Below are 72,089 nucleotides of genomic sequence, written 5' to 3' on the forward strand. Positions count from 1 at the left end.
GTCACACACTAGTATTAGTTTATTTACCTTACTGAGAGGTGTCTCACCCCAAAATTTCATAAACATTTCAGAAGCCCCTGATAGGAGAGCAGATAAAGCTTCGCTAATATAGTGTTGTCGATCTGCCCTCTCAAAAGGGTAAGTTTTGGTGGGGACGATGGCATTGTTTTTTTCTTTTTTTTGTGGGAAATGTCCCTAGGTCTTTCTTTTTGGGATGTATATACTTAAATACGGTGGATGTAGTAACTCTAGTGTTGAGATGGATGGATGGTTTTGTGTTTATGATATTATGATTTTATGTTTCCTGCTGCTTAGGCTTCCAATATGTGTTTCTATTATATCCTTAGTACCCACGGGTTCAGGTGGATTATGATATGCTGAATTTGTTATTGTGGTTTAATATATTATGAATATATATATATATATATGTATATATGGAAATTAAGCAGGTCGTCACAGTGGACTTGTGTATTATGTGAGTTTTATAAATGATTACTCACAAAAAGTTTGGGTTTACTTTATGCATCACAAATCAAATACGTTTGCAAAGTTCAAGATTTGGAAGGTTGAAGTGGAAAACCAGATGGGGAGGAGAATCAAATACTTGAGGTCAGATAATGGGACCAAGTATGCTGATTCTCAATTTATGGAGTTTTGTGAGTAGCAGGGCATTAAAAGGCACTTTACAGCTCGATGGACACCTTAGTAAAATGGTGTGGCAATACAGATGAACCAGACTTTCACTGAAAGGGTTCGATGTCTCAGATTAAATGCAGGGCTACCGAAGAACTTTTGGGCCGATGCAGTGATTTTGACTTGTTTTCTGATAAATTGATCGGCAAGGGCATCAGTAGAGGGTAGAGTGGCAGATGAGGTTTGGATGGGAAATGCAATATACTACTCTATATTGAAGGTATTCGGGTGTCCAACCTATGTTCATGTACCTAGTGAGGAGAGGTCTAAGCTTGACCCAAAGTCTTGTCATTGCATCTTTTTGGGATATCCAAAGGGTGTAAAAGGGTACAAGATATGGGACCCAGTGGCAAATAAGGTGGTGATCAGTAAGGTATTTGATGAGAAGGCTATGGTGAAGCGTACTCAAGAGTGTGATGAATAGAAATAGGAGCCAGAAAGCTTGGGCAGTGATGAACATGTTGTGCATGTGGAGTTGGAAGCTCAGGACAATGAAAATGATCATGGTCCCATGGTTGTAGGGAGCTCTAACTTGGAAAACCAGCAAGTCGATGATATTCCTTTACGAAAATCCAAACACACTATTAGGCCTCCGCCAAGGTATGAGTTAGAAGAGTTAGTGTCTTATGCTTTTCTTACAAGTTACAACGATCCAACTACATATCAAGAGGCAGTGCACGACCAGGAGAAAGATAGGTGGATGGGTGCGATGATTAAGGAGATGGAGTCACTACATAAAATCCAAGTTTGGGATTTGGTGGAGCTTCTAGATGGGAAAAGACTGGTAGGCTGCAAATGGGTATACAAGAAAAATGAGGCAATTTTAGAAAAGGAAGGTGAGAAATTCAAGGTACGATTGGTGGCAAAAAGATACTCACAGAAGAAAGGAATAGACTATGATGAAATTTTTTCAATCATGGTCCAACGTACTTCTATTAGGATTGTGTTGGGGTTGGAAGCCCATTATGATCTTCATTTGGAACAAATGGACATGAAGACGACGTTTCTTCACGGTCACTTGGAGGAGCAAATTTATATAGTACAACTGGAGGGATTTTGCGAACCAGGTAAAGAAAATTTAGTTTGCATATTGAAGAAATTTCCCTACGAGTTGAAACATTCACCAAGGCAATGGTATAAAAGATTTGATTCCTACATGATCAAGATTGGCTACAAAGGTGTGAGTATGATTGTTGCGTATATGTGAACAAACTTGATGATGACTCCCTTATTTTCTTGTTATCGTCAATGATAAGTTGATAGCTGTTGTTGGGAATGGTGTGATCCCAAAAGGGGGGTGAATTGGGTATTAAAAATTTCTCCTAGGTTGAACTCAATTCACAGCCAGATTTCATAGCCTAGGGTTTGTCTAAGAATTCCCAATAAATCACGTATGCAAATATTAAAGCCAAATAAGATATTCTCAGTAAATTAAATACTTGCATACAATCACCACATCATATCCCATTTAATCTTCAAAGTGTGCATGTGAAAATGATTAAGCCATGAAAGTAAACATACACGTAAGACGCATATCTCATTTAAATAAAGGGCATGTATGCAAAAGTGATGATAACGATAAATGAACAAGTACACAAGTACAGAATTAAAGTGCATAAATTTAAACGAGAGAGAGAGAGAGAGAGAGAGAGAGAGAGAGAGAGAGAGAGAGAGAGAGAGAGAGAGAGAAACACGATATTTGTTATCAAGGTTCAGCCAAACCAGCCTACATCCCCGTCTTGGTTAAACCCCCCAAGGATTCCCCTATCCCTGTTCACTTAAACGGGCGGAGCAAAAGCTGTTAATACCTCTCCTTGCGGGGCGAGGTAAACCCTAGCTCAATTACAAGGTTGAGCCCAACTTCTCTCCCTTACGGGATGAAAACTCTCCAGTTCAATTTACTGGGCTGAATACAACCGGTCTCACTTATAGGGCGAAGACTCCCCAATTAAATTTACCATACTGAACCCAAGCGGTCTCACTTACGGGGTAGAGACTCCCCATTCAATTTATGGGATGAACCCAACCGATGCATTAAAAATCATTTTGTACATATAACATTCTTCAAAAATAAGCTGGGATGTACATATTTAAACTCATAAAATGCACACTCCAATATGATATGAAATATGCTCAGTAGAGTAAGGGTGTTTCCTCAAAACGATATTTTCAATCTTTGAGAAATGATGTGTACGATAAAATACACAAAGATGTGACCCTATTAAAATTTTCTCCCAAAAATATATTTCAATACAAGTATAGGAGTACCTATGGTTTGCTAATTAAATAGTTTTTGCACAAATAATGTATATGAATATATGTAAATAATAAATATGTTCCCCAACAAATATTTTTGCAAATAAAAATATTTGGAGAATCTAGGATTTAAGCTCGAAAAACATTTGTGCAATAAATGATTTTTCCCAAGAATATTTATCAAAAGATATAACCGAGAGAAACCAAAGCCATACTCTCAAAAAGGATTTTCAAAAATAAATAATAAGTGAGAGTAAGCTTGTAAAAAATAAATGCCCAAAATAAATATAATATCTTCCAAAAATGATTTTGGAATAAATTAATGAAAGGAGAGTTGGAGAGTTTTGTTTTAAAAAATTTGCCCTGAAGGAATAGATTTTTGCATTAAAAATGATTTGGTGGAACTTTGATTCATAGAGGATTTGAGAGAAAATTTAGGCTAATCGAAGTTGCTAATTTTGGCAAATGAAGGGGTATATGTAGACTTCTTGAAAATATGACCGTTTGGGGACATGCTTAGTATTTTTTAGATTAATTAATGAAAAAATTAAACTTAATTAGTGCTGAAAAATAACCCAACCTGAGAGGTTTTGTCAACCATGTTTAAGGTTCGATTGACCACTTTTGTAAGTTTGGTCGACCGTGGCAATTTTGAACTACAGGTTCGGTCGACCATCTCGGGGTGATTTTGAACCCTTCTTGAGTTTGATTGACCATGGCAAGAGGCCGGTTGACCATCTTTGAGGTTCGGCCGACCAATGGCAATTTGAACTACAAGGTTTGGTCGACAAAGTAGTTGGGGTGTCAGAGGTCAATGGTTCGATCGACCAAGGATGATGCGTCCAATTTAGTATGGTTGATCGAGCAAAGTCAACATGTTGACTTCTGACCTGTTTGGTTGATCGAAGCATTTATAATGCAAATTGGTTGGTCGACCAAGGTTAGTCAAACTTTTGACTTTTTGGCCAGTTCGGTCGACTGAGGTGATTAAAGCTCGTACTAGTCGATCAACCGAGGGCATTAATAATTAATTTCTTGCCAAAAAAATATGTTGACTCTATGAGTCCAATCCTATTTTGATAATGACAAATCACTTGGTAGTTGATCTGTGCATTGAGATTGTGAATATGAACAATATTTAGCATGCACGGAAGGATAACAAGTCATGGAAGCCATGAAGATTAAAAGAGTAGAAGAATGAAGATGCAAGTGGCAAGTTCAAGATCATCATGGGAATGGGTATTTAGAACTAAATGTATTTACATATTTCACATGATTTAATTTGAGGCTCAAATTATACCCTAGACTGACCTTAGGACTCATGCATCTTATGAACATCTTTAGGGGATATTTATGGATTTAGAGATATTTTTGAAACTCCAAAAAATATTTTATAAAAGAGTGAAGAAAGAGAGCAAAGCATATTTTTGAAACTAAAAAGGAAAAATCTAGGAAATGAACAATTCAGAAGACCGAACTCCACGTTCAGTCGTCTAAAGATTTAACTTCAAAAAACCGTAGTTAAGCTCAGTCGTCTGAAGAATTTCTTCAGAAGACTGAAGGCTAAGTTCAGTCGTCTGAAGAATTAATGGTGAAACATAGAACCTGGCAGAAGCACTTCAAAAGACTGAACTCAGACTTCAGTCATCTAAACCCAACACTTCAGAAGACTAAACCCCAACTTCAGTCATCTAACCCTATGTCCAGGTTGATTTTTTCAAAGTTCTAAGGAACTTCAGTCATGTGAGCCTTAACCCTCAGTCGTCTGAACTTACGGGAAGATTAAAAATTTTGATTTTTAATGAGAGAGCACGCAAGTTATTTTTTGATCCAACAGTTAAGATTCATTCTAAGGGCTAGGTTACCTATACAATCAACATCTAAAACCTAGTGCCCGAGGTGAGAAAGAAGAGAAAGAATTTTTAGCATACGATTGAGCATATTGTACGATTAGCACAACTTGGGAGAACACACTGCTGAAACTTTTTATTTGGAATTTTAAAGTTTACACTTCAAATCTGAGCTAAGGCTACATTGACGTTCAAAAGACATTCTTGTGATTGTTGTGCATTCAATTTGGTATTAAGGTTTGGTAAATCGGTTTGTTTGTTAATACCTTTTCTCAAAGTGTTTTTATTCTCAAAATATATTATTGCATATTATTTAAAAGATTGATCTTGAGTGTATTCATATACATATAGTTTGTTTTGACAAGATCACTACTTGAGAAAAGTTTAGGCATTAGTTAAATATCTTTGATTCAAGTGTGTATTCATCTAAAGATTCAATATTTTGGATATTAAAAAATCACTTGATTAAATATCTATAGGATTCATAACTATATATACTATTGTGGCATATTTTTTGAAAAATAGAATATTAGGTTTTTGATCTTTGGAAATCATATAATATATATATATATATATGTGTGTGTGTGTGTGTGTGTGTGTGTGTGTGTGTGTGTGTGTGTGTGCGCGCATATTACAAAGATCACATTGTGGTTGAATATTTGGAAGAAAGCTTGTTGATTTTGATCATTATAATATTCAAGACAAATCTTTTGATAAGTTCACATTTGATATTCGTGCATTTAGCATGTTGAACTAGAATCTTAATTTTCTCCAAAACTTTTACTTTATATCATTACTTGGGAGATTTGATAAAAAAGAAATTGGTTAAAGTATATCATTCATACAACGATTGTATCATTACATACATACTGAGTTTCAAGTTTCATCATATGGATATGTGTTAGGTTTCAATTGTACTCACTAGCTTTGTTAGAAGCAAATCTTGAGTTGTTTTGCAGATTTGACATTATATATTGTAATCACGGTTCGGGTTGTGAACTGGGTGAGGAGAAAGTTGTGCCTCATGTAAGCATTGGATGTAAAGGAAGCTCCATCCTAGTTAAAGGAGCAGGGATTTAGTGGAATCCTTAAGTGGGTTGCTCAAGCCGAGGACGTAGGCCGGGTTGGCTGAACCTCGTAAAAACTGTGTTTGCCTTCTCTCTTCGTTTACTCTTTTCATTTTCCGCACTGCATTTCATTACTTATATTGCATGTGTGTATGTTTGAATAACCCCACATGCACTTGATTATTAATTGGGTAAAATAAAATTCATTGAGATAATAATTTGATTCAGCTTCAAACCTGTGTAATCAATATATTAAATTTAGAAATAGGGATTAAGTGGAAAATAATCTGAAAATTTTTTAAAATACCCAATTCACCCCCCCCTCTTGGGATTACACCTTAATTGTTCATTTGTAAAAAGATTACATGACACACATCAGTGTAACTCCATTCGGTGAGGACACTCATCCACTAGACCACCACTTTTTTGTGGTGTAAATTATACCTATTGGAAACGTAGGATGAGCATATACCTGTTAAATGTTGATTGGAAGGTATGGAAAATAGTTACTAAAGGAAATCATGTTCCCATGAAAGTAATTGATAAGGCAAATGTACCTAAAATTGAAGATGAGTATACAGAGGAAGACTGGAAATCGGTACAAATAATTGCTACTGCGATGAACTTGCTTTTCTGTGCACTAGATGTAAATGAATTTAATAGGGTAATGGCATATAACTCTACTAAAGAGATCTGGAAAAAATTAGAAGTTACATATGAAGGAACTAAGGAAGTAAAAGATAGTAGGATAGACATGCTCACCAGTGAATATGAAGCATTTAAAATGACTGCTTTCAATCCATGTACACTAGATTCACACACATCACAAATTCTTTCATTGCACTTCAAAAATCTTACCCTACTTATGAGTTGATCAGGAAAATACACAAGGGACTACCTCTAGTTTGGGAAGCTAAAGCTACTGCAATAGCAGAAGGGAGAAATCTCAAGGAGATGTCGGTTGACGAACTAATTGAATCTCTCATCATCTATGAGCTTGCAATAAATGAAAGGAAGAATGAGCAAAGTAAATCAAAGAAAGCCACATCACTTAAGGCATTATCTCACTGCTCCAGTGAGGGAAGTGACTCGGAATCGGATGACAACATGGCACTCATCACCAAGAGATTTGGAGAGTTCATGAGAAAGAATAAGAAATACACCATAAAATTCAAGGGCTCAAAAAGTAGAACAGGGAGAGTCAAGTAGAAGGAAGCAAAAAGATGATCCCTCCATGTGTTATAATTGCAGAGAATTTGGACACATCAAGCCAGATTGTCCCCTGTTGAAGGAAGTGTCTAAGAAAAAGAAGAAGAAGGCTCTAAAATTAGGCTGGGACACACATAGTACCAGTAGTTCGGAATCTGAATCCAGTGATGACAAGATGGCAAATTTATGTCTGATGGCACATGATGACCGCGAGGTACAATCCTTTTGTTCTACTTCATCTTACTATTCTAGTGATTCCGAAAATGAAAATAGCAAGCCTATGATGAATTGCATCGGGAATATTTGTGCACCCGTAAAATGCTTAATAAAATGAATAAGAAAAATTCTGGTTTGAAATTAAAATTGAAAGAATTTTCAAAGTTAGTTGAACTCCAAAATGAATCTCATGCATCTCTCATGAAAGACAAGTATTTGAAAATTGAGGAGTTAGAAAAGAATTTAAAAAATAAATCTAATATTATTTGTAAATTTACTGAAGGCCAAAATAATTTTGAAAACCTCCTAGGAGCTCAAAGAAATTCCCTAGAGAAGGAAGGTCTTGGTTTTAATGGAAAGGAGAATCTAAAATAGAAACATCTCTATATGGGATATTTTGTAAGAGAGTCAAAATTGTATGTTCCAACTAAAGACTATCATAAAAATATTACATGTTTTAAATGCAAGAAGTTAGGCCACATAAAATTTGATTGTCCTTTCAAAAATAAATATGTCAAACTTAAGAAAGTCTGGAAAGTCGAAGGAGAATCTAGTACTAACCCCCATGGACCCAAGAAAATTTGAGTACCAAAAGTAGTTATCTGATCATGTCCTGTAGATGTGCTTGAGATCGTCCTCCTTGAAGGACAAGTGGTATATGGATAGCGGATGCTCACGACACATGATAGGAGATAGAGCTAAATTTGCATCTATCATATCCAAAGATGAAGGATTTATTACATTTGGGGATAACTCTAAAGGTAAAATCATTGGAGTTGGTAAAGTTGGTAAGGAACCTTCACTTGTCATTGATAATGTGTTGTTAGTTGATAGATTAAAACATAACTTATTGAGTATAATTCAACTATGTGATAAAGGTTATAAAGTCTCATTCGAACATGACAAATGCACTGTAGAGAACAAATCTGAAAACAAAATTTTGTTTACTATTGATCGTCATGAAAATGTATACATCACTAGCCTTGACAACCTTGCTTCTCAACATGTTATGTGTTTCTCTGCTACAAATGAAACTAGTTAGGTTTGGCATAGGAGACTAAGACATGCAAACATGGACCTAATATCTAAACTTGTTAAGGAAGAATTAGTTAAGGGATTGCCTAGGACAAAATTCATGAAAGATAAAATCTGTTATGCATGCCAACTAGGAAAACAAGCAAGAATGAGCTTCAAGAAGAAGAAAGAAATCTCTACTACTAGGTCACTTCAAATGCTACTCTTAGATCTATTTGGTCTAAACCCAATTCAGATTTTAAGAGGAAAATCATACGCATTCATCATAGTTGATGATTATTCAAGATATAGATGAGTCCTATTTTAGGTCACAAAGATGAAGCTTGTGAACAATTCATAAATCTATTTAAGAAAATTCAAAATGAAAAGGGTTATACTGTCACTAAAATCCGAAGTGATAGGGGTAGAGAATTTAAAAATCAAAGCATGGAAGACTACTGTAATCCATTAGGAATTGCTCATAATTTTTCGGCTCCTAGAACACCACAGCAAAATGGTGTAGCTACATTAGCTTGAATTATGGTGATTTCCATCTCCTTGTAGTAGTCATCCACACTCATGTACCCTTGAGTAAGACTTTGTAATTTCTGATACAAGTCCCTATAGTAGTGACTAGGGACAAACCACCTCCTCATGATGGCCTTCATTTCCTCCCACGTCTCAATAAATCTCTCATGGTTTCTCCTCCTGTTCGTCACAAGTTGATCCCACCATATTATTGCATAGTCAGTAAACTCAATGATAGTGAGTTTTACCTTTTTTCTCCTCGGAGTAGTTGTGGCATTCAAAAATCAACTCCACCTTCCTCTCCCATTCCAAGTACGCTTCAAGATCGTTTTTCCCTTGGAACGATGGTATCTTCATTTTGATGTTTCTTAGGTTTCTCCCATTGGTACAAACCAACCCTCACCATTCAATGAAGCTTGATCATCTTCATCTTTGAACTCGTCCTCGTGGTTGTCATCAAAATCATCAACATGTGCATGCCTTTCTTGCCTTCTAGCATTACGGACTCTTTGGGGACACCCCTCGCGCCAAGTGGCAATAACAACATCTTGCCTATCCATCCGATCTCGAATCTCATTAGACACCACGTTCATGCGTTGAAATTGTTGTGCATAGCCTGCAACATGAAAGACGACTCGTCCCTTCTTTCTTTGTTTGATGTGTCACCCCTCGAAGACATATTTTGAAACTATAGAGAAATGTTAGAAAAAATTCCTCACAACACTCCCTCATATGTTTGCGCTCAAATTATGTCACTCACACTCATGTTTCATTCTTAAATTGGCTTTTTCCCAAAATTAGTCTCACACTCTCTTGCCTTTTTCCACTCATAGTTTCCCCTTGTTCTTTTTTTAAAACTAATAAACTTGATCAAGAAATTCAACTTGTAGTATTTAAACCAATACCGATGGCAAGAAAATATTATAGAAACAACAAATCAAATGAAGAGGACAAAAGTTAGATTTTGAGAGAAATGAAACTATAGAAGTCACAATTCAAAAAAGAAAAAAATTAAATTTGATAAGTACCAAATGATAGTAGTATCTGTTGCTTCAATATCATCCTTTTTTTTCACTTGGTACACATCACAAAATTAGAACAATGAATAATGAACACAAACAGAAAAAAAAAAAAAAAATAGGATGATAAAGAAACAAACCTAGACCCAATGATTACAATTAAATAACGAACCGAAGGTATAAAGTAACAAACTTTGACCCAATAATTATAATTAAATCACGAACCAAAGGTATAAAATTTGAATGCCATAGTGAAGAATCCTTGATAAGTTCACAAGTTCTCTGAAGAACCAAAAGAAAGAAACAAAACCTCATGTTTTCTTGATTTCTATTCCATGATGTTTGTTCTTACAATAAGAAAGCTTTTATAGGCATAGCCTATGAGACAAAGCATTAAACACTACAAACAACTCTCAACAACTCTCAACAACTTACTAAGACTTCTTGCAACATTACAAAATAAATATAACACAAAAGTCAAAGGTAGGCTCAACAACTCAACAACTTACTAAGACATGGACATGCAAGCAAACAAGTTGTCTTGCATGATTACAAATTAAATATAACACAAAAGTCAAAGAGTCAAATCCCATATTTGAACAGCACCCCATTATTAAGGAGATTACAGCATTTAAGCAAGATCAACTCCATCAAAAACTTGGATTAAGCTTTTTATAGGCATAGCCTAGGAGACAAAGCATTAAACACTTCAAACCACTCTCAACAACTTACTAAGACTTCTTGTAACAACTTACTAAGACTTCTTGCAACATTACAAAATAAATATAACACAAAAGTCAAAAGTAGGCTCAACAACTCAACAACTTACTAAGATATGGACATGCAAGCAAACAAGTTGTCTTGCATGATTACAAATTAAATATAACACAAAAGTCAAAGATTCAAATTCCATATTTGAATAGCACACCATTATTAAGGAGATTACAGCATTTAAGCAAGATCAACTCCATCAAAAACTTGGATTAAGTTTAGTAAACCTTCATATTTCTTTGGGTCAAGCTTGGAGTGGCCCGTTTTTAAATAAGCCCAAATATCTTGAATCGGCCCAGGAAGTGCTTCTTTGATCTTCGTGGATCTTACTCTAGTAATAGGCCCAACTGGAACATGCAATAGATCATTTAATGGTGTTTGTTGATTCTCATCAACTTTTTCTAGAAAGTCAATCGGCTAACTAATTGGTTCAGAAAATCAATCGGTCAATTAATTGGTTATCTGCAATGTCAATCGACCAACTATTTTTTCTACAAAGTCAATCGGCCAATTAATTGGTTCTTTGGAATTTACACCCAATAAAGCAAAATTAGCTTCATCAATTCAGCATGATCAGCTCATAAAAAATTTGGACTAAATTTATTAAGCTTTCATACTTCTTGGGGCCAAGTTTGGAGGGGCCCGATTTTGAATAAGCCCAAATATCTTGAATCCACCCATTAAGTGCTTCTTTGATCTTCTTGGATCTCGTTCTAGTGATAGGCCCAACTGCAACATACAATGGATCATTTAATGGTGCTTATTGATTCTCATCATTCCTCCTCTCTTCAAAAGGATTCGCCCTCAAATCCATGTAGCATTAAACAAATATCTTGAAACAACGAATCAAAGGAAGATGACTTAAAAATAATATGGCTCAAAGAAAGATGAAGGCTTAATAAACTTAATCCAAGTTTTTGATGGAGCTAATCTTGCTTGATGGCTGTAATCTCCTTATTAATGGTGTGCTATTCAATTATGGGATTTGACTTTTTGGCGTTTTGTCTTTACATTTAATTTGTAATTTGCAAGACAACTTAGCTTGCATGGGTTTTTAGTAAGTTGTGCGAGTCATTAATGTGTCTAGTAAGTTGGTGTATTTAATGTCCTTGTCTCCCAGGCTTGTGTGGGAATTGCTAAGTATTTAATGTCCTTGTCTCCCATGCTTGTGTGGGAATTGTTAAGTGTTTAATGTCCCCCATGTATATCTCACCATTGTAAGAGCTAAATTGATCATTGAATAGAAATCAAGAAAAAAGTGAGGATTTGTTTATTCTTTTGGTTCTTTAGAGAACTTGCAAACTTATCAAGGATTCTTCCTTGTGGCGTTCAAATTTTATACCTTCGGTTCATGATTAAGCTATAATCATTGAGCCAGGGTTTGTTACTTTATACTTTCGGTTCATGTTTTATTTATAAACGTTGGGTTGGAGTTTCTTATCAAAAATTTGAATTTTAGCTTTCTTGGGCAAACATTCCAATATTGGTTGTTGGGTCTCAATACTTGTCGATTGAGGTTCGCATCATTTTGGCATAGTAATTATTTTGTGGATTTAATTTTTTCATATGATGTCATGAACTAATTAAGTATTTTTGTGCAGGTTGATAAAATTGATTCTGACTACAAAAGCAAGCAAAAGTCATGCATGGGCGATTCGGCCATGCATAGTGGGGGCCCAATTTCATGCATGTAGCAGGTTGTGTGAAGGAAAAAATCCTCCATATTTCCAGCCCATTCAAAATAAACTCCTCAAGTTGTGTGCAGAAAGCCATGATCATCCACTCTAGAAAAACCCATACTGATTTCTGCTTCTTTTTCATAAAACATGGATCCATAATATCCTGCAGAAAACCGTGGTGCATTGAAATTGAAGAAAAGAAAAGAAGAGATTAGGGTTAGAATAAAAGGGGGGAAGTAGCCACAGAGAGAGGAGGCTAGAGCCCATATGGTTCAACAGAAAAAAGAAGAGAATAGGGAGGCTTCTTGGCCGTATTCAAGCTACTGTGTGCGCAGACCTACAAGGGACTCTCGGCCATCTCATCTCTCCATCACTCTTTCACACTCTCGGCTCTCTCTCTCTCTCTCTCTCTCTCTCTCTCTCTCTCTCTCTCTCTCTCTCTCCTTTGTTTATTTGTTCTTTTTACTTTATTGTTATTTTTATATCTTGTTTAAGCTTCTCATTGGATTGAATTATTTTTGTTTAAGCTATTGTTGGATTTATTTTTATTTAAGTTATTATTGTATTGAGTTTGTTTTATTGTTGAAGGATTTTTATAAGATTAATGAATTCCTTATTTTTAGTTCATTATTTAAATGCTTAAATGGTTGGTTATTTTGCTTGTTTAATTTTTTGTCGTTTACTTGCCGTTGTTTATTTACTGTTATCCATTTCTTGTCTACTTTATGCATGTTATGTTTGTAGATTATGATTTTTCTTAGAAAATATATATACATACAATACAAATATTTTAAAATAATACTAAATATAAACAACAACGGCAAATAAAATACAAAACTTAAAATACTTACGATATTCTTTAATTTAAACTATTATTTTTTCTTCAAATGCATCATTACATTAAATCATATATTTTATGATTATTCTTAGAATATATATATATATATATATATATATATATATATATATACATACATTTCGAATGTTTATTTCCAATGTTTATTTCCAATATATATATATACAAATCTTTTAAAATTGATGTTCTCAATGAAAAAATGTTTATTTCCAAAGTTTTCACCTAGACACTATTCTATGCTACTTTTTTATATATTTTTCTCAATATATATATATATATATATATATATATATATATATATATATTCAAAATCTCACTAAACTAGGGTGGTAAGTTCAAGACGGTACTATTAATTATTTGCTATATTTGACTTGTTATTATTTTGCATCCTGGGTTGCGAATGGGATCAGAGCCAAGTGATATCGGTAATCTTTGAACTTAATTTTCATAAATTTATATGCTTAAATACAGTAACTCATATTGTCAATCAGCAAAATATGTCTTGAAAAAAAGATGTAAAGAATCTAGCCCACAAACTCTTTTATCTATTCTTGACTTTGATATTCAGCCCATTAAATGAAATACAAATTATCTACCAGATTTCCTAACAAGAGATTTTTTGTAGTGAAAGAAATGAGTGACTCTCCTAAGAAGAAAGACAAATAAATATGCACAATTGGGAGCCCTTGAAGTTGCTCCAACAGTCTTGGCAAGTTTTCCTTCAAAATTGGCAATCTTAGGCAATATATCTCCAACAAATGTGCCTAAGGAAATATCTTCTCCTAATAAAGGATTTATCTTGCCAATATCCATGACAAATATATTTTCTCCATTAAAAGGAGATTTCCTAGCAATATCATCAAATTTTATCTCCCCTCAATCTTCTTTCAAGGCAAAACTTTTAAATCCATCTGAAGCCTCGTCCTCAAATCCAAAGGCAAATCCAAAATCCTCTGAATCTTTCCCATACATCAATAAAAATTATTTCCACAATTTTTTCGCAATAGAAGAATCCTTCTATTGAGACAAATCTTGATGCAAAGAAATTTGCAGACAAATTCATTAGTAGGATCTATGAAGATCCTACCAAGACCCAATTGTTTTATGAATTCATCCTCATCGATACCAATTCAGTTGAAATCTTTGAGAAAGCTGACAAAAATGACCCTTCAAAAGTTGCCTTTTCAAAACCAAAAAATTATCAAAATAATTTCTCCAACCGAATGGGGAAATTTGGAAAAATTAAGAAAGTTTTCAAGAAATTGTAATCCAAGTCACTTTAATTACTAGGATTATTATGATGCTTGGTTTAAAGCAATTTTGTATCAAAACAAATCTTTATCTTTCTCCTAGTTCTTCTATTTTGACAAAAACTTCTCAAACAAAGTTCCATTCTAGTTTCAGGAATGGTGGGATACGTTCCGTCCCACAGATGAAATCTTTTCGGAAAATTTAAAATCTTCATTTAGATTTTCGGTAAACAATCTCTCTCCACCCTATGGATGGGAAAATTTTCTAGATCTATTCCTGTTTTTTGAATTCTTCAATTTAACATTGATATTAACTATGCAATTTAATTTCTCAAATAAACTCATTGGCAAGATTAAAATAATAAACCATATACATGTTAAGATTAAAATAATAAACCATAAACATTTATACACCATATATATATATATATATATATATATATATAATAACATAAAACAATAAATCATAAAATATATACATCTTGTGTGGTGGCCGGAGAAGGATTGGGGTAAGAAGAAGTTGGCCGTAAAGTGGGGCTGCGCGGGCTACTAGTCGCGGGTGGCTGCAGGGACTGCTAGCCATGGCTATGTAGAGGTGGCTGGGCTATCCACAGTTGTGCGAGTGGTGCCCCCTACGATTACCTCTTTGCTCTGTATTTTGCTGTGCCATGAGATTGCTAGTGAGGAGTTGCAGAGCTTGGGCTGCTGCCTCTGTCGTGCTGTGTGCGGCTCTCCTTCAAGAGGGAGCTATCATGATGGTTGTAAAATGTGGGAACCTGTGTATTAACCAGCTTCAAAAAGAACAATAAAAAGAAAAAAAAAAGAATGAAAAACAAATTTCTTTTCTTGATTGATTGAATGAATATAGTGCAGTATAATTGGTTCTAGCAATTTCCAAACCCAGAATGTATTTGAGTTCACCAAGATCCTTGATGGTAAAAGAATCATGAAGAAATTGCTTGATTGAATTAATTTGATCAAGACTGTCAAAAGCAAGAATTACATCATCAACATAAATGAGTAAAGCAATAAAAGCTGAGGGGGTTTGTTTATGAATAAAGAAGAATCTGATTTTCCTTGAGTGAAACCAAATTGCAGCAAAGAATGAGAAAGTTTAGAAAACCATTGTCTTGATGCTTGTTTCAGTCCATATAAAATCTTTTTGAGCTTGCAAACACAAGGATCAGCAGCTGAAGAATAACCAAGAGGCAATTGCATATAAACTTCTTCATTAAGATCTCCATGTAAGAAAGCATTATTAACATCTAATTGACGTAAATGCCACTGTTTGATAGCAGCAACAGCAAGTAAAACTCTCACAGTTGTCATCTTAGCAACAGGAGAATAAGTATCAAAAAAATCTAAACCCTCTTGTTGAGTATAGCCCTTTGCCACTAGTTTTGCTTTATACCTTGCAATTGTGCCATCAACATTAAACCTGACACGATAAACCCATTTACAACCTACTGCAATCTTGTTTGGAGGTAAAATAGCAAAATCCCAAGTTTTGTTTGATTCAAGAGCCTTTATTTCCTCTGCCATAGCATTTTTTCCATTGAGGATAAGAGATGGCTTATTTTAAAGTTTTGGGTTGAAACGCTGAAGTAACAGCAGCAACAAAATTTTTATATTTAGGGGATAATTGAGAAGTGGAAAGATAATGAAAGATGGAATGAGGTTTACTTTGAGTAGAAGTGGGAGATGATTGATAAAGTGAAGTTGTTTGGGCCATATAACCACAATAGAAATTTTGTAAGTATGCAGGAGGGTTTCTGATCCTACCTTCTGAGATTTTCAGATTGAGTGGTTGTATTTTCAGTATTTTCATGTTGATGAGTTGATGTAAGAGGAAGTAAAGATTTATTGGGTGTTGAAGATTCAAAAAATTGAGGGAAATTGGGAAAGACAAAAGGTGTATGAATATTATTTGGTATGGAAGGAAATATAGTTCATGAAAAACTACATTTCTGGAAATAAATGTTTTAAGAGTAACAAGGTCAAAAATTTTATACCCTTTTATATGTGGTGGATATCCTAAGAAAATACATTTTGAAGCTCTTGGTTGAAACTTTCCTCTATGAGCTATAAGAGTGCTAGCAAAACATAAACACCCAAAAACTTTAAGATAATTGTAATCAGGTTGTTTCTGGAAATAAAGGAAATATGGTGTTTGATTATTGAGAATAGAAGAAGGGGTTCGATTTATAAGATGTGTTGCTGTCAGCATACAATTTGTCCAATAAGAAAGTGGCAGTTTTGACTGAAAAAGCAAGGATCTAGCAACATTAAGAAGGTGTTGATGTTTTCTTTCGACTCTACCATTCTGTTAGGGTGTTTCAACACAATACAATTGATGTATTATGCCACGGTCAGTATAGAAATCAGGCATGTTAAACTCTTGGCCATTATCAGTCCTTAGAATATTAACAGTTGTTTGGAATTGAGTATGAACATAAGAAATAAATTTTGTGAGAATGATACGAGTTTCTGCTTTGGTTTTCATGAGATAAAGCCAAGTAAATCTTGAATAATCATCTACAATTGTTAAGAAATAATGAAAACCAGAATAGGAAACAGTTGAAAAAGGACCCCAAATATGACAATGTACTAACTGAAATGCTTTATTTGAAAAACTATTTGATATAGGAAATGGAATCTTCTTTTGTTTTGTTAAAGGACAGACTTCACAAATATGATTCTGAGGTACTGATACATTGGAATCTATTTTACTAATGATTTTTAATTTGGTAGGAGGAATATGTCCTAGTCGAAGATGCCATATATCAGCATTGGGTAAATTGGTGTTTTTATTTCCTTGTTGAACAGGAAAATTTTTCTTTCCTCATGATCCTTTCCATCCAGGTGGGTATCCAATTAAGTGGAAACACTTGTCTGCAAGATAACCATTATATCCACAATGGGAACAAGTAACATTTCCTTTGATCTTTGGTTTTGTGAAGCGAATACCACCCGTGACAACAGATCTCTATGTTTGTGCAGCATTCATTGCATGAGAGTCTATAGAAATACCAATAGCATTAGATAGAGACCTTTGGCTTTCTTCTTGCAGTAATAAGGAAAACACTTTGCTCATAGAAGGCAAAGGTGATTGAAGAAATAACTGACTTCGCATCATAGAATAGGAATCGTGCAAACCAATAAGAAACTTCATCACCAAATCTGATTGTTGTCTGTCTAAAAAATTCTTTAAAAGATTACAAGAACACTAGTTGAGAATTCCACATCTGTAGCTGGGAATTGGCCTATAACTGATATATTCATCCCAGAGAGTCCTGAACTCATTAAAATAGTCAGTAACTGATCTTGATCCTTGAGAAATTGAACTAAGGGACTTCTCTAAAATAAAAACTCTTGGACCATCACTTCGAAGATATCTTGTCTTAAGTTCTTCCCAAATATCATATGCACTTGTCAAGTACAGCAAACTCCCACGAATTTCTTTTGCTATAGAATTCATTAACCAAGATTATTACAATATTATTTGCTCACAGCCAAGCAATTTGAGTCTGAGAATCACTAAGATTAGATTGAGGCAGAGTACCATCTATGAATGCAATTTTGTTTTTGACTATAAGAGCAATAGAGATTGATCTACTCCATGCAACATAATTTTCACCAGTTAAAATTTCTGAAACTAGAAAAGCTCCAGGATTATCCGAAGGATGTAAGTAATAAACACTTGAAGAATCATCCGATGGATTTCTTGAAGAATCATCAGTATTTGCTATAAGAGCATAATGTAAAGAAGATTCAGTTTCCACCATAGAAAAAACAATGCAGAAAATTTTGAAGAAGGCAGTAGAAATTGAATTAACTAGTTTCTGAGATTCGAAAAAAAAACTTTGGCCAATCACATCTGCTATGTTTTGAGATTATTTTTCTTTTCCCTGGTTTCCTGTAAAAGAATTGACGAATTTTGATTGCTTTCCTCTTCCCTGGTTTTCAGCGAGATAAGTGATGAAGATAACAAGCTCTACGTGTGAGCAGTATGCTCTGATACCATGTAAAATGTGGGAAGCTGTATATTAACCAGCTTCAGAAAGAACAGTAAAAGAAAAAACAAGAATGAAAAAAAAATTTCTTTTCTTGATTGATTGAATGAATATAGTGCAGTATAATTGGTTCACTTATATAGGAAAAATGACCAATTATATCTTTACATTTGGACCACTAAGATAAGGAACTAATTAACTACTTATAACAGCCATAACAGATTGCTTTGTAAAACTTTGTAAAACTAAAACTCTAACAATGGTTGTGCCGCAGTGTGTGCCTCTTGTCACGAGCTAAGCATGTTCAGGGCATTATGCTTGCCTGTGACCGCTTATCTCGTGTGCTTAGGATGGGTTTCCATCATGTAAATACTAGTATAGGGTTAATTTCTGCTAGTAGAGTCTTTGTAAGCCAAATAAGGTAGTATGACTCCTCGGTCACTTTGATGTTTCCTAGTGCCAGGATGATAATTACATAAAAACCTCTTTAGGGGAGGCTGAGTGTTCATCAGTCATTGTAAAACTCACTAGCAATTGTCAATGTGCTTAGCCTACTTGCCTCCCTCGCTAAGTACACCATGTCAACGGAGGATTTGTTAATGAATTACGTTTGCTTCAATGTTTACTGCTTGGTTGCCACAGCTTTCATGAATTGATTATTATTTCCGCTGCTATCTAATTGAATGTTAATGAAAGTGCTTCATGGATGAATGTTGGTAAACGATAGGCTGGCTAGTTAAGCAAGAGTGCTTTAGCTAGCGCCGCATGGCCCCTTCACAACGGTGTGAAAATAGTCGGACCGTGACACCTCCTTATGACTACCGTTTTTTTTTTTTTTTTTTTTTTTTCTTTCTTGTGTTCTTAGGCCGCCTCCAACGGCTATAAGAGAGAAGGAAGAAGATAAGGGCTTGGTGTGACAACCCAAAAATTTCGTCCTATCTCTCTGATATCACCTTGTAATAACCTAAATATCTTATATTATAATAATCACTGATAAAGACAGCGGAAGTCCTTAAATATTAATTACCAGAGTACTAATTATCGCAATATAAAAATATTATTTCTAGTATCACAATTAACACCCCTAAAAATTCTAAATACATCAAAACATAATTTAATAAACAAGTATTCCAAATAAAACCTTCTATCCCACCCACACTTTCGCTATGGGGTGAGACACCTCTCAGTAAGACGGAATAAATTAGTGCCAGTGTGTGGCAATGAGTTTATATATATAAATACGTATGATTCATTTCTTAATTAACTTAAATAAAATAGCAATTTAAACTATACTCATACCTATACAATTTCATAGCACATATTCTTTTTTATTTTCTTTTTTTCAGTTCATAACTTGGCTCAAAAGCCCTATACAAATAAATTAAAAGTTACATAATCTACACACATATTAACATTTACTGCATGATTGAGGTGTTTCATGTCGTCGTCCCTCAACCAGCTATTCATACATTCATTTACCATGATTGAGGCGTTTCGTACCGTCGTTCCTCAATCAGCTATTTATACCATGATTGAGGCGTTTCATACCGCTGTCCCTCAAACATCTATTCATACTATACCCTCGTTGAGTTTGAGGCATTTTATACCACCATCCCCCAAACCAGCCATTCATACCATCAATCTAAACACTAGTATGTTTTGGTGAACGTTTTCATCGTGTGGTTTTATTCACAAGTTTCAGTTATCCTAAGAGTAATTTGTGTGTAACCGTTATTATTGAATATATGTTTCATGGTGTAAGATTATACGTTTCATGTTTTATAATTTGTCTGATTTATGTTATGCAATATGCGTATAAGGTGAGGGTTTCTAAATATATTCGTAAGTGGTAATGAATGGTACAGTGTCCAATCATTCACATGAATATAACATGCTATCATACTCTAGCTCTATCTAACCTACTGCCATTCCATAGTTCTATATAGAATAATATTATGTCGTAACTCTGTCATACAACTACTATGTGTTAAACACTATCAAATCATTATTCTTCATCCAACACTGTCATGTCCTTATGCTTTATTTAACATTGTCAAATCATATTTTGTATTAAACACTGTCATATCATATCAAATACTCCCTATGTTCCCTGAGTTCCATATAAAACATATTTTTCCCTATATTATCATAAAATGACCTAACATGCTTACTCACGTAGTAACACAATTATTTCTTATGCCACACAAAATAGATGATTATTCATATTATAATTTATGCACGTCATATTTATATTCTGTGTTAATATCATTGCCACACAATATGGTTATTACTTCATAAACATATTTTATTTACCTAATAATTAAATTCCAAAATATTTCCAAAAATATAATTTAATCAAATACCTGCAGTTTAACTTAATTTCAAAATATTCCCAAATATCTAATTTACTCAAATCCCTACAGTTTGATTTAATTCCAGAATATTCTTAAAATCATATACTCAAATTAAAACAGTTAAATTTCAAAAATAGACTGACCTAATTATTTCCCTTACCTGATTACTAAAATATACATGCGAGGAACCTAGCACGATGCCTACGGTGTTCGCACAAAATCTTGTATTCATATGCCTAAGTTTAATTAGTTCAACCCCGAAGTTATAATTATTTTAACATTTCCTAGGCCCACGTACTCCAATTAATCGGTTAGATTCTAAAATAACAACCAACCCGATATCCATATACCTGTATTCTCCAATTTAATTGGTTAATTTTTTTAAAACAACAGACATAATTTGTACTCCTTACCTTAGCCTTGGAGTGGTGCTTAGGATCCCCAAATCAAAAATCTATTTCGATTAAATTGACGAGGATTGACCCTAGAACCCTATGGTGGTGTCCGATTGTCAATTTGACTGAAAATTTGAGAGAAAATGAGGAGAGAGAGAGAGAGAGAGAGAGAGAGAGAGAGAAAGCTTACCTTTATCCTAGGATTGGTGTCTATGATGCCCTAATCACGAATCCACTCCGGTTAAAATGTTGGTGACCGAGAATGGAACTCAGAGGTATTTTTCGTTCTTCAATTGGCCGAAAATTGGGGAAGAGATTGAGGAGAGAGAGAGAGAGAGTTGGCAGAGGAGAGAGAAAGTTGAGATGGAGAGAGAGAATTGAGAGCATGAGACGGGGGTTGTATGAAATTGATTTGAATCCTAAAGGATCCTTCGAGTTACATTTCTATATATATTTATAATAATATAATATAATATTATATTATATTATATTAATATGTTCTATTATATTATTTAATTAATAATAATTATTAATTAATTAATTAAATTTACTTTAATTTTAATATTTATTTATTTATTATTTTATTTTTAAATTTTAATTTAATATTATTTTATTTTTTTAGGATCATTCCACTAATTTTGTATAACTATTTTTTAGGTCGTTACACTTGTTGCGTGTGAGAGAGAAGGAGATTGTGTTGTGGAGTCAGTAAGCCGTGAGGGAGAGAGTTATGACTGTGAGAAAGAGAAGAAGAGAGGAAGATTGCTCTTGGCCGGATGTGGGTGGATGTTGTAGAAGTGAGGATGTGGGAGATAGGACATTGAGCTTACAGCTGGGAATGGAGAAAGAGAAGGAGAAGGTGCAGCTGAGACAAGAGAGTGGAGAGAGTGTGTGCAGGAGTGAAGCCCCCAGCCGTCGTGTCCTGTGTGAGTGCTGCCTCCTCCCTTTTATAGATTTTGCAAAATCCAAAAGCCTAAAGAGTGCCCCCCCTCTTTTAATTCGCATAGGCTTCACGCAAGCCCACGCACTCTCCAATTTTTTTTTTTTTTCTAAAAAATTAAAAGAAGGGCCCGAAAAATGTTGACCTTAATTCGTAGAAATAAAATGACCCCGACTCGAAAATGAAAATGACTCAATTAAAATAAAGGAGACTCAAATATTTTTTTAAAAAATAACTTGGACTTGATTTTGAAATACCCAAGACTCAAAAATTGGGATTCAATTTTTTAAAGTACTAGGACTCCATTTAAAACACCATGACTCAGTTTAAAAATACCGAGACTCAATTTAAAAATACTAGAACTTAGTTTAAAATTATTCAAAACTTAATTTTAAAATAAAAGGTATTCAAATTTAAAAATATTGGGATTCAATTTAAAAAATAAATAACTCAATTTAAAGATAACTGGAACTCATTTTAAAGACTCATGACTCAATCGGATTTTTCAAAAAGGGTCCTCCAATTCTTGGGATACAAAGTCGACGTAAGGTTTCCTCAAAAAGGCTTAGTTAAAATTAGGGTGTCTATGCATATATTTTAAAGGCATTGGCGAGTCAATACATTAAGATCTATATAGTTAAAAACCTTAAAGTTTTACTAAATTCATCAATTTGGAAGTTAGCTACAAGTTTATGGAGTAATTGTAGACTCTATGAGTCATATCCTGTTTTGATAATGATAAATCTCTTTGTATCTTACCTGTGCCAAATTCGAAAGTTTGCTTGTTCTATTTGATAAAATACGTTTTTGCAAACTTAAACCCAATCTTGGCTGTGCTTAATATTTGAAAATATATTTGTTAAGATACTTTCTTAGAAGTTCAAAGTCCTTTGATTATTCATTTGTTGAATATATTATCTTGAATCAAAGGTATCACTCTCACGTATAGACAAATATATACACATTTATTGAGAGTTGAAATATTGCTTAACCAAATCTCACTTGAGCATAAATTCTTATCATCTGTGAGTGCATTGATTGTATTGTGTGTATTGGTGTACATATCTGCTTAGTATAGAAGCACCTTTATTTGTACACAAATTTGAATATTGTTGTATTCACGATGTGTGGTCGGAAGATAATTGCGCTGGCTTGTAACATGCACCGGATGGTTTAGACCCGGCTTATAAGAAAACCAAGTGTGCCTTTCTAAGGTGTTTTTGTAAAGGTTGGGATCAACCTTGTTAATCTGACCTGAGGTTTCCCTTGCCTAATAAGGAAAGGGTGTTGTAATTGGTGTCGCTCCACCTGTAAGTGAGCTTTAGTGGAATCCTCTTACTTGTGAGCTTGAGGCAGGGACGTAGGCATAGTTGCCGAACCTCAATAACATATCGTATGTCTCCACTTTAGTTTATGTACATTAAATTCTTCACATGTATGTTATTATTTATCATCTTGATTTTTTTACATGCATGCTTTGAATGATTGATAAATACTGATACTGCTATATCTGTTTTAAATATTTGCTTAGTTGTATTGTGTTGGGTTTTTTCATTTGCTTAGATAGACCTTTGGTTTTGTTATACTGAATGCGAACTTAAATTGAATCTAGGCAATAATTTTTAAATACCCAATTCACCCATCCTCTTGGGAATACACCAGCCCTCCATTATTTTGTGATGACAATTTCACTACTTGAAAAATTAGGATGAGCATATTTATAAAATCTATGGACTGGATGGCCTGATAGGTGACTGCTAAAGGAAATTGTGCACTGATAAATGAAAATGATTTTAGGGCGATTAATTCAAATGTCATGGACATTTTATATTTTGCCTTAGAATCTAATATTTTTCATGAGATCATGACATGCTCTAGCACTAAGGAAATATGGAAAGTGTTGGCCTAACATGACTTTCAAATCTCATTTTGATGATAACAAATGAAGGTTGATTTAAAATGTTTTTTTAAGTGATGATATTTCAGGGAAGCTTGAATGACAAAGTTCAAACAATCAAAAGAAAATGCAAGTTCAAGATCACCAAGGACCATAAAGCCACACCCATCTTTAAAGTGATCCAAAGGAAGCTCAAGTGAACCAAAATGATCAAAAGCATGTGGAAACCTAAAGTTAACTAAGCTCAAAGTCTAAGAGGATTCAAAGCAAAGACTCATATGAAGACTTCAAAGCTTAAAGTGTTTAAGGCTTTTGGATGAATTTTTGTAAGTACTTCATGCAAAATATCATGTGAAAATGTTTTGAAGCTCATTAAATTGTGTCTTGGACTTAGAGACCTTGTTTTAAAACCCTAGAAAATGTTTTTATAAGTAACAAAGTAAGAGAGCCAAGTATTTTTGAAAACTGAACTGAAAAATAAAAAATATAACTGTTCAGGCGACTGAAGAAAAAGCTCAAGCGCCTGAATATTTTCCTCAGGCGACTGAAGAATAACTCCAAGCGCCTAAAGATTTTCCTAGAGAATTTTTGAAGAGGCGGTGTAACCTCAGACGACTGACCCTTGTCACCTCAGGCGCTTGACCTTGTTTTCAGTTAAAATTTCACAGTTTTAAGGAACCTCAGGCGACTAATCCCGAGACCTTAGGCACCTGAACACTGTTAACGACTATATTTTTTAAAAGTTTTAAAATTCAAATTTAAGTTTCTTGTGCCCCAAATTTTGTAAAAACTTGGAAAACACTCCAAGTAAACTTGTGCACCACGAATTAACCTTTTTGAGCCTGTAATAAATACATGTTTTCTTTAATCAAACTCACACCAAACAATTGAAAATCTGCTCTCAAGCTAAAAGCTCTCTTGTTCTCTCAAAGTTCTCTTTTGCTCAATCTTTCAAACTGAATTGCTGAGTTATTCTGAAGTACTGATTATTCTTCTTTGAGCTCTAAACATCTGAATTGCTAATTCCTATCTAGAGAAGAAATCCGATGAATTTGTTCTTGAGCTTCAATACTATTTCTTTTGATATATGTTGTTGAAATATATAATGCTTTCAATTGTACTAACTAGCTCTATTAGAGAGCATTTTTGGTACAAAAAAAATTGTTTCTTGACGGTTCCGGTGATTGGATCGTTGTAACCGAGTGTGGGGTATTGCTTAGAGAGGGGGCTCCACGCTAAAGGAGGGTTGTAATCAGTTTGTTCCGCCCACCAAGGAATGTGTTAGTGGAATCCTTAGGTGGTCTTGCCTAAGGCGAGGACGTAGGCTGGGGATAAACCGAACCACATAAAAAATCTTGATCTCACTCTTGACCTTTTTGTATTTAATTTCAACATATACAACTTGTGTTTCAAAGTGTAGGATTGCTAAAAACTAAGATTGAGAAGACATTTTAATCTAAGAAAGTACGTTGGTTAATATTTTGCGGAAACCTTTAAGGGAGTACATTGATTAACCGCTTGTGGAAATCTTGATTAAAAGAAGCGCTTAAAAAATCATTCACATAGGGCTATAAACTGAAATTTGGCAAACGCTAAAATTTAAAAGTGTTGCAAGCTTTCACAATTTGGTTAAGCTTTAATTGGTTGATTGTTCGTTGATTGGTTTGTGATTGATATTGAAGTATTGATTGTGATTGGTTTGATTAAGTATTTAACTTCAAAACAATCCTTGTAAGTTTACAAAAGGTTGAAAATATGTAAAAATATGAAATTAAGAATAGCTTCCCAAGAGGGGGGGTGAATTGGATTCTAAAAATTTCTTTTAATTTCTTTCAAGTTACCTTGAACTTCTTTTATTTATTTTAACCAATTCTTGACTTGTTTGTTTAATATTTTAATTAATTAAGAACTTAGTGCTTTTATTCAATCAATAACACCACCAATCAATCAAACACAAACAAACATTCAATCTTCAACTACACTTTGAAAGTAGAAACAATTAATCAATTAATCACAATTTCCAAATCAATATACCCAATCTTTATTTATCAAATATAAGTTCACTGTAGCATTATTAAATTGATGAAATCATTCAAGATTTAGTACTCTTGGAATACAAACACTATCCAATCAATCTCAAGCTTTTATACCATTCAATCACAATATACCTTTTGTTGTCAGCCTTGGATATGAAATTGTAAGCCCTGTATATATGGTTTTACTTCTTCAATAGGATGTGCAATATAACATTTAATCAACACAATATCTACACTCTTCTCAATATTTAGAACTCAACTAAACTCTTGGTAAATTTATCTTTGGGATGTTAACCAAGTAACGTACTCCCGTATGGTTTCTGCAAGATATGGTGTAACCAACGTACTCCCTTTTGGTTTTCGCAACCCAAATCAAAATTAAACCATAAGTTTGTTTGATTTCCAAATATATGTAGTTTATATGATTTTCAAATTTAAACCATCCACGCAATTTTAAATATGCTCTGAAAATAAAGAGTAAGGGAAAGAGAGAATGAAACGGAGATTTTTACGAGGTTCGGCTTATACCCAGCTTACGTCCTCGCCTTTGGCAAACAACCAAAGGATTCACTAATTCAGTCCCATTGATGGGTGGAACAATACCGATTACAACACTCCTTGGTTAAGGCTAGAGCCCGCCTTCTCCAAACAATATTCCCTCGTTCGGTAACTGCTTACATAGGCTAGAGCCTGCCTCTCTAAGCAATGTCCTTTTGCTTAGCCAACGATCCAAACAACCCTCGGAACGTCAAAGAACTATAAGAAACACAAGATAAGATCTGCTTACAAATATACTCTCTCAAAGAGCAAGTTAGTACAATTTCAGCACTATATACTTTGAATGTAAAATATCAATATGAAATATAATGAAACTCAAGTGTAGAATTCACCAATATCCTTCTTAGAAGAGGATTAGTAGTAGGAACTCAGAAGAGGAAGGATTAGCACTTCAGAAGATCTCAGCAAAAGAGATTTACAATGAGTGAACAAGAGAGCTTTGGAAGAACAAGAGTGCTTTCAGCTTCTCAAAATAGATTTTTCAATTCTTGGATGTATTTTGATTTGCAAAACCATGTATTTATAGGCTTTCAAACTTGTTTCTATGTTGCTAAAGTTTCCTTAGAGAGTTTCTCAAGTTGTTAGAAAATTTGGAGCTCAAAATGGCTATATTTTAAAATATTAGAATTTAAAAATTTTCCCGTTGAACAGTGTTCAGATGACTGAAGTCTCAGGTTCAGTCGCCTGAAGTTTTATAAGACTGTAATTTTCAAAGTCAGTACAGGTTCAGGCGCTTGAACTCACAGGGTCAGTCGCCTGAGGTTGTTCTCTCTGCCGTTTAAGTGCCTGAAGTTCTGCCGTGAATAGTGTTTAGTTGCCTGATAGATTTGACTCCACTTCAATGTTTTGGCCATAACTTTTTCTGTATAACTATAAATTAGGTGTTCTTGGTGTCAAAAGAAATATAATAGAAAATCCTACAACTTTCATGTTGAACAAATTTTAAAATAAGGAAGTTTTGAGAGTGAAACATGCACCTCAATGCGGATGTATAAAAACTGACAGCATTTGGAAAAACTCTTTTTGGTGTTTTTCATTCCAAAAATGATTCTAACATTTTTAAAATAATTTTTGACCTTATAAAAATATTTTTCAGGTATTTTAAAAGGTATTTAAGTCCAAGAAGTTAACCTAAGAGTTTCATAATATTTCAAACGATGTTTAAACATTAAAGTACTTACATAAAGACTTCTAATTCTCATTCTAGGTTTTTGAGTCTTCATGCTTTGTCCTTGGATTGAGTCCATCTTTTCTTCAAGCTTTCATATTCTTTGAACTTTCTTACTTTTCCTTTCTTTGACTCTTTTTACTTTAATATTCCTTGGCTTTTAATAACTCATTCATGTCCTCATAATCTTCTGAATTTAACATATCATCTTTAAATCCATGCTTTGACTCATTTAAGCTTCATTTGATCCTTATGAGCACTTTGACCTTGCTTTCTCATATATGAGTCCTAAAATATCATTACTCACACAAATACATTAAATTTCACTTGTTTGTTAGCATCAAAACAAGATAACAAGATTTTAAGCCTTATAAGGCCAACAAAACACTTAAAAAAATTTTATAAACCCAATTCACTCTTGCTCGTGGGACTACACCTTGACTTTCAATTGGCACCAAAGCCTAGTAGCAAATCCTAATTAGAAGCTCAAAGACTCTCCAGCTCAATTGATAGCTGAGCCCAACCGGTACATAAAAACCAATAAGAATTTTTGTACAATAAAATGCTTCTACAACTAAGCAGGAATGTAAAACAATAAAGATCTTAAAATTCACTCTCTAATGATATAAAATAAGCTTAGCAAAAGTAAGGGTGCTTTTCTAAAAAGCATATTTTTCAATCTTTGAAAGATGATGTATATATAAATGCTTCAAATATTTTACCCTAATAAAAATTTTTCCCAAAAAATATTTTTCAAAGAATAATAGGAGAACCTAGGGTTTGCTTCCAAAGAGTTTTTACACAAATAAAACCATTTGATCTTTGATTAAAAATGAAGTATGCAATGAGTATCTCAAAGATTTTCAAATTCTCAAATGAAATCTCTAAAAATATTTTCAAAATAAAGTATATGAGATTTTAGAGTTTTAACTCAAAAAGGGATTTGTGTAATAAAAAGCAAGATGAGCTTATAAGTCTTGCAATGGAAGTGCAAAAGATTCAAAAGAAAGAAGATGGTTTTTCCCAAAAAATATTTATCTAGAAAAATGTATGGGAAAAACTATAAGCAACTCTCAAAAATTGATTTTCATAAATAAGGAATGGATGAGAGTATTATGCTTTGAATAAAAATGAGTGTCCAAGAATAAAATGCTCTCTTCAAAAAGATTTCTCAAGGAAAAATAAAGAGAGAATGAGAGTATAAAATTTTACCCGAAATTTTTTTTTGAAATAAAAGTGCATGGGGGAACTTTGATTAAAAAAAATTAAAGAGGATTTTGAAAATAATCAAAAATACTAATCAAAGATATGAAGGGAGTATATATAGATTTCTGAAAAATTTGACCGTTGGAGACACGCTTGATATTTTTAAATTATTGAATTAAAAAATTAAACGTGATTAGCACTAAAAAATAATTAGAACCCAAGAGGTTTGGTCGACCGGTGCTAGTGCTGGTCAACTGACCACACACAGCAACTTTAATTTTCCAATAAAGGGTTTCGATCGACCAGTCGGCTAAGGTCTAGGGCTGGTCTATCGGGCTTGAGGGCCTTTTTGAACAAATTTGGCCGGTTAGCCGAGGTATGTAGATCTGGCCTAAGTAAGAAGGCCAGTCGGCTGAGGACTTTATGTATAAAACAGGTCGGTCAATCGTGGTCATTAAAATTTCAATTTTGCCCTCACATCATGGTCGGTCAACTGAGGCTTTTAAAACTAGAGAAAGTCGGTCGACCGAGGACAGTCAAAAAACCAAATTTTAGCCCTATTTTAACCCAAAATGATTTAAATCCTTTTTGTATGATTTTAGTTTTTATGAAAATGATTTTTCATGAAAATGTTGGGTACCTTAAGGTCTGTTTATGGTCATTCTAAGTTTTGCAATCATATCATATAAGACCTGCATTATTACAAACCAAATATAAAAACTAAATGCAATACAAATTAAAATAGATGTCTTCTTCTTTTTCTTTACTCTTCAGTCATCATGGAATATACCAGATCGTATAAGCTTTAAGTCCTTCAGACTTTCATTTCCGTTCCCTTATGTGTGTGTTAAATTAATGAACTTGTTCACATGCTAGATACACACATAAGAAACTTATACTTTGTCAACATCAAAATAAGGACCAGACTCAAAAAGTCAACAACGTCCTACTTGTGTGTGAACCTCATTTTTTTTTTCTTAAATCTTTTTACATTATTATTTTAACCCTTTAGCTTATTATTTGTTTTGGAATTTCTTGACACCATAAGTGATAGTTTGATTTCTTGTGTTTTAATTAATGCTTTCATATTTCTCATTGTCTCTGTGAATTCATCTTAGGACTCGCCCTTGTATTACTTTGACAATTTCTATGATTTGAAATCAAAACCATTAGTTGATCAGCAACGAATGAATAGCACGGGAACGATGGCACGACAACAACGAGAACGATGAGAGAACAACACGAGAACGACGACGACGGATGAACATTCACAGAGCAATTGCAAAAGGTCGTAGCATGATGGCGGTCAAATGCTTCGCCACCGACAGCAGCCATAGCACGACGACGGTGGTGGGGCGGGGGGGATTGCAGAACAACCGAAAATTGCAAACTAGAAATTTCAGGGAAACTCTGGTGGACTCACCTAATCACACTACTCTAAGAATCAGCGCGCGAGCATGCAAGAACCAACATGTGAGTGACGATGACTAGTGGTAACCAAGCGACCTGTGATGGCGATGGCGACGGCGACGGCCCAATGCAAAACTCAGTGTTTAGCTGACTCTGATACCGTGATAACATTCATGATCCAATGTAAAGAGAGAGAGAGAGAGAGAGAGAGAGAGAGAGAGAGAGATTCAATTGCAAAAAGAGGGTTGTTGCATACAGGCAAGCAAAAATTATATCATTGAATACAATTATACCTAATTAATAAACCTAACCCTAATAATGATAGACTAAAGTACTTGTACTTAAATATATTTATTATCTAACATGTTCGATTTACTTTAGTTAATCGAATTACCCAAATTAAATTTTGTTTAGCTAAGGGTTTGATTAAGGCCCTCAAGGCTTCCTAGTGAATCGAATTTCTTGAGTGAGTTCGGTTAATTCATCGAATTCACCATACTAATTGATTGCTCTACCCTATTTATAATGCTACTGAGGAGTGAGACTATTATCCAATGAAGGAAGACCATGATAGTGTGTAAGGTTTCCAAAAATGGGAAAAAAAAAAAAAAAAAGAATTTGAGTCATCGATCATATAACAATACATAAATAAAATGAAATATTGAAAACATGTCACATGTCTTGGGTGATAAGTTAGTTAATGAAATATTAAAGGAATTAGTGCCCCTTAACAAACCATGGTTTCAATCCACCAAGTCAAGTTTCTCTACAATGGAAGATTCAAAACTCATTGAAAGACCCACCACATATCATGTGATTAATCTCAGGTACACGTTGTCAATTTAGCCCTGAAAATTTATAAAAATAAAAGTTATTAAAGCAAACAAATAATATTTGATTGCAAATCATAATTGTAATATTATATTATGATTGGACTAAGGTTAAAAAAAAAAAAAAAAAGTATTCACTCACAAGCATTTAACAAGTTAAACTCAAATTCTAGTCTTCAAATCTCAAAGTTATCTAAGACAAAATGCAATAACTTGTGCATAAGTGGATTATTAACATAACAAGTTGACCCTGTGACCTTTAATCACAAATGGTAGGTTTAGGAATTAGGGCAATGATTAGTAGATTAAAGTCCTAATTAATATTTATCGTTGAGTAACAAAGAAAGCCAACAATACTAATTATTAAGATTGCTCTAATCAAAATCACAGCCAAAAATCAAGCAATTTATTATTGTGTTTGAATTTTTAGGCAGCAGAGCATGTGATTAATATTTTAGCACCTTCCTTTTGTTCGTTCCTATAAAATCGAATTGAAGATAAGAGGCATTTACTTTCGTATATAGAAAAGCATTAATTAAAAAAGAAGTTTGAATAATAGAGAGCGGATAAAGATAAAGGCAGAGGGAAAACTGGAAAAAGAAAAGCGAAAGGGTAGAGGGAGAGGGAGCACGTCAGGGGCACACGGCCCCACCTTCTTTAAGACACGTCCGTCCCCGAGAAATTCCCTCCTAAAGTCGCACGCCTCTTCTCCCCCACCCTCTCTCTCTCTCTCTCTCGCTGTAAATCAGAAGTCGCCTTTACACATCAAATCTCCATTACCCACCTCTGCAGTTATGGCCTTCGTCGCTCTGTTTTCCCACCAACACCCCCTCTTCTTCCTCCACCACTACCTCACCTCCTATCTCTCTGTTTCTCTCCTTTTTCGGGCAAGAATCTCTCTGTCAATATCGCAAACCACCTAAAATCGAATTCGCAGGCAGATGGGTTATCTCTCTTGCAATGCAGAGGCTGCTATTGCCACCTGCGATCCCTACAACTGGGACCGGAAAAAGAAACAAAAAAATCGAAATAGAGCAGCTGACAAACCTTTCGAGATCAGGGAGTTCTCCACTGCCGAGCTCGAATCCGCCTCCAACGGTTTCTCCGCGGAGAGCTTCCTCGGTAAAGGCAGTCACGGCAGAGTGTACAGAGCCGTTCTCGACGGCGGACGCCTCGTCGCCGCCGTCAAAAGGACCACCCGATCCAAACCCCACAAAAGCAATCAGAATATCCACAATCCGGCGGAGAACGAGATCGAGATCCTCTCGAGGGTTCGGAATCCGAGACTGGTTAATCTGCTTGGGTTCGGCGTCGATTCGGAGGAGAAGCTGATCGTGGTCGAGTTCATGCCGAACGGGTCTCTCTACGATCAGGTTCACCGTGCTTCTAGGCCGCCCGGGTGGACCCGGCGGGTCCGGTTCGCGCTGCAGATAGCGAAAGCCGTGGAGTCGCTTCACTCGGCGAACCCGCCGGTCATTCACAGAGACATCAAGTCGTCGAACATCTTGCTCGACGAACACTGGAACGCGAAGCTCGGTGACTTCGGGCTAGCCCTGAGGGGACACGTGGAGGACGTGCGGGTCAGGTGCACGCCACCCGCGGGAACGTTAGGGTACCTCGACCCGAGCTATCTTGCGCCGGGGGATCTCAGTACCAAGAGCGACGTTTTCAGTTTCGGGATCTTGCTTCTAGAGGTGGTCAGCGGCCGGAACGCCATCGACCTGAACTACAGCCCGCCGTCACTGGTGGACTGGGCGGCGCCGCTGATCAAGCGCGGCGAGTTCGCCGCGATTTGCGACCCTCACGTCGGTCCGCCGGCGGACCCGGGCGTGATCCAGCAGCTGGCTTTGCTGGCGTCCCGGTGCGTCCGATCAACTGCGGACAAGCGGCCGTCGATGGCGGAGGTGGCGGAGTGCCTCAGAATCATCGATAAGAGGGTGCGAGCGCCGGTTTGGAACAGTGTGAGGCGGCGGGTGGAGCGCGTGAGAAATGCGTCGCCGGTGATTACGCGGGAGGTTCTCGATGGGAGTGAAGTAGTGGTGAAGGCCTCGAAAATTGGAGGCAGGAGGAGCAGGAAGGTATCCAGTGTTCCAATCCTAGAATATGGTAAGGGCGAACGGGTTTGTTTGGGCGGTGATCGGGTGGGTCGGTCGAGATCAATCGGGTACGCAGGCGAGACTAAAGTCGGGTCGGGTATAAATTTAAATGAGTGTGGGAATGGGGGACCGTCGAGTGGGGTGACGGTGAAGTTGCCAGTGGTCAGGCTGAGGAAATCGAGATCGATGGGTGCGTTGGAAAGGCCACGAATGGTGACCTGTAACAATGATAAGGTTGTGATTCGGGTCGTGAAAGGCCCACGTCTTGAGGAACTCGACGGGCGCAAATTGTTGGCGAGTGTCAAGAGAGCGCCCAAGAAGGAGGCGCATGAGGGAGAGGGAGAGGGAGAGGGAGATTTGATGGGAATTGAATGGAGAAGATGAGGGTAATTCTATGTTGTAGCATTATATATTTATTCATTTTAGGGAAAAAAAAAATGCACTTTTATGATGTAGCATCCCATGGAGTGGTGAGTGTTTTATAAAAACATTAATATCTAAATGAAATAAATTCAATTGTATCACAGTAGGTGGAATAGATATATAGATTTACATCCAGTTGGCTTTCATTAAGTTGGTAAATTTTCCACAACTCAGTTACCAATTTAGGAAATTTGATTTTCGTTAAAAAATATTCTAACGGTCCATGACCATCTATCTCACTGTTTGAATGTAGTCGGTCGGTGCTGAATTACTTTGGTGTCAAGAAAATTGATTTATGAAAGTCCGTACATCATATTTATATCAACTTTCCATAAGTTGATTTTTATATACCACTGAGTGAACGGAGTCCATGCTACATTACTTCGATGTCAAGGAAATCGACTTCTGCAAATTCGGTACAACATGTGTAAATTAACTTTTCGTAAGTCGGTTCTGTGTATAGAAACCAACTTATGGAAAGTCAAGTTCTTCTCCCTTCTCGTTTTTTCCTCGTTTGCGAGAGTCCTCCTCAATCTCCTTCCCGCTGCTGCCTCTGCGCTCCCTTCTCCCAAGTCTCTCATCCAAGAGTCATTTAACTATTGTTAGTGAACATTTTCATTGGGAAAATTTCCCTTAATCTTCAAATTAGGTAATCCAAAAAAATCTCTTCTCTCTCAATTTGAAGTTGAAGTTTTCTTTGATTTTGTATTGACTGTTATACTATGAGCAAACGTTTGGAATTTAAGTTTTGATTTCTTGTATTGGTTTCATTGTTATTAAGATATTTTATGATTATGGTATATTTGTGTTTATATATTTTTTGAAATTAGGGTTTATGTATGTGAAAAAAGATTTGTTTGTTATTATTGTGATTTAATCATTATATTTATTATTATGTTGTAATTTTGCATTATTTGATTACACGTGAAATTATTTGTTTCAACTTTGATAATATATCATTTTGAAAATAATAGTTTTGAATGACTTAATAATGATTTTTGGTTGAAATTTTGTTAAGAAGAAAGTTGATTTGAAGGAGAAGTTAATATTTGTTGAAAATTTTTTTATTGAGGTATTTTTTTTAATAGAATTTGATATTTGTTGAAAAACTTTTGTTAACGTATTTGTTTTATTAAAAAAATTGTTTCTATTAAAAATAAATTTTAAGTTGTAGTTATATTTTGTTTTTAAAAAAAATAATAATTACATTATTTTAGTTTAAATTTGGGATAACAATAATTTGATTTGAAATTAGTTATTAATAAAATATATTTAGTTGAAAAATTAGTTGTTAACTTGTTATGTAAGAAATAATTTTTTATTTTGTCGAACTGAAATAATATCAAAGTTGTTATTAATTTTTTTTTTTTTGTTTTTCTAAGAAAAAAATATGTACATTAGTTGAGTTAAAAAGTTAAATATCTTCATTTATTTTCAAATTACACACTTAAAGTTGTTGATTTTAGTTATGTAAAATATAGTTAACATTATTAAGAGTCTATTAAATAGTGATTTTATGACTTAATAATTACTAATTATAATTTAATTTTAGCAGTAGTTATATAGTATTTATAATTTGAGAATAATATTAGTGAGTAATGTTTATACTTATTTAAATTAAGTATTATATTATTTAGATAAATTAGACAAAAAACTAACAATTTTGTGACTTAGTGATTACTGATTAGAATTTAGTTTTAGGGATAGTTATTTAGTGTTTATAATTTGAGAATAATATTATTGAACAATATTTATGTTTGGTTAGATTAAGCATTGGGTGATTTGTATAAATTAGAAGTAAAACTAATGATTTTTCCACTTAATAATTACTGATTATAATTTAGCTTTAGTAATAGTTATTTAGTATTTATAATTTGAGAATTGCATTAGTGACCAATATTTATATTTGATTAGATTAAGTATTAGGAGATTTTAAGAAATAAAATTTAAAATTATAGTTAGTATTTATTAGCAATTATTTAAAATATTGCATATATTAAATAGTAATATTTGAATTAATCATTAGTGAGTATAATTAAGTTTTAACGACAATGAATATTATTTTTGTTGATTAGGTTATTTTGAAAAAAATATTAATGAGTATTACGGTTAGAAAGTTATAAATTCATTAAAATTCAAAAATTAGACTAGAAATATATTTATCATTAGGATAGTGATCAATAAATAAATATTTTGAACCGAAAAATCTATTACGTACAATTGAAAATTGACTGATATTAGATATTGAAATTTTAGAATGGCATCAAGTTCATCTACTAACAAAATTACGATTTTATTATACATTGATAGAGAAATTATACATGGGTTGACCGGTATTGAGTACAATATAGGGTCAACGAAGGCGATTCAAGTTAGAAAAAGGATGAAATTAGAAAGTCTAAAAGAGAAAATATATGAAAGATTATGCATAGATTGAATTGATTATAAAGTAAAATTGATTTCAAGATATTCACAACGAGGGGGTGTTGGAAGTTCAATGTACGCCGATGTATCCATAAAATATGATTCAAATGTTCTAATTGCATTGGATCCACAAAATTCCTATTTTGATGTGTATATAGTTGAAATTTTGGTAAAAAGCATCCATCAAAGTAGGAGTATGGGGAAGGATCAACTATGTAAAGAGACATTTTTTTAGCATCAATGATGTAACAATTTTGATACTGTTGAGATGGATAAGCTATGCAATCACCTTTCACAAGTGATAGCAACTTTGGATTTGAATGACGTGCCTCGTATGTTGTTTCAACTCTAATTTTTGTCTATGTAGTTTGCACTGTATGAGACAAATTTGCATAGGTACAATGCTGACAACTATTTTCATGACGAATTGTGAACATTAACTAAGGATAGATGTGGCCAAAGTTCAAGTGCAACTATGTCCATAATAGAATTTCAAACAGTTCCATCAATTATAATGAATGAGAGGGGGTATACACGGTGGAGTCAATGTGACCCAACATTGAAGGTGACGCTGAATTAGAGGAAGAAGATGATTTAGAGGGAGATTTTGAAGAAGCAAAAGAGGAGCTAAATAAGATGGTTGGACAGGACGATTATACGATTGAGCATAACAAAGTTGTCATGCCTCCTAAGAACACAATTGAGTGAAAGAGACAGATACACAATGTGTTGTGCATTAATCTACTTGATTGACGTTAGAGCTAGTGATATCATAACCCAATTAGAGAGTTCTTTTAATTGCACTTAAAGGTGTATTAGAATTTTGTAAGGTTATTTCGACAGAAAGGATAAGTTGATATAGTACTCTATGCATGTGCACTATGCCTAAACACACCACAACATCAAGATCGTGCAATTGAGCCTAACAACATAAGTTGTCAGGTTCAATGCACAAGAGAGATGCACTTGGAGGTTTCGTCTTTGCCAACGTAGGAAGCACAAGTTGTTTGAAATTACATAGTAAAGACCCTCATGCTTGCATCAATGAGACTCTTTCGTAAGATCACCAACAATTGAAGTTGTCCTTAGTTGCAAACGAAATAATAGAAATTATCAATAGTGATGCTGGTGCTTCAATTGCTGCTTTACAGGCACATATGAGGTCAAAGTATCAATATCATGTATCATATAGAAAGTTATGTTGTGAAAAGCAATTGGCAATTGTATGAATTTTTGGAGTTTGGGATATTTGATGTCAAATTCTGCAAAAGCGGATGCATTTTATGTGCGAGTCATATCTTGAGACAAAAGTGAAGTGGGTATCAAGAGAAATTCTATATGCTAATAACTCAATAGTGTTGACATGTATTTTTTGGTCATTTGCAACCCGAGATGAGGGATTTTGTAATTTTCCTCTAGTTCTTTGTGTAGATGGAACACACTTTGTAGAAACCCGAACCCGAAAAATGAAGAGGAAATAAGAAAATGAAATTTAAAAAGGGCAAATAGCATGCCTCGTCGATGAATCCCCTGTTTTCGTCGATGAGTGATCTTTGTTTCGTTGACGAAATTCAGGCATCGTTGACAAAGAGATCCTGAATGACAAGAAAATATCAGAATTAAGGTTCATCGACGAACCCCTCCTTCGTTGATGAATGTCCTTCTGCAATTCGTCGACAAATTGTGCCGAGTCAAAGGGTTATAAATAAATTTTTAGGTTACTTCTTCATTAAGAAACTTAATCTCTCTCTCTCTCTCTCTCTCTAAACCTATGCTTCTCTCTCTCTTCGATTTTCTTGTCATTTGTTGCCTGATTCGACGATTGGAAGCCGCTACGAGGATTTAGGAGAAATTCTCTACAAGTCTAGCGAAGTGGATTTTTTATCGGGCTTTTTAGGAACCACTCCAAAACCAAGGTAAGTAGTGTATGTTAGGTTTTATGGTTAATTTAGAGTATATGAGGACTAGGAAATGCTTAATGAGAAATATTCTGGGATTTGAGTTGATTAAACTTGGTGAAATATGGTTTCAGGATTTTGGGTTCCGTATCGTCGTAGGGTGGATTTTAGGAGCGTTCTAGGAACCTTCTCAGTAAACAGGTAAGGGGATTATATTATGTCAGCTATTTGTGAAATTTGAACTAAATGCTTTAACTAATTATTATACAGTATTTGTTATAACGGTTGGGGGCCGAGTTTTGATATAATGGTTGGGGGTCGATTTTTGATATAACAATCGGGGGCCAGTTTTACGGAATATCAAGTTTTATATGAAATGAGTTATAATACAGTTTTTATTGTGTAAATTTCCATATATGTTTCTAGAAACCTGTGGTTTTGTGATATATGATATTGTAATATTGTGAGCTCGGTGTCGTAGCTATATTTGGGTAGTGAGTGTAATCACATGGACATGGAGGTGTAATAAGTCGATTGGAGACCTGGGCCGCAGTACTACTCCAAAGTTTTTGTTGGGGGGGCCCATCTGTGGTATACTGAGTGACCATAGGTAATCACAATCGTACTTGTGATGTTAGTTTCAGCTGCGGAACCGTCGGCTACGAGTTGAGTCCAGCCTTCAGGCCGCACAACCCGTCATGGGGGGAAGCATGTCGTACGAGTATGTGATAGCGCAACGAAGCTACTTCAGTAGTCCAAGTTGTGCCTTTTATGCATATATAGGCAAATTTACTATAAATAGGTTATATTGAGCAAACATTTTATTATTCAAAAACTATTTTTTTTTTCAGATATACTAATTAGCACAATTTAAATGTCATTTTCATATACAGTTAAATGATGGAGTTTTATATTCACATAGGAACTCATGCTGGATTTTTGGGAGTAGTTGTAGAGACCTAAAGAATTATTGCAATTAAATAATAAAAGGAAGGAGAGAAAAGGAAATTTCAAAGGGGAGACTCAGTAGGTTCTCATCGACGAGCAGTCTTCTTGGGCACGTCGATGAGGACATGTGTCTCGTCGATGAGAACTTACTGAGAGGGCTGATTTTAGGGCTTGAGATTTGTCGATGAGAGTTATGTGTTCGTTGACGAACCTCCTTCTTGGTCTCGTCGACGAGGCGATGTGACTCGTCGATGAGGTCACGTGGCCAGCCATCTATATATAGCAAAAAATTCACTTTTTAGAGAAAATTTCATCTTCTTCCCCCTTCTCTCACTAGGATTTGGTGCTTTCTCCTTCTCTCTAGATTTTTGGCTCCGTTTCTCCCTGGTTCAATGATCAAAAGCTACCATGGTGATCCTGGAGAGATTCTCTACGACCTAACCAGAGCAGAATGTTGATTTGAGAAATTTGGGCACCATCCCAATTGGTAAGTAGATTATTTTGGTATTTCCAGTATTACCAGGTTTATCTGAGCCCAAATTTTGTGTTGTATGAGAATATACCGGTGTTTTGGGGAGTAAAATTAAGGTATTATGATTTCAGGGTTAGGGTGTTTTTGGGACCTTGCAGGCATAGATTGAGGACCTCAGCGGTTATTTTTCTAGGAACTCAGGTAAATTATAGTTTAGGAAATTACGAATAGGCAGATTCAGCAAATGTGAATATGATGATTTTTTGGGAAATTCAGGGTTTTATTGGGAATTTGTATATATGTAATTACAGGATTTTGAGATTGATACGCCAAGGGTGTAAGGGTTGAATTGGGGGAAAGCCTCCTAGTCAGATAGGTAAGGGAAATATGCTATGTTAGGAATTTTGGAATGTTTATCAGTAAATTATATGTTTTTCCACATTATTATCCAGTATGCAAATTATTTGTTATTGAATTAGGTGTAATCCCAGGAGGGAGGGTGAATTGGGTATTTTTAAATTCTTTGACTCTATTTACCTCTTAATCCCCACTTGTATATTTAGAAAACCAAATCTCAGGGATTTATAACAAAACAAATTCAATTTACCAAAGTGTTCTTATTACCCAATTAATTGTGTGCAATGTTATTCAACCTACACATACAATATGAACAATTTAAATGTAGTGCTGAAAGAAAAGAGTAAAGGTAAAAGAGAAGACAAACGCAGTTTACGAGGTTCAGCCAACTCGGCCTACGTCCTCACCTTGAGTAACCATTCAAGGATTTCACTAAAATCCCTGCTCCTTAAATTGGGACAGAGCTTCCCTTACAATCCGCTGCTTACAAAAGGTACAACTCCCTCCTACTCCGCTGCTTACAAGAGATACAACTCACTCCTCAAACACCGGTTCACACACCGAACCATGTATATAATTGAATCTGTAAAAACACTCAAAAATTCTTCCAAACAAAAGCTCGTGAGTACAATTCAAATTCCTAATACATTAACATATGATATAACTTGAAGCTCAGAATGTATGAAACGATATAATCGTTTATGTATGATATGCTTTAACACACAAATCCTTTTTTTATCAAATCTCCTAAAAATGTTTGTATAAAACAATGCTTTGGAGATCTTAGGTTAGATATTTGAATATAAAGATAACTTTATAGATTGCAAAGATGCCAAACACACTTTGTCAAACAAACATTATTTCTCTAAATATTTCAAACTCAATGTGATCTTGATAATATTGACTTAATGTATATATATGTATGTATGTATCTCTAAGATGATAATGCCAAAGATCAACAAACTTAATATTTGATTTTGAAGAAAATATCCTTCAATATGTATATAGATAGTTATGCACTTCTAAGGATATATGTATATTCAAATAGTTTAGATGTATTCAAAAATATCAACCTTAAACTAAGAATACACTTGAATGAAGAAACTTTAATCAATAGTCAAATACAAAACTTTCTCAAATATTGAGTTTGTAAAAAACAATCGTTATATGAATGCGGAAACTTAATATCAAGCTTCTATAAAACTATCAAAACAGACAGTGATATGAGATTCTCTAACAAAACTAAATGTAATAACCAAACCTCAAACCAAGTTGAAGCACAAAATGTATAATAGCGATCCCTTTAGATTTTCTGAGGTGATTTGCCCAAAGATGATGTGTAGAAACTAGAGCGTAGGAAAATGTACAACAATTAGCTCAAGTATCTCAGTTTTCTTTTCAACAAGATGTGTTCTTCACTTTACGTTGATCTTCTTTTGTTTAGCTCACCTACTAGGGTTTAGATATTCAGTATATATAGTGTCTTACCCTTAGAATTGATCTCAACCGTTGGATCAATGAGATAGCACGTGAGTTCTATTAATAAAAATTAAATTTTTAAGTTTTCTGGCAAGTTCAGACAACTGAGGTCAAGAGCCCAGACGACTAAAGTCATTTTATCCTTTGAAAAAATAGCCTGGATACAGGGTCAGACGATCGAGGTCAAGGATCAGATGACTGAAGTATCAAGTTTATACGACCGAGGTCAAGGTTTAGTCATCTGAGGTGCTTCTGCCAGCTTCTGTTTTTCACCCAAAAATCTTCAAACGTCTGAGGAAATTCTTCAATCAACTGAACTTAAAGTTCAGTCATTTGAAGTTCCCAATTTTTGCATATTTTCTTTTCGGTTCAAACATCTATTTTGCTATCTTTCTTGGATCTTTTATAAAAAAATTTTCAAGGGTTTTGACATTATTTCTAAGTCCATGAATGTCCCCTAATGATGTTCATAAAATGCATGAGTCCTAAAATTATTTTAAGGTATATGTTGAGCCTCAAATTAAATCATACGAAAATGTAAATACATGAGGTCTAAGTACCCATTCCCAAGATGTGCTTGAACTTTTCCGCTTGTATCTTGATTCTCATATTCTTTGAGCTCCATGGATCTTTCCAAGATATGTAAGCTTTACTTTAAGGCTTCCATGACTTGTTATCCTTCCATGCATGCTTAATATAAGTCTTGTTCACAAACTTAATGCATAGATCAAATACCAAGTGATTTGTCATTATCAAAATCGAATTGGACTAATAGAGTCAACAATCTCCCCCTTTTTAATGATGACAAATGCACTAGAAAAAATACATATAATGGGTTACACCAAACAAGGCACCCCCTCAATTAATGCATCAAATATTCAATAAATGACAATATGCTCATGATGTTTCAACAATTTTTGTTATTATACTTCTCCCCCTTTTGCACAATTAGTTTTGCCAATAGTTTTTGCTCCTAATAATTTCTCCCCAACTCAAAGTATTAATTTTTGCTTCCTTTTTCTCGATTTCTCTTATTTGTGCTCTTTCTCCTGATTTCTATTATTTTTGCTCCCAATTTTCTCCCCCTTTTGACATCAACAAAAAGATGTAAAATTATAAAACATGAGTAGACGTGCCCTTATGTTCTTCTCCCCTTAGAAATATTAAGGTTTTAAACATGTTCAACCATTAGGTAAAAAAAAAATTCATTCTCATGCTTTTTGACATCAACTATCCCCCTTGCTAACGCATAAATTTCAAAGATTACATGAGGATACCAAATGTTGATTAAATGTTATGTCAAATTTTTTATACCAATTTTTGATTAAGACAATACCAAAAATTTGATTAATATGATACCAAATGATTACATTGTAAGTGACGTTGCTCCCCCTGAATTATATCATCTAACATAATTCTAAGCAACCTCTCGACTATGCATGAGACCTAATTCATGCCTAATTTGGATAAACCTATCCTCCGTATGTGGTTTTGTGAATATATCTGCTCATTGTTCATCCGTGCATACAAACTCTAGTGTCACATCCCCTTTTTGTACATGGTCACGAAGAAAGTGATGTCGTATTTCTATATGCTTAGTTCGTGAATGTAATATAGGATTCTTTGAAATGTTTATCGCACTCGTATTATCGCATCTAATAAGGATTGTTTCATAACTTAATCCAAAATCCTTTAGTTGTTGCTTCATGTAAAGCGTTTGAGCACAACAACTACCTACCGCTATGTATTCAACCTCAACTATGGAAAGAGCAACTGAATTTTGCTTCTTGGAAAACCAAGAGACTAAGGAATTTCCTAAGAAATGACAAGTACCACTCGTGCTCTTCCTATCCACTTTGCTACCCACAAAATCAGCATTTGAATAGATGAGAATCTCAAAAGATGTGTACTTAGGATACCATAATCCAATTTCTATGGTTCCTATCAAGTATCTAAGTATTCGTTTAACGGCTAACAAATGTGACTCTTTTGGTGTAGACTGACATCTTGCACACAAACATACGCTAAACATTATATTAGGTCTACTGGCAGTCAGGTATAATAAGCTACCAATCATTCCATGATAAATTTTGACATCTACTAGTATACCTTGTTCATCTTTGTCTAATTTCAATGAAGTGCTTATAGGTGTACCTAGTATTTTTCCATCTTCCATATTAAACTTTTTGAGTAGGTCTCTAATATACTTTGATTGATTTATGAATATTCCATGTTTTTCTTGTTTGATCTGAAGTCCTAGGAAGAAATTTAGTTCATCCATCATGCTCATCTCAAATTCATTTTGCATGGTATTGGCAAATTCATCACACAGTTCTTTATTTGAAGCGCCAAATATGATGTCATCTACATATACTTGCACTAGGAGAATATCATCTTTCTTGGACTTAATGAATAGGGTTGTATCTATATTTCCTCTTATAAATCCATTTTCTAATAGAAAACCGTTTAGCCTTTCATACCAAACTTTAGGAGCTTACTTTAAACCGTGCAAGGCTTTTGTTAATCTATACACGTGATCTGGATTCTTATGGTTTGCAAAGCCTTGGGGTTGTTCTTCATACACTTCTTCATTTATGTAGCTATTTAAAAATGTGCTTTTGACGTCTATTTGATATAGCTTGAAATCCTTAAAAGCTGCATATGCTAAAAGCATTCGAATGACTTCCATTCTAGCTACTGGTGCAAATGTTTCTTCAAAATCTATACCTTCTTCTTGATTATATCCTAGAGCTACTAATCTAGCCTTATTTCTCACAACTATTCCATGTTCATTTTTCTTATTCTTATATATCCATTTAGTTCCAATGATTGATTTATCTTCAGGTCTGGGAACTAGTGTCCATACTTTATTCCTCTCAAACTGATTTAACTCTTCTTACATGGACAACACCTATGATTCATCCTCTATAGATTCACTCACATTCTTAGGTTTTTCTTAAGATAGAAATGCGAAATGACTAATCATATTCCTAAGTGAGGATCGAGTGGCTACTCCACGTAATGGTTCACCTATTATTTGATCTATGGGGTGATTCTTTATATATTTTTATTCTCTAGGTAGTTCATTAACCTCATTTTCAATTTGATCAATTTCAATGGATGGTTCCTTATGTTCATTCTTCTTTTCTAAATTATTCTCAATGGATAGTTCTTCAAATTGCTTGTTTAATTCAATTTCATCTTCATCAGTTCTTTTGGAGAAGGGATTTGACTCATCAACCACTACATGAATAGATTCTATAACCATCAATGTTCGTTTGTTATATACTCTATAGGCTTTACTATATAATGCATACCCTAGGAAGATACCTTCATCAGATTTCACATCAAACTTTCCTAGGTGTTCATTGTCTCTAAGCACAAAACATTTACAGCTAAAGACATGAAAATATGATATGTTTGGTCTATGGCCATTCCATAATTCGTAAGGAGTCTTATTAAGTGATGGTTTGATCAATACTCTATTTAGAACATAGCAGGCGATATTCACTACCTCAACCCAGAAATACTTAGGTAATTTATGTTCGCTAAGCATAGTTCTAGCTATTTCTTGTATGGACCTATTCTTCCATTCAACTACACCATTATGTTGTGGTGTTCTAGGTGGTGAAAAATTATGAGTAATTCCTAATGAATTACAATAGTCTTCCATGCCTTGATTTTTAAATTCTCTACCCCTATCACTTCTAATTTTAGTGATTGTATATCCCTTTTCATTTTGGATTTTCTTGCACAAGTTTATAAATTTTTCACATGCTTCATCTTTGTGCCCTAAGAATAATACCCATGTATATCTTGAAAAGTCATCAACAATGACAAAGACGTATGATTTTCCTTCTAAGTTCTGAATTGGGTTTGGACCAAATAAATCTAAGTGTAGCATTTGGAGTTGGCATAGTGGTGGAGATTTCTTTCTTCTTCTTAAAACTTGTTCTTGCTTGTTTTCCCAGTTGGCATGCATCACAAATTTTATCTTTCACAAATTTAGTCTTAGGTAGCCCCTTAACTAATTCTTTCTTAACAAGTTTTGAGATTAAATCCATGTTTGCGTGTCCTAGTCTCCTATGCCAAATCCAGCTAATTTCATTCATAGCAGATAAGCATGTCACGCTCTATGAAGTTAAGTTATCAAAGCTTGTGGTATATACATTCTCATGACGCTTAGCAGTGAACAATATATTATTATCAGTTTTGTGTTCAACAATGCACTTGTCATGTTCAAAAGACACTTTGTAACCTTTATCACATAGTTGGCTTATGCTCAATAAATTGTGCTTTAAACCTTCAACAAATAAAACGTCATATATAATTAATGAAGAATTATTACCAACTTTACCTACACCTATGATCTTTCCCTTAGCATTATCTCCAAAGGTGACAAACCCTTCATCCTTGGGTGTGATGGATATAAACTTCGCTTTATCCCCAGTCATGTGACATAAGCATCTGCTATCCATATACTATCTATCTTTTGAGGATGCTGATCTTAAGCATATCTGCAAGACACAATCAAATAACTAGCTTTGGTACCTAGATTTTCTTGGGTCCAGAGGGGTTAGTGCTATATTCTCCTTTGACTCTCCATTCTTTCTTGATTTTGACATCTTTATTTTTGAAAGGACAATCGAATTGTATGTGACCCAACCTTCTACATTTAAAGCATGTAGTATTTCTATAAATAGTTGGAACATATGACTTTGACACTCCTAATGAAATAACCCATGTAAAGATGTCTATTCTTTAGATTTTCCTTTCCATTAAAGCCAAGCCCTTCCTTTTCTAGGGAATTTATTTGAAATCCTAGGAGCTTTTCAAAATTGTTTTGTCCCTTGGTAAATTAACAAATAATTTTAGATTTATCTTTCAAATCCTTTTCTAACTCCTCAATTTTCAAATCTTTATCTTTTATGAAAGATGCATGAGATTCATTTTGACATTCAACCAAATTTGAAAGTTCTTTGACTTTTCTTTTCAACTCAGAGATTTTCTTTGTTTCCTTCTCAAGCATTTTAATAGAGTATAGGTATTCTTATTTCAGTTCATTATATGAAATCAAGTCATTTTCATTTTTAGACTCACTAGAATAATATGAAGATGATGAAAATGATGATTTTACCTCAAGGTCATCATGTGCCAATAGACACAGATTGGCAATCTCATCGTTGTTGGATTCAGATTCTGAACTGCTAGTGCTGTGAGTATCCCAGCCGACTTTCAGCACCTTCTTCTTTTTCTTTGAGGTTTTCACTAGTTTGGGCCACTCAGGCTTGATGTGTCCAATTTCTTGGCAATTGTAGCATGTTGGTGGATCCTCCTTCTTTTTCTTCATGTTAGGATCTCCTCTTTCCGATTTAGAGTTTTGAAATTTTCTATTGAACTTCTTGTTCTTCTTCAAGAACTTCTCGGACTTCTTTGTTAGCAAGGCCATGTCATCATTCGTTTCGGAATCACTTCCTTCACTTGAATAGCTTGATGATGCTTTAAGTGCAGTGACCTTCTTTGCTTTGCTTTACTTTGCTCAATCTTCCTCTCGTTTATTGCTAGCTCATAGGTGATGAGCGATCTAATGAGTTCATCCACTGACATCACCTTGAGATTTCTCCCTTCTGCTATTGCCATAGCTTTCGCTTCCCATACTGGAGGTAATCCCCTAAGTATTTTCTTAGTCAACTTATAAGTAGGGTAAGTCTTTCCAAGTGCATTCAAAGAATTGATGATGTGTGTGAATTTAGTGTACATGGATTGTATAGATTCATCAAATGTCATTTTAAATGCTTCATATTCACTGGTGAGCATGTTTATCCTACTATCCTTGACTTCCTTAGTACCTTTATATGTAACTTCTAATTTTTCCCAAATTTCTTTAGCCGAGTTACATGCTATTGCCCTGTTAAATTCATTACATCTAATGCATAGAAAAGTAAGTTCATGGAAGTGGCATTGATTTGTATTGACTTCCATTCCTCTTCAGTATATTCATCTTCAGTTTTAGGTACATTAATCTTATCAATTACTTTCATGGGAATGTGATTTCCCTTAATCACTATTTTCCAAACCGTCCAATCTATGTTCAGTAGATATATGCTCATCTTATGTTCCCAATAGGTGTAATTTACACCATAGAAAATGGGTGGTCCAGTGGATGAGTGTCCCTCATCGAATGGAGTTACACCAATGTGTGCCATGTGATCTTTTTACAAATTAACTATTAAGTCTATGCAAACCTCTCTTTGATACCAATTGTTGAATTAGGTGTAATCCCAAGAAGGGGGGGGGTGAATTGGGTATTTTCAAATTCTTTAACTCTATTTACCTTTTAATCCCTACTTGTATATTTAGCAAACCAAATCTCAGGGATTTATAAAAAAACAAATTCAATTTACCAAAGTGTTCTTATTACCTAATTAATTGTGTGCAATTTTATTCAACCTACTCATGCAATATGAACAATTTAAATGTAGTACTGAAAGTAAAGAGTAAAGGGAAAAGAAAAGACAAACGCAGTTTTACGAGATTCAGCCAACTCGGCCTACGTCCTCACCTTGAGCAACCACTCCAGGATTTCACTAAAATCCCTGCTCCTTAAATTCGGATGGAGCTTCCCTTACAATCCGCTGCTTAGAAGAGGTATAGCTCCCTCCTACTCCGCTGCTTACAAGAGATACAACTGTTTCCTCAAACACCGGTTCACACACAGAACTGTGTATACAATAGAATCTGTAAAAACACTCAAAAATGCTTCCAAACAAAAGCTTGTGAGTACAATTCAAATTCCTAATACATTAACATATGATATAACTTGAAGCTCAAAATATATGAAACAATATAATCATTTAGGTATGATATGCTTTAACATACAAATCCTTTTTTTATCAAAACACCCAAAAGTGTTCATATAAAACAATGCTTTGGAGATCCTAGGTTAGATCTTTGAATATAAAGATAGCTTTGTAGATTGCAAAGATGCCAAACACACTTTGTCAAACAAACATTATTTCTCTAAATATTTCAAACTCAATGTGATCTTGATAATATTGACTTAATGTATGTATATATATATCTCTAAGATGATAATGCCAAAGATCACCAAACTTAATATTTGATTTTCAAAAAATATCCTTCAATATGTATATAGATAGTTATGCACTTCTTAGGATATATGTATATTCAAATAGTTTAGATGTATTCAAAAATATCAACCTTAAACTAATAATACACTTGAATAAAGAAACTTTAATCAATGGTCAAATACAAAACTTTCTCAAGTATTGAGTTTGTAAAAAACAATCGTTATATGAATGCGAAAACTCAATATCAAGCTTCTCTAAAACTATCAAAACAGATGGTGATATGAGATTCTCTAACAAAACTAAATGTAATAACCAAACCTCAAACCAAGTTGAAGCTCAAAATGTATAATAGAGATCCCTTTAGATTTTCTGAGGTGATTTGCCCAAAGATGATGTGTAGAAACTAGAGCATAGGCAAATGTACAACAATCAACTCAAGTATCTCAGTTTTCTTTTCAACAAGATGTGTGCTTCGCTTTAAATTGATCTTCTTGTGTTTAGCTCACCTACTAGGGTTTAGATATTCAGTATATATAGTGTCTTACCCTTAGAATTGATCTCAACCATTGGATCAATGAGATAGCTCGTGAGTTCTATTAATAAAAATTAAATTTTTAAGGTTTCCAGCAAGTTTAGACGACTAAAGTCAAAAGCCCAGATGACTGAAGTCATTTTATCCTTTGAAAAAATCTGGACACAGGGTCAGACGACTGAGGTCAAGGGTCAGACGACCGAAGTGTCAAGTTCATACCGCCGAGGTCAATGTTCAGTCATCTGAGGTGCTTCTGCCAGTTTTCGTTTTTTACCCAAAAATATTTAGACGACTAAGCTTATTCTTCAGACGTCTGAGGAAATTCTTCAGTCAACTGAACTAAAAGTTCAGTCATCTGAAGTTCCCAATTTTTACATATTTTCTTTCCGGTTCAAATATCTATTTTGCTTTCTTTCTTGGCTATTTTATAAAAATATTTTCTAGGGTTTTGACATTATTTCTTTGTCCATGAATGTCCCATAATGATGTTCATGAAATGCATGAGTCCTAAAATTATTCAAAGGTATATGTTGAGCCTCAAATTAAATCATATGAAAATGTAAATACATAAGGTCTAAGTACCCATTCCCAAGATGTGGTTGAAGTTTGCCGCTTGTATCTTGATTCTCGTATTCTTTGAGTTCCATCGATCTGGCCAAGATATGTAAGCTTCATTTTAAGACTTCCATGACTCGTTATCCTTCCGTGCATGCTTAATATAAGTCCTGTTCACAAACTCAATGCACAGATCAAATACCAAGTGATTTGTCATTATCAAAACCGGATTGGACTCGTAGAGTCAAGATTTGTATATTAGAAGGTATAGGTTTCACAATATGGAATATTTATTTATTTAGTTATGTGCCATGAGACATTATCAGATCAGTACAGAAATTCTATAGTTTTCAAATTACAATGATTTACAGTATTTATGCAAAAATATGTTTATCAAATGTTACAAAATTATGAATTACAGTGTATATACAGACAGATATTTTATAGCATTTACAGATTACCATGATTCCTAGAATTTTAAAGCCATAACACTATGATATTACAGTTTATACAGTTCAGATATTACAAATCAGTTATTACAGCTATTACAACTCAGATATTACAGTATTTTCAGAATAGTTTACGGTGTTATGGTTATTTTGGAATCATGATGAAATAAAGAGATGTATATATAGAAAATAGTATCATACAGTATCGGATCCTGATGAATTAGTTCAGATATCAGTAGAGCACGGTATCGTTGCTATTATAGATCAGAGTGCAACCACATATCGCATATAGTGTGTGGAGGATTTCGTCAACCGTGCCTGAAGAGATTGCAGGCTCCTTAGAAGACTGGGTTGAGGTGGCCGGTTTGACAAGGTAGATACCAGTACCATGACTTTGAGGGATTGCAGATGGTTGGGTTGAGAATTGGTAGAGTTATAGTTGACTTATCCTGGTGGGCCAACCAGAGTTAAGTCCCGCCTACAGTCCACATAACCCTATCATGAGGGGTTAAATCATGACGTATAGTTTTTCAGGGTAAATATCACAGTTATGTATATGTATACAGATTTACAGAATATCAACAGATATATTATGATACTAGAAGTATGAAAAAGTAGAAAACGTAGACATTACAATTGTATTTTAAACTATAATAAATGCACGTTGTACTGTATATTGTTTTACTAGCTTTTACAGATTTAGATATTTATTAGTATAGTATCTATGGAACTCAGTTGCCACACACTAGTAATAGTATATTTCCTTTTACTGAACGTTATCTCATCCTACTGATTTAACATTTTTCAAGTGATCCAGTTAGACGAGCAGATCAGGCTCACCGATAGAGGGATTGTTGCACTGCCCTGATTATGGGGTAAGTGTTTTCTGGGAGATGTGTTTTTTGGTAGTTTTCTAGGATTTTTCATGGATGTTACTGGGAGATGTGTTTTTGTGTATGTATATTTTGGGGAATTATTGAATTCAGGTGTTGAAAATATGGATGTACAGTTTTATGTTTTCCGTTGCGTGGGTGTGCAAAATGAACAGGGTTTCCTCAGCGCACATTTGGGGCCCGAGATGTTATAGTAGATAATCCAAGGGTATCAGAGTAAATTAAGTTATAGTATATAGTAAAGTTTAATTGAAAAAAAAAATTGGTATAGATTTTCGGGTCGTTACAGTTTGGTATCAGAGTTAGGTTTGCTAGGTTCTGTAGATTCTAGATGCAGCGGAAAACAATACATATAGGAATGGATTTTGAGGAAGGAGAGGAATTGAGATAGAACAGAATATCAATGAGATAATGTTGGGAAATTAAGATGAGAATTTAAGGTTCTATTCTGTAGTCTGGAAGCAGGAATTTTGGGATGGTTTCTATGATTTTCCTAGGGTGACAATTTCAGGAAAACCATAGTAAACTATTGTCAATTTATATTTCCATATGGTAGAACTAGATCCTAAATTAGTGATAGAAGGTATGGGGTATTTTAGTTAGAGTAGCATTGTAAGGTTTGAATTCTCAAAATAATTTGGTATTATTTTAGGATGGACCCAGAAGCTAGTAGTGCCCACGCTAGCGGTGATGATGGAGCAAGGTTGTCTAGCTTGAGAGGTAGGGACTCAGATGCTGTATTACACAGCATAGCTCAACAGGTCATGGCTGAGATTGCACGAAGCTCCAGGGAGTAGGGTGGTTCATTTACGACTCAGGGGTGCACGATAGAAAAATTCACGAAGATGAACCTTCCAGCATTTTCGAGAACAGCTGATCTTGTAGTTGTAAAGAATTGGATGCAGAAAATAGAAAAGATACTGACGGTGCTCCACTGCATTGACAAGAAGAGGGTCCTTTACGCCACGTATAAGTTGGCAGGAGAGGCTAAGAGATGGTGGACGACCACGAAATTGCTAGAAGAGCAGAGACCCACCCCAGTGTCGATGACCTGGGCCTGATTTAGAGACATATTATTTGACAGATACTATCCTGCCACATTCAGAGAAGTTAAAGTACATGAGTTCCTGAGTTTGACCCAGGGATCGTTGACAATTTAGTAATATGCGACGAAATTCATTTAGTTGGACGATTCACTCCATATATAGTACCAGATGAAGTTAATAAATCCAGAATGTTCGAGCGGGGTTTAAGACGAGATATATGTAGGTGGCGGTACTGAAGATGCAGGATTTCTCTGAGCTAGTTAACAGAGCTACAGTAGCATAGGAGAGTGAGTATCAGATGTAGGAGTACCGAGCTAGAGGAAGAGGCCCATGCCACCAGGTTTCCTGACAGGTCCTAGTCGGAGCCCATGAAGAGGAGACCAATATGGAGGATGCCAGAGATAGATGTTGGGGCACAACGGTGTTCAGGGTGGGTAGATTATTCCTATCTATCCTATATGTGGCCAGAGGCACCTAGGTGAATGTCAGTTGGGAGAGAATGTCTGCTATCGGTGTGGGAGATTTGGCCATATGGTACGATCATGTCGAGGACCACCAATCCACGCACCAGTTCATAGACCACTTCGGGGTGGTTATCAGGCGCCCCGTGGGGGCCAGTAGAGGAACACAACACCGGCGAGGGTTTATGCATTGACACTGGGAGATAATAAGATTGCTAGAGACGTCATGATAGGTATCTGTCATGTTTTGCCATATAAAGTTGTTGTTTTATTTGACACATGTGCCACCCATTCCTTTGTATCAGCGGGGTATGTTAAAGTAACTAGGGTAGAGGGATAGTTGTTAAATGTTGAGTTGTTTGTAGCCACGTCAATGGGATCTATTGTGAGGTGTAGGAAGGTGCTTAGGAACTTTCCAATGGGCATTTAGGAGAAAGTACTTCCAGCTGATCTCGTAATATTAGATATGCAGGGGTTTTATGTAATATTGGGTATGGATTGGTTGGTAGCCAATCACGCTAGCCTAGATTGCTATCAGAAAGAAGTGATTTTTAGACCCCCAAGTGAGCAAGAATACAGATTTGTGGGTTCACGTGTGCGTGCCTCACCACAACTAGTGTCAGCTACTCAGGCAAGGAGACTGATTCAGGGTGGATGCCAGGGATATGTAGCTTACATAAAAATGCTGCCGAAGGAAGAATTGAAATAGACTGATATTCTAGTGGTCAGAGAATTTTCAAATATTTTTCCAGAGGAATTACCTAGTTTACCACTAGATCGAGAGATCGAATTCACCATGGATCTATTACCAGGGTAGGCACCAATATCTAAAGTGCCTTACATAATGGCTCCAGCCAAACTGAAGGAATTGAAAGATCAGTTGCAGGAGTTGCTGGAAAAAGGAACATTAGGCCCAGTGTGTCACCTTGGGGAGCCCCAGTTCTCTTCCCAAAATTGATGATTTATTTTACCAACTCCATGGGATCCAGGTCTACTCCAAAATTGACCTTCGGTCAGGCTATCACTAGGTGAAATTCAAGGTAAAGGACGTATCAAAGCCAACATTCTGAACCACGTACGGGCACTACGTGTAATAACTCGAAAAAAAAAATTTCAAAAAAAAATAATTAATTAAAATAAATAATTAATTAATTGGTTAAACACTATTAAATTAATGTATTAAATAAACAAATAAAAATAAATAGTATAAAAAAATAATTATTAATTAATTAATGAATTAATTAAATGTTATTAAATTAAATAAATAAATAGTAAAAAAAAATGGAATAAAGATATATATATATATATATATATATATATATATATATATATATATGTTAAGTAAAGTTAAGTTAAGGTAAGTTAAAGAAAGAAAAAAAAAAACAAACAAGATAAAGAAGCTTACTGAAGCGTCTTCTTGCAGATTGGAATTTGCAGAGAGCCTTTGTGCTCCATCGCCACTCCTCCATCTTCTCTCCCTCTCCCCTCATTTCTCGACGAATACTCGATCAATCGAAAAACAGAAGCTGCCGTTGGGTTCCTAACTCCGCCACTGACATTTCTACTGGGGCAGATTTGTCGTGGGAACGACTTAGAACCTATTCCTGGGGAAAGGTATATTTTCCCTAATTTCTTAATTTCTAGTTAAATCTGTTGTTGAATCGATGATCATGCACCACCACGGGGTCCTAATCGTTGTTGTCGTCATTTTGACGTAGGTAATTTTTCAATTGGGGTTTTCTAGGCCCTACTCCAAAGCGAGAGTGGGATTTGAGAAATTTGGCAATTTGGCAATTTGGCTAAATTTAAGAGTATATTTATTTATTCAAGAATTATGGCCCTAGGACATATTTAAATAATATTTTATTTAGGAATAATTTATTGGAGTTAGGAATTTTTGATTCAGGGTCCGGGTGAGCATCGCAGGTATTTTTTGGAGTCCCTGTTAGCGTAGTTCAAGAAACTAGGTAAGGGGAAAAATATATATTAAATCAGAATTTTTATGAATTTAATGGAAAAATAAATTGTGTTATATGTACGTGTATATGTTTCGGTATGGGTAAAATGCCAACTGTTTAAATTATATTTCCTTCGAGTTTACGGTTGTTTATTAGATATGTATATGCAAAAATGAACTGATAAAAGTGGGAAATATTTTCAGGATAATTAGATAAGAAATGAAAGGTATTTTTAGTATATAAACATTAAATGTTGGTTGGCTTATTTTACAAGTAGTGTATGAATTTTATTGCTAAATTGTGTGGCATGAGAATCTGTGCAAATATATGTTAAATGTATGAGATGCAGGCTAAGTAAGTAAAGCAATGAAAATAAAATATGATATGGACAATGTTGCGTGTTTATGTTAAATGCAACCATGTAAATGTAAGACAGCTGAAAGATAGTCATGTTAGCAGATCTAGCACACTTCTGTGTAGACTAACTGATGACAGCTAAAAGGAGCTGTGTTAGCAGATCTAGCACGTTTCTACGTAGACTAACTGATGATGGCTAAAGACCAGCTGTAGTACGAAGTAATAAAATGAAATGTTATGCAATGAAATGACAAAGGTAAATGATGTAAATGGGAAAGAGTCACTTAAAGTGAAACGAAATGCAAAGTTAAGCTATAAACAAGAATGAATGTGCATGAATGTATAATGACAGAAAAGAATGACATATTATGATATTAGAAGTATGTATGTACGTAGAACATGTTACGATTGGGTGAGGCGTACCTTTCACCTGAGGGCTTACTGAGTAAGGCAAGTGCATTGGTAGCTACAGATGTGGCAGTAGCCGCATAACGTACTAGAGCAGAGGGAACCTACTTCTATGGGCAGGTAGATTTCCCTATCCTTAGGGCCTTTGCCGATAAATTATTATTGAATGCATGAGTACGAGATTAATCTAACACTTGAGGGCTTACTAAGTAAGGTGAGTGCCCTGGTATGCTTAAATTGTGACCTTCGGGTTGCTAAATGTATTAGAGCAGAAGGGTGCTACTTGTATGGGTGGGTAATCACCCCTATCCTCAGGTAATCTCATGGGTTAAACATTTGCATGTGTTTGTTTAGGATCAGAAAATGGTTTCAGGAAATTATGTTAGTGATTTGCAAATATTATAAAATCATATGTATAATCTCATGATGGCCACACGCTGAGTTATATATATTGTTTCTTTCCTTACTGAGATGTGTCTCACCCGAATATGAATTCATTTTTTTTTTCAGGATTTCTCAAGATCGAGCTTTGAGAGCTCGAGATTTTATAACATTTTTGGAAGATATAAGAAAAAGGGTATATTTTTATGTTAATTTTGATATGTATATTTTATGTTTTATATCTTTATGTTTTAACTCAATTATGAAAGGATAGTTGTGAAACATACTGGTATTAGTGGATAATGTTTTGGAGACATGTATATATTTGAATACTGGTGGATGATTAATTTATTATGGTTGGTAGTTAGAATTAGTAAACTCTGATATTATATTTGTGGAGATTATATTTATGTTTTCCATTGCATATATGTTGATTAGGGATTTTATCAGGTATAATGCGCCAAACCCGGGTTTAAGGGTTCAGGGCGTGACACTACGAGTTCCTCGTAATGCAGTTTGAATTGACAAACGCACCAGCGGTGTTCATGGATTTAATGAATCGGGTGTTCCATCGGTACTTAGACCAATTTTTTGTGGTATTCATTGATAATATACTGGTTTACTTGAAGAGTCTTGAGGAGCACAAGGGTCATTTGAGTCTGGTTTTGCAAGTTCTGAGGGAAATGAAATTGTATGCTAAATTCAAGAAATGTGAATTCTGGTTGAGGTAGGTCACTTTCCTCGGGCATGTGATCTCCTGGGATAGTAGTGAGTTGGGTAAGACTAGTGAATGTTTAGGAGGTCAGAAGCTTCCTAGGTCTGGTAGAGTACTATCGGCATTTCGTGGATGGCTTCTCCAGATTATCAGGTCTACTGACATGACTCATGAGAAAGAATGTAAAGTTTGATTAGACTGATGAATGTGAGCAAAGCTTCCATGAGTTGAAGCGGCGACTGGTCATTGCACCAGTATTGTCTATCCCATTAAGGGAAGATGGTTTTGTGATATACAGTGACACATCCCATAAGGGACTCGGGTGCATGTTGATGTAGCACGGGAGAGTCATCACCTATGCATCTAGACAACTTAAAGAGTATGAAAAAAATTACCCTGTCATCACCTTAGCTGCAGTGGTGTATGCTGTGAAAATCTAGAAGCATTATCTTTATGGTGGGAAATGCGAGATCTTCACTGATCATAAAAGCTTAAAGTATTTCTTCACCTAGAAATATTTGAATATGTGACAGAGAAGATTGTTGGAGCTCATAAAGGTTTATGTTTGTACTATCAGCTACCATCTAGGGAAAGCAAACGTGGTGGCTAATGCACTGAGTAGAAAAACTACAGGAGCAACGGTGTCAGCAGTGGAGATTCAGCGCTGGCATGGAGCTGATAGAGGGTGATCACCAGACATTCATTGCCAACTTAGTGGTATAGCCTACATTGCAGGAGAAAATTAATGCTGCACAGAAGAATGACGTAGAGTTGGCAGAGTTGATAGAGAAAGTGTGGGATAGACAGGATGAGGAGTTCAATATTTCAAAGGATGAAGCCCTGAGGTTCCGTGCCAGACTATGCGTTCCTATAGATGCTGAGATTAGGAGGACTATATTGGAGGAGGCTTACAGAACCCTGTAAACATTTCATCCTAGTAGCACTAAAATGTATCGGGATCTTCAAGAGACTTTTTGGTGGAGCGGAATGAAGAGGGAGATAGCTAAATTCGTGCAGTAGTGTTTGACGTGCCAGTAGATAAAGGCTGAGCACCAGAGGTCGGCAGGACAGTTTCAGCCACTCCACATCCCTGAGTGGAAGTGGGATCACATATCCATAGATTTCTTCATTGGGTTACCACCGGCATTGCATGGTCAGAATGTTATCTGAGTGATTGTTGACTGATTGGCAAAAACAACCACTTTCTACCTATTAAAGTTAGCTACCCTACGTACATACTGAAAGAGATTTACATTCAGGAGATAGTTCGACCCCATGGAGTGCCAGTGTCCATCGTTTCAGACCATGATCCACGTTTTACATCACAGTTTTGGAGGAGTTTGCAAGAGGCTTTAGGGTCTCAATTATTATTCAGCACGACATGTCATCCTCAGACTAATGGGCGGACAGAGAGAACAATCCAGATACTTGAGGATATGCTGTAAGCATGCTTGTTGAATTTTGGGGGTAGTTAGACCCAGTATATGTCATTAGTTGAGTTTGCCTATAATAATAGTTATTAGGCCAGCATCGGCATGGCACCTTACGAGGTGTTGTATGGTAGGAGGTGTCGTTCACCTTTGTACTGGGATGAAATGGGTGAGAGGCGAGTTCTGGGACCAAAGTTAGTGCAACAAACATACGATAAAGTCTGACTAATTAAAGATATAATCAGTGCAGCTCAGAATCGGCAGAAAAGTTACACTGATACGTGCCGCTGGGAATTGGAGTTTGATGTTGAAGATTAGGTATTTTTGAAAGTAGCATTATTGAAGGGAGCTGTGAGATTTGGGAGGAAGGGTAAGCTGAGCTCTATGTTCATTAGTCCATTCGAGATATTAGAGAGAGTGGGTCCAGTAGCCTACAGGCTAGCTTTACCACCAGCATTGTGCATAATACACGACGTATTTTATGTTTCCATGTTAAAGAAATACATCCTAAACCCTTTCCATGTAATCAGTTATGCAGAGATAGAGCTCAGAGATTCACTGACATATGAAGAGACACCAGTGCAGATCCTAGATAGGAAAGAACAGGTATTGCGCACTAAGATAATCCTATTAGTAAAGTTTTTGTGGAGAAATCACGCAGTAAAGGAGGCTTTGTGGGAGCCAGAGGAGGAGATATGATAGAGGTACCCACAGCTATTTGGTGGGAATCAGTAACAGTCAGGGGTGATAATTTAGAGAAAATTAGTATTATTTTTTTCAGTGCAGTATTAAGGTATGAATTGCATATTAGATTATAGGATAGATAGTGTTTTCTGGTTTTGGGGGAATTTTTTTCTTTTATATATATGTATGTAATCTCCCGGAACCCTAGTTGTAACCACGATATTCCTTCGTCATAAATGAGGGTAAGTAAGAAAATAAGTAGCCAACTTGTCCTTATAGGATGGCGCATAGTACAGATAATAAATTTCAAGGACGAAATTTTATAAGGAGGGGAGAATGTAGAGACCCAAAGAATTATTGCAATTAAATAATAAAAGGAAGGAGAGAGAAGGAAATTTCAAAGGGGGGACTCAGCAGGGTCTCCTCGATGAGCAGTCTTCTTGGGCACGTCGACAGAGACACGTGTCTCGTCAACGAGAACTTATCGAGAGGGCTGATTTTAAGGCCTAAGATTCATCAATGAGGGTTATGTGTTTGTCGACGAACCTCCTTCTTGGTCTCGTCGACGAGGCAACGTGGCTCGTCGAGGAGGCCACGTGGCTAGCCATTTATATATAGCCAAAAATTCACTTTTGAGCGAAAAATTTGTATTCCTCCCCTTTATCTCACTAGAATTCAGTGCTATCTCCTTCTTTTTCAATTTTCAGCTCCGTTTCTCCCCAATTTGATGATCAAAAGCTACCACGGTGATCGTGGGGAGATTCTCTACAACCTAACTAGAGTAGAATGTTGATTTGAGAAGTTTGGGCACCATTCCAATTTCAGGGTAAGTAGATTATTTTTGGTATTTCTAGTATTACCAGGTTTATCTGAGCCCATATTTTGTGTTGTATGAGAATATACTGGTGTTTTGTGGAGTAAAATTAGGGTGTTATGATTTCGGGTTAGGGTGTTTTTGGGACTCTACAAGCATGGGTTGAGGACCTCAGTGGTTATTTTTACAAGAACCCAGGTAAATTATAGTTTAGGAAATTTTGAATAGGCAGATTCAGGAAATTTGAGTATGATGATATTCTGGGAAATTCAATGTTTTACTGGGGAATTTTTATATATGTAATTACAGGATTTTGAGGTTGGTATGCCAAGGGTGTGAGGGTTGAATTGGAGGCAAGCCTCCAAGTCAAATAGGTAAGGGAAATATTCTATGCTAGGAATTTTGGAATGTTTATCATTAAATTATATGTTTTTCCATATTATTATCCAGTACGCAAATTATTTGTATACTAGAAGATACAGTATTCAGAATATGTAATATTTATTTATTTAGTTGTGTGGCATGAGACATTATCAGATTAGTACAAAAATCCTAGAGTTTTAAGATTACTATGATTTATAGTATTTATGTAGAAATATGTTTATCAAATTTTACAGAATTATGAATTACAGTGCATATATAGACAGATATTTTATAGCATTTACAGATTACCATGATTCCCAGAATTTTAAAGCCTTAACACTATGATATTACAGTTTATACAGTTCAGATATTACAGATCAGTTATTACAGGTATTACTGTTTTGATATTACAGATCGGTTATTACATCTATTACAGTTCAGATATTATAGTGTTTTCAGAATAGTTTACGGTGTTATGGTTATTTTGGAATCATGATGAAACAGTAAGATGTATATATAGAAAATAGTATTATATAGTATCAGACCCTGATGAATGAGTTCAAATATTAGCGGAGCACGATACCCTTGATATTACAGATCAGAGTGCAACCACACATCTTAGATAGTGTGTGGAGGATTCCGTCAATTGTGCCTGAAGAGATTGTTGGCTCCCTAGAAGACTAGGTTGAGGTGGCCGGTTTGATGAGGTAGATACCAGTACTGTGCCTTAGAGGGATTGCAGATGGCTGGGCTGATGATTGGTAAAGTTACAGTTGACTTATCCTGGTGGGCCAACTAAAATTAAGTCCCGCCTACAGTCCGCACAACCCTGTCATGAGGGATTAAATCATAACGTACGGTTTTTCAGGGTAAATATCACAGTTATGTATATGTATACAAATTTATAGAATATTAGCAGATATATTATGATACTAGAAGTATGAAAAAGTAGAAAACTCAGATATTACAATTGTATTTTAAACTATAATAGATGCAAGTTGTATTGTATATTGTTTTACCAACTTTAACAGTTTCAGATATTTATTAGTATAGTATCTATGGAACTTACTCACCACACACTAGTAATAGCATATTTCCTCTTACTGTGCGTTGTCTCATCCCAGTGATTTAACATTTTTCAGGTGATCCAGCTAGACGAGCAGATCAGGCTCGCTGATAGAGGGATTTTGCATTGCCATAGTTGTGGGGTAAGTAATTTCAAGGAGATGTGTTTTTGTGTATGTATATTTTGGGGAATTATTGAATTCTGGTATTGTAAATATGGATGTACATTTTTATGTTTTCCGCTACATGGGTGTGCAATGAACATGGTTTCCTCAGTGCACATTTGGGGCCTGAGATGTTATAGTAGATAATCTAAGGGTATCAATGTAAATTAAGTTTCAGTATATAGTAAAGTTTAATTGAAAAAAAAAATGGTATAGATTTTCAGTTTGTTACAGTAGTAATCAGAACTGGTGAATACCAGATATTTTATTTTGATATTTTGGGATTGTAATATGTAGACAATGATTACGCACCGAAACTGCGTAATTGAACGCTTAACCCGGGTTTTACCGTTTATATTTTTAATTAAATGCCCAAAATTATCCAATAGTTTAATAAAATGCCAAAATCATCATTCTTGAACTTTATTGCACTATTTATGAGAATTTGGTAATTTTTTGTCGCACGAAAATTCCCGGGAATCAAAACCGACACCTGTTTGTATTTTGTGCATAACTTTTCCGTCCGAGCTCCGATCAAGACAATTCAAATTTCTTGAGAAAGAGGAAAGGATCATATACAACTTTCATGTTTTCAGTTTTGTGAGATATGGGCTCCAGAAGAGCAGAATTTGCAACGAACAGAGAATTAAGAAAATGAAAATATCAAGTTGCCGGGTCAACCCGTTGCAAACGGGTCGGGTTGTTCCACGCCGAGTCTTAGGGCTTTTCCCCATCCCCTTTAAATCTTCTCTTTCTCCTTCTTCTTTGGGAGGCAGCCTGGAGGGCTCTCCTCTGCTCTCCTCTTCTCTTCTTCTTCTTCCCCTTCTTCTTCTTCTTCTTCTTCTTCTCTTCTCCTTATTATTTTTCTTCTTCTTCTTTAATCTTTCCCTGTCTTGTCTTTCTTTTCAGCTCTCTCTCTAGCTTTCTCCTTCTCGTTTCTTCTTCTCCTTTCCCTTTTTTTTCATCCTCTATTTTCCTGCTAACTCCCTTTGTACACGGCCGGCCTCCTCTTCTCTTCCCGCAGCTGTGAAACACCACCATAGCAGTCCTCCTCAGCCGAAATTTCTCTGCAACACAGCACACACAGCAGCTGCTAATAGCACCGCAACCACAGCCCCTGCTGCACAGCACAGCAGCTCAGCCCAGGCCAGCATCTTCTCCGGTTGTGACAACCAGCAGCAACTCCACACAACAGCCCCTGCAACAGTTTCCAACCCGAGAACACAGCAGCAGCAGCACTACAAAGCCACCATCCCGAGCACCCTTCCTCCACAGCAGCTTTCCCGGCCAGTTTACAGCAGACCCGAGGCTCCCTCTGTTTTACTCTCTCTCTCTCTCACTTTTATTTATTTTTGTTTAGTCTTTAATTACTAAATAAAGTTTAGTTTTTTTAAATGTTATTTGAAATTTCTTTTTAAGTTAGACATTGTCAAGTGTTTATTTCTTGTCAAATTTATTTATATGTTTATCTAATTAGTGGGAGTTTTAATTTAGTTTTTTTTAATTAAGTCTAGTTTGATTTCTTGTGTTTCCATTATTTTTTTGGTTATCGTTTATGTGTTAAATTTTTGTTTGTTTCGTGTTTAAATTGTGATTGTGGTTTGAGCTATTATTTTGGTTAAAGATCCAATTTTTAGTGTGTGTGTGTTAAAACCGATTAAGTTTCCATAGCGTAATTTTAATTCCATGTTTAAAATTTCCATTTTTAATTAATATGCTTTGGTATTTCCTTGAGTAGCCTAGGGTTTCCTTTATTGTTATTTAATTTTGTGCGTGCTAGTTTTAGGACTTTAAATCGCGTGTCATTTAATTTGTTAAGAACGAAATTGAACAATCTTGAAAAACCCGAATCTGAACTGAGTTCAGTGCATTTTTAATTTCGATTGGAAGAACGTAAAATCTGAGATTAAACGCATTCCCTGAGGAGACGATCTAGCCCTTGGGCTTAATATTACATGACAGAACTCCTATACTTGGGATAGCTTCCGAGCTACTCATTTTTCAAGTCAGTCAAGTTTTTGGCGCCGTTGCCGGGGAATGTCGTTCTTAGTCTCAATTTTGTATTTTTCCCGTCATTTTTATTAGTTTTAAGAAAAAGGAAAAAAAAGCAGAAAACAAAAAAAGAAAAAAAAAATCGAGTTTTGAAAAATGGCTGCACATGCACCGCGCACGATAATGGACTTTTTGCAGCTTGAATATGCCACTGCATCTTCTTCCACTGTTCTTCCTTATGACGAGCTTAATTTCATGATGCAGTGCGGGAGGACGTCGTTGCTACCCGAGTTCTACAGGACGGAATCTGAGTGCCCATATCAGCACTTAGCAGAGTTTGAATTAACCTGCAATATGTTTTTCTCTCATGCTAAAACTGATGAATCTATTCGACTAAATTTATTTCTTGCTACTTTGCAGGATAGGGCACTGATTTGGTTTCATTCTATGAGACCTTATTCTATCACTAATTGGACTGATATGGAGCGTGAATTTCTGCATGCATTTTGTCCCTCATAGAAAACTCAATTTTTATAGGAACAGATTCTTAATTTTGTCCAGCAGGATGACGAGACATTTCAGGCTTGCTGGGAGTGATTCAAGGATCTACTAAGCACTTGTCCACATTATGGGTTCGACTTATGGAGGTTAGTTGACTGTTTTTATACTGCTCTTACCCCTGATTGCAAGTGTTTTGTTCAGACTATGTCTAATGGAGAGCCCGTCAGCGAGGATCCAGATAAGGTATTATCATTCTTTGATTACTTAGCTGACAATGTCCCACAGTGCAACACATGATACACTCAGGCACCCATGACTGCACATCCTATCAGCACAATTAGTGGTGGTGATGCATATGAACCACCAAACTACCCGGATATTCCTCCCCCTCAATACCAGCCACCACAGATCTCTCTGAGCTGTACGTCGTCAGAATTTTTCGAGGATAGCATAACACAGATGGCGAACATGCTCCAACAGTTCATGCAAACTCAAGTCGATCATAATAATGAATTTCGGGATACGATTAATGCAATAAGCACGTAGTTGGATATCTTAGAAAACGAAGAATTACCCGTGGAACCTCAGCCTAGTCCTCAAGAGTACCAGCAGCCACACCAAAAAATACACGATGTTTCTCTTGAGACAACAGAGCCACCACTACTTCGAGAAGCGAGAAAGAATTTCCCCAACCTGAGATGCTCATCGTCGAACAACCAATTGTCCCAGCACTAGAAGTCATGGCTGAACCAAAAGAAGTCAAAGAAAAATCAGAGGAAATGTGGCCAGAAGTGGAGCAGTTAGTTGATGAGGAGACTGATACCCATACGGAGTACCAACCTGTGGTACCTCATACTCCGAGCTCAGAAACTGTGAAACCGTCACTCCCACCTGAATCAGATGTTAAGGAGCCTAATGTGGAGGCAAACTCCTGCAGTGGTATGATGATATGTATACCCGATAAAGAGGGTGACCAGTCTGGTGAGCATATAATTTTCAAAGAACCAGGTAAAACCTTTAATGTTAATGCTTCTGAAGAACTGCAGGTAATTATTCCGATAACTTCCTATCACACATTAGTTCGTAAAGAAGCACATTTCCTGGACACAATGTTGAATAAAGACCCTTTCTTGTCAAAACAAGAGGGTCGACCTGCACACAAATTGTTTGGTATTTTGACAGGCATTAATTTATCTGAGGTTGATTTTCGTGTAGGTATGAAGACTGATCCACTGTGGCGGCTTAAATTTGGAGACCTGCCGATGCAATTTATATACTTGCGGCCACCAGACAAAATTCCTCCAGAGCCTCCGCCAGACAATTGTGATGTTTTTCTTTCCCTTATTTTCCTTTTATTTTATCTCATTTTATTTTTAGTTAGTTTTCAGGTTTATTTTCTCGTAGTTCGATTTTTGTTATTTCGCCACTCAGGTACGCTTTACTTTTCTCGTGCACAGTCCTTTCTATTTCCCTTATGCTTTCACATTGAGGACAATGTTCCATTTTAGTTGGGGGGGGGGGGGGGATGAGCCTTCGCATGTAACACTATGCATGTACATGTACCGGGTTTTATATTTCAAAAAAAAAATTCAAAACAAAAAAAATCAAAAAATCAAAAAAATCAAAAAGAGAGAAAGAAAGGAGGAGTACTGAGGAATTACATTGCACTATGTCATGCTTAACACTTTGTATATCCTTCACATACTTGAGTATAACTTACGAATGACACACTTGAGTCAATCATGCATAGTTTCTATTTATATGATTTTATGACTCCATGAAGAATCGATTGATAGTACATTCGTGTTAATTTGACTATATAATTTCCTGTATTTATACGGCATCTCACGAGGCTGAATAAACACATTCACGTGATTCATTGCACTTAGGGTTTCCTGTGAGCATTGAGAGAACACCTGTGGAGACTATGACACCTTGTGAGATATCCTTGAGCTATTTATCGTCATTTTGAGCGTTAATATTAAATCAGAGTTCACAGAACTCAATTCTCTTTTTCTGGATGATTCCTTGTACACTAGTCTCTGTTTTGGATTTGCTAGCTCAGAGGTGACACCTAGTGGGGAGATAGAAACCTAGGTTTTGTAGCCTACTCAAGATGTGAAGGCTGAACCACCCCTAGAGATAAACTTAGTTCATGGACCACTATTTGAGCTCAATTCCCATTGATGGTATGAAGATTACAAAAGAAGTGTTATGATTGTCGTAATTGATCAAGAAACGACAAAAAATGAAGAATGAGCAAAATAAAGAATAAGCAATACACATGCGCATGAAATGAAAAGTCAATGCCGGCCCAAATACATATCACAAAAAGTCAAGGACGACACATATTTTCCATGTATGAAGATGCTTCAACCGATTAATGCCTCAGATGTATTCACGAAAAGTTTGTGAGTGAGTTGATCTAGGGTGGTCTCAGTTGGATATGGCGAGTAGGTGAGAAGATGCTAGGGTGAAGGACCCGACACCTCATAGATAGGCTAGATCCTTTCCAGACTAGTCCACTCCATATACTTAGCGTTGTTCCTTTTAATATGTGGGATGTTTGATCGCGACACTCCTCCTCACATATGATGAGTGAACCCATTTTCTTTGAGTGTTCTTGAGGGTATACCAGTTAGGCCGAGTCAAAGCGACCGTTCTGTAGGTGTCCACTGGCGTCCTAGGTGTACTGAGTCACACACATTACACACACCTCGAGAGTTTACCTGTTTATACTTGAACTTATATAATTGCATTAACTCTAAATGTGCCACTGATTAACTTTATGTGAGTACACTACTCTCAAATCACATATAAATGAAGAAACTTGCATGAGTGACGTGCTTTAGAGTTGTGTATACTGAATATGAACGAGCTTGTGTGAAATTCAGTTATGTTCTTGTATGTGAAGTGGTATAATATTGTCACATGTGCCTTGATTTCATGATTATTGGAGTTTGTAGTTGTAGACACTACCCTAAGATTCATTCACGTCATTTGCTAGAGACTAGCAAAACGTTAGTTGGGGGGTGTGATTACGCACCGAAACTGCGTAATTGAACGCTTAACCCGGGCTTTACCGTTTATATTTTTAAATAAATGTCTAAAATTGTCCAATATTTTAATAAAATGCCAAAATCATCATTCTTGAACTTTATTGCACTATTTATGAGAATTTGGTAATTTTTTGTCGCAGGAAAATTCCCGGGAATCAAAACCGACACCTGTTTGTATTTTGTACATAAATTTTCCGTCTGAGCTCCGATTGAGACAATTCAAATTTCTAGAGAAAGAGGAAAGGATCATATACAACTTTCGTGTTTTGAGTTTTGTGAGATACGGGCTCTAGAAGAGCATAATTTGCAACGAACAGAGAATTAAGAAAATGAAAAAATCAAGTTGCCGGGTCAACCCGTTTCAAACGGGTCGGGTTGTTCCACACCGGGTCTTAGGGCTTTTCCCCATCCTCTTTAAATCTTCTCTTTCTCCTTCTTCTTTGGGAGGCAGCCCGGAGGGCTTTCCTCTGCTCTCCTCTTCTCTTCTTCTTCCCCTTCTTCTTCTCTTCTCCTTATTATTTTTCTTCTTCTTCTTTAATCTTTCCCTGTCCTGTCTTTCTTTTCAGCTCTCTCTCTAGCTTTCTCCTTCTCATTTCTTCTTCTCCTTTCCCTTTTTTTTCATCCTCTGTTTTCCTGCTGAACTCCCTCTGTACACGGTCGGCCTCCTCTTCTCTTCCTGCAGCTGTGAAACACCACCATAGCAGTCCTCCTCAGCCGGAATTTCTCTGCAACACAGCACACACAGCAGCTGCTAATAGCACCGCAACCACAGCCCCTGCTGCACAGCACAGCAGCTCAGCCCAGGCCAGCATCTTCTCCGGTTGTGACAACTAGCAGCAACTCCACACAACAGCCCCTGCAACAGTTTCCAACCCGAGAACACAGCAGCAGCAGCACTACAAAGCCACCATCCCGAGCACCCTTCCTCCACAGCAGCTTTCCCGGCCAGTTTACAACAGACCCGAGGCTCCCTCTGTTTTACTCTCTCTCTCTCTCTCACTTTTATTTATTTTTGTTTAGTCTTTAATTACTAAATAAAGTTTAGTTTTTTTAAATGTTATTTGAAATTTCTTTTTAAGTTAGACATTGTCAAGTGTTTATTTCTTGTCAAATTTATTTATATGTTTATCTAATAGTGGGAGTTTTAATTTAGTTTTTTTTTTTAATTAAGTCTAGTTTGATTTCTTGTGTTTCCATTATTTTTTTTGTTATCGTTTATGTGTTAAATTTTTGTTTGTTTCGTGTTTAAATTGTGATTGTGGTTTGAGCTATTATTTTGGTTAAAGATCCAATTTTTAGTGTGTGTGTGTTAAAACCGATTAAGTTTCCATAGCGTAATTTTAATTCCATGTTTAAAGTTTTCATTTTTAGTTAATATGCTTTGGTATTTCCTTGAGTAGCCTAGGGTTTCCTTTATTGTTATTTAATTTTGTGCGTGCTAGTTTTAGGACTTTAAATCACGTGTCATTTAATTTGTTAAGAACGAAATTGAACAATCTTGAAAAACCCGAATCTGAACTGAGTTCAGTGCATTTTTAATTTCGATTGAAAGAACGTAAAATCTGAGATTAAACGCATTCCCTGAGGAGACAATCTAGCCCTTGGGCTTAATATTACACGACAGAACTCCTATACTTGGGATAGCTTTAGAGCTGCTCATTTTTCGAGTGAGTTAGACAAATAGTGCTATGTATATATGTGTTTGGGAATAGTTAGAACTCTGGTAAAGTGTTTGGATGTTTTAGAAATCTTCCATTGTATGGTTTTAATTTTAGTAATGGCAGGTGCACTCGAGATTCCCTGGGTAGGGTGGGGTTGCATTTATATATGTGTGTGGTATGAGAGAGTATTTATATATTTCACTAGCACTCCGGGCCCATGTGGCAGGTTGGGGCATTACAGTTGGTATCAAAGCCTAGGTTGTTAGGTTTTGCAAACTAGGTTGGATGATTTTACTAGAGTATAGGTTCAGATTGGGAACACGAATAGGAAGGGGTTGAATAGGAATCTTGAGTTTTGCTTCATAAGCCTGGAGATAGAAATTCTTTAACGGACTTCTGTGTTTTTTTGGATTAGTCCACGGGTTTAGAAAACCATGGCAATCCATTGAAGGTCTTGTTTCCAAGCAAAGGGGTTGGAACTTGAACTAGAATGGGAATATGAAATTGGCCAAGTATGTTAGATTTAGGCCGATATTCAGAATTTATTTAAAGTAAGAATTTTAGTGTTATGATTGCACTGGACATGGTGATATTAGGATTCTAAATTCATTTTGGTTATGTCTACAGGATGGATCCTAGGGATAGTAACGCTGTCGTCGGAGGAAGTAGTAGTGAGGGAGCTACCTATGAGGGTGGCAATGATTCTACATTGGTGCTACGATATTTTGCCCAATAGTTTATAGCCAAGGTTATGCGGTGCTCTCGGGGGTAGGATCGTCCCACTGCTGAGCTAGGAGATTCTATTGAGATGTTCACTCGCCTAAAGCCTCCTACATTTGCGGGAAGTACCAACCCGATTCTTGAAGAGAATTAGATTTGGGAAATCAAGAAGATTTTGGTTGTACTGTGATGCACTGACGAGAAGAAGGTGCTATATGCTACGTTTAAACTGACCAGAGAGGCTGAGAGATTGTGGGAAGCAGCAAAGTTGCTAGAGGAGCAGAGACTAGTACCGGTGGTGATGACGTGGAGCCGCTTAAGAGAGGTGTTCTTTGATTTTTATTTTTCGGCCTCTGTTAGGAAAGCAAAGGCAGAGGAGTTCTTGAACCTGACTCAGGGATAGCTGATTGTTCAGTAGTACGCCACCCGATTTGTGGAGCCGTCACACGCTTTGCTCCTTACATGGTACCAGACAAGTCAGTGAAGGCTTGGAAGTTCAAGAGGGGTTTGAAGCAAGATATTAAAAAGAAGGTGGATATGTTACAGGTGCAGGAGTTTGCTACACTAGTAGATAAGGCCACTGTGGCAGAGGCAAGCCTACAGGGGGGTGTAGAGGCCGATGCCTTCCAGTTCTGATACAGGTGCTAGGCAAGGCCCTTGGAGGAGGTACAGTAACAGCAGAGGCCAGTGATAGGATATGGGTGCTAGGGCATTTCAGGGTACCTCATCACACCTTGTTTTCCCTAAGTGTGGTGGCATTTTGGCGAATGTAGGGGCAGACTAGGTGACTGTTACCAGTGTGGTAAGCCCGGAAACATGACGAGAGATTGACGCACAACATTGAACTTACCACCTCCACAACAGCAATATCGAGGAGGTAACCAAGCACCACCCAGAAACTACCAGGGGGTATGACCCAGGAACAAGTGTATTCCTTAACTCGTAGGGATGCCGAGAATGTAGGAGATGTGGTGACAGGTAACATTTATGTGCTTTCAAATAGTGATGCATTGTTTGACTCAGGTGTGACACACTCTTTTATTTCTCAAGAGTTCATCAAATTGTGCGAGGTAGAAACACAATCATTAGATGCCAGGTTAGAGGTGGTCACACCGACAGGGTCACAGATAGTGTGTAATAAAGTGATCCGAGACTGCCTAGTTGGAATTGAAGAGAGAATGATGCCTACTAACTTGATTGTATTTGACATGCATGGTTTTTGATATCATTCTAGGGATGGATTGGTTAGCAGCTAGCTATGCGAGTATAGATTGCCACGGGTAGGAAGTAGCGTTTCGACCTCCTGGGGAGCAGGAGTTTATATTTTTCGAGTCGTACACCATGAATTCTTTTAGCCATTTAGGCAAGGAGGCTACTTCTAGAGGGATTCCAGGGGTAGTTAGCATTCATAAAAGAAGCACCGAGGGAAGAACTTAAGCTGGAGGATATTTCCATGGTAAGGGAGTTCTCAGATGTTTTCCCAGAGGACTTACCAGGATTGCCTCCTGATCGTGAGGTGGAATTTTCTATTGAATTGCTTCAAGGGACAACGTCTATTTCTAAGGCTCCTTACCAAATGGTTCTAGCTCATTCTCCAAGATCGATCTGCTATCCGAGTATCATCAAGTGAGAGTTAAATCAGAGGATGTACCAAAGATGACTTTTCGTACTAGGTATGGCCACTACAAATTTTTGGTTATGCCTTTCGGATTGATCAATGCTCCTGCGGCATTCATGGACCTAATGAACAGGGTGTTTCACAAGTACCTAAATCAGTTCATGGTGGTATTCATTGATGACATCCTAGTTTATTCGAGGAGTCTTGAGGAGCATGCAATTTATTTGAGGTTGGTCATCTAGGTACTTAGAGGAAAGAAATTATTTGTGAAGTTCAAGAAATGAGAATTATGGTTAGAGCAAGTGACATTTATGGGACATTTGGTGTCCAGGGAAAGTGTTTCAGTGGACTCGAGTAAGATAGAATCGGTAGTTGATTGGGCGAGACCGAAGAATGTGCAAGAGGTTAGAAGTTTATAGGGTATGGCAGGATATTACCGTCAGTTCGTAGTGGGTTTTTCTAGACTATCAGGTCCACTAATGCGGCTCATGAGGAAGAACATGAAGTTTGAATGATCGGATGAGTGCGAGCAGAGTTTTCAGGAATTGAAGCAGTGATTAGTTACTGCCCGAGTGTTGACCATTCCATTAGGAGATGGTGGATTTGTGATCTATAGTGACGCATCTAAGAAAGGACTCGGGTGTATCTTAATGCAGTAGGAAAAAGTTATCGCATACGCTTCTCGCCAACTCAAGGAATATGAGAAGAACTATCCGACATATGACATGGAATTGGAAAAAGTAGTCTATGCATTAAAGATTTGGAGACACTATTTGTACAGTGAAAGGTGTGAGATTTTCATTGATCACAAGAGTCTTAAGTACTTTTTCACTTAGAAAGAGTTAAAAATGAGGTAGCGAAGATGGTTGGAATTAATAAAGGACTACGATTGTACTAGTAGTTATCACTAAGGAAAAACTAATGTGGTAGCTGATGCTTTGAGTTGAAAGTCAGTGAATGCGTCAGTTTCAGTAGTCTGGGTTTAGCAGGAGATTGGAATGGACTTGGAAAGGTTGGGCGTGGAATTAGTGGAAGGAAATCACCAAAAATTCATTGCTAGCCTGGTACTGCAACCAACCTTACAGGAAAGGATCAGGACGGCTAAGACAAAAGATGCTGAGCTGGTAGAGATTGTGAGTAGAATACAGGATGGGTTGAATGCAGATTTTAATGTCTCAAATGACGGGGTGTTGAGATTTCATACCAGGGTATATGTACCGAATGATCCTGGAATTAAATGAACCATCCTGGAAGAGGCACATCACTCTTTATATACAGTATATCCAGGAAGCACAAAGATGTACAAGGATTTGCGAGAATCTTTCTGGTGGTCTAACATAAAAAGAGAGATTGCCCGTTTTGTTGAGCAGTGCTTGACATGTCAGTTGGTGAAGGTCGAGCACCAGAGGCCAGCAAGACCGTTGTAACTACTTCTCATTCCTAAGTGGAAATAGGAACACATTTCCATGGACTTTGTCACGGGACTGCCATCGGCACTTTAGGGACAGAATGCTATCTAGGTAGTTGCTGTTGACAGGCTGACGAAGACTGCTCATTTCATTCCAGTTAAAGTTAGTTATTCCATGAATAGGCTGGTAGAGCTTTTTGTGCAGGAGATAGTCAGACTGAATAAGGTGTTTGTATCCATCATTTCAAATAGGGACCCACGGTTTACTTCCTAGTTTTGGAAAAGTTGACAAGAAGCTTTAGGAACTCAACTCACTTTCAATACCACATTTCACCCGTAGATCAATGGACAGTCAGAGAGGACTATTTAGATTCTAGAGGACATGATGCTGGAGTGTGTACTGGATTTCAGAGGTAATTGGATTAAATATCTATCATTAGTTGAGTTCACAT

At 35.8% G+C, this 72,089-nt stretch overlaps 1 protein-coding gene across 1 annotated transcript; it reads left to right on the forward strand.

The window, feature by feature from the left end:
* The first annotated feature begins 31,737 nt into the window (after nt 1–31,737).
* Nucleotides 31,738–33,880, forward strand: LOC131162728 (serine/threonine-protein kinase-like protein At3g51990). The gene has a single exon (XM_058119333.1). The coding sequence runs from the start codon at nt 32,157–32,159 to the stop codon at nt 33,693–33,695; it is 1,539 nt and encodes a 512-aa protein (XP_057975316.1). The 5' UTR covers nt 31,738–32,156; the 3' UTR covers nt 33,696–33,880.
* The last annotated feature ends 38,209 nt before the right edge of the window (nt 33,881–72,089 follow it).

This window comes from Malania oleifera, chromosome 8 (genome assembly GCF_029873635.1).
Source record: "Malania oleifera isolate guangnan ecotype guangnan chromosome 8, ASM2987363v1, whole genome shotgun sequence".
Taxonomy (NCBI): domain Eukaryota; kingdom Viridiplantae; phylum Streptophyta; class Magnoliopsida; order Santalales; family Ximeniaceae; genus Malania; species Malania oleifera.

Bases quoted from the DNA above. Each gene is read 5' to 3' on its own strand.
- LOC131162728 (XM_058119333.1), top strand. From the start codon at position 32,157: ATGGGTTATCTCTCTTGCAATGCAGAGGCTGCTATTGCCACCTGCGAT.